Raw genomic sequence first — 72089 nt, 5'->3', positions numbered from 1 at the left:
AAAAAGTTTTACAAAACATGAAAATATTAGACTTGAATAGATCGCAGATCATGAGAGTATCAAAACTAAATTAAGAATGAAGAGTTAAGGTGTTGGGTGAACAGCAGAACTTAAAAAGTGTAATTTGTGATTTTTGGTGCGGAAAGTCAATGCCCACTGGACACTACTGTACTAAGTTTTCGTGTGCATCGGCACCTGTACATAATAATCGCTAAATTAGGAATTAATTATCGTTAATTTTGGGTTATTTGTTCTTACAAATGATGTTTTAACAGCCTTCACCAATATACTGTAGTTCGAAACCAGTAGTCAATGAAAGATTATGACTGGTGTTGTTGAGACAACGGAAACCTTTGCAAGGTTTGAAGTGAAAGAACGTTACGCAGAAGAGTTAAACAAATTCGATGCACTACGACAAAATAATGACATTATACGGCCTAAAAAGCGCAGCGCTACCGAAAAGTAAGTGTGTGAAAGTTTAAAAAACGTGATTGTTTTCTTCTGTGAACCAAAGAAGCCATTACTCATTTATATGTGAACTTAGATGACATGTAAATGGTGCAGTATTGCGCAAGCTTATAAAAATATAAAAAGCATGACAAAAAAATTATGTCATTAATGAATCATCAAGAAACGCCCATTTTCGTTTCCATTTTCAACCGATGTCGAATAAGTTAAAATGAACACACATTCATTACTGGGATCAGAACTAGCGTATGAAGATCGCGTTGCCTGGCTTGAGGGTCGTGTCGATTAGGCGTTTTTATGCTTCCGAATTTCTTTCGGATGTGCCACACAATTTATACGCATTTTACCCCAATTCAGAGAGAAAAGCGGACACCCAAATGTCATAACACGCAACGGACCGACGAGACACACAACTGGTGACCGTTCATTTACGTTGGAGGCTGAGTGTACCGAAACACTACATGACATCATAATAAGAAAAGAGCAACTTTTATGGCTCAAAAAGTTTGAGATCGCCCTACAGCTTGCAGATGCACTACGCCATTTACAATCCGGTTCCAAGCTTCACGGAAATATTAAACCAATAACCATTTTTCTGACAGAGTCAAGAGAGGTAAAAAAAACAAATTAACTTTTCAAGCAAAAATGTTCACATTTTTTACAAAGAATATTCCTTTTGATTGCATGGTCGGTTAGACACCAATTAACAACATTTTCGATTAGTTACGCAATTTGAGCAGTTACAAAATTATTTTTCAGGTTAAGATTTTTCAATCGGCTGGGCTTTCCCATCTGAATTTCTACCAACACGCTTTTCTTGATGTGATCAGGTAAAGTTTTTGCAAAAATTTTACTAAATATTTAGCCAGGAAGAGAACAACAAACTTCTCTCTTTGGGCGGGCCTGTTACGTGTTGTAACGGCTTTATGATTCGGTGCTTGGAATTGGTTGTTTGCTTTTCAGTTTGTAGAATAGCTTTGTGAACTACCATAATCGCAATGGTTGCTAAGCATTGTTTGAACGTCTAACGTGTGAACATGAAACACACATTTTTTTCAAAAAGTTATTGTTAACTTGCAGTTACGGCATAGTACTTTGCGAACTGATCACAAACAAGGAAATCGACAGAGCACCCCCTAGCAATCCCTTACTACTTTTGTCCCAGATATCTGTGGAAGAAAAATCTTTCTTAGAATCAGTAGAAAATGTTGCAAAGTCACTTGAAGCAAAATCACTGGATTTTAGTATTTTCCAGCTTTTTCGGGATTTAATGAAGCAATGCTGGAAACAAAATCAAGATTTTACCTCGCGCATGAAACAAGGTATGTTTATGATTTTAGTTTGCAATCTTCTACTTACATTTGTAAGTTAGGTCGGCTTTGGCCGGAAGCGAAAGTTTGTTAGTTGAATTTGTAATGCAGTTGTTGCAGGGGCGCAAATTATTTAAGCTTACCACAAAAACATTTGGTGCTAACAGTAAAAATACGTATGATTTCAGTTTTCGAGAACCTAAATAACTTTCAAAATGCATTGATAACGGCAAAGGAACAAACCAAAAGTTTGGAATCCGGCAAACAAGGTCAGTAAACAAAAGTGATGTTAGCATTTGTTTGCATCAGTTCAGCCTCCTGCGGTCCAAACTTTCACCAGAAATTATAACACTTTACACAAAGATATCCTAATGAGCCAGGTTGTTGTTGTCCATGCTTTGCAGGAACTGAATATAGCACCAAGACACTTTCAAACCCAAGAAAATGGTTTCAATTTGCACCGACATTAAAACATGTATGTTGAATATTTGTAAAAAAAGATACTATGTATTTGTGATTACATTCTTTGCCATAACAGGGTACCATCACCTCAAGGAAATTAAACTTTTTGAAAACGGGTACGACTTTTATTAAGGCCTTGGTAATATCATAGTTATGTTTGTATCGAGTGCTTTTCCGTTTCCTGTATAACTCTGTCCACAGCCATGTCAACCAAAAACAACATCAACAATATATATTTTCTTAAAGTTGGTCGAAAAAAGGACGAAACAACTGGTGAAACTAAAGCTCAGAAAAAGCCACCAAAAGCAAGTGGGTCAAAAAGCGAAGATTCACTACAAGCAACGGCAGAGGTGAACCTAGTATATCGACAAAAAGAGCATAACTAAAAGAATCCTGACAGGTTTTAGTGTGCAATCGCAATGGTATTTTACATTTTCTGAGAGTCCAGCGATTTACTATGGCACGATTAAGTTGATGTGTGACCAAGGTCCACTGCAAGTAAGCATTTCAGATGTTTTTCGAGCTTACATCAAATGAAATACGACCAGATAACAACCGATTCAACACAGTTTGCGTTGTTTGACGTTCATTTTTATCACTCTTTGACGTTCCTGTGGAGCAGTGGTTTTTAACCTTTTTATGTCGCGAAACATTTTAGCCATCAAACGTACCTTCTGATCTTATTTTTTTCATAATTACCCGAATAAACTCTCACTTCAGTTCGGTTTTTATGCACGAAGAATCTTGTTACAACACACTACTGCAAGTGTTTTGGCGCTTTGTCATTCTTTTGGCCATGCGATGCTGTGGCTCTTGCGTCGAGTTATCTGCCGTATAGTGACTTGATAAAGCATTTGTTGGGTATTTTATGGTGGTAATGGCCAATGGGACACAAAATCAGTTCAAATCAAATAGATTCACTGTTTTGTTGTTTTAATTGTGTTATTGCTGATAAAAAGTTACGTTTTTAATGTTTAAGGGCTCGCGACCCTCAGTAAAATGACAAACGACACCCACGGGAGTCGCGACCCACAGGTTGAAAACCACTGCAGTAGAGTGTAGAACAGGGGTCTTCAACCTTTTTGGCTTAATCGCCTCCTTATTAACGGACGGTCTCCAAATCGCCCCGTATGAGATTGTTATTTGTATAAAAGTTCTGCTTTTTGAGCAGACGTGGGCGGTTAGATCCACCCAGCAACACGAAAGCTTCAGTTCACAGCAAAAACCTAAGTTAATTGTTATTACAACACGCAAGGTCCATTTCACGCAATTCTTTTAACTAACGCACCTAAGATTTGTTAAAATTTATTACATCATAGACAAAACAATATTACGATATGCGCCATAATCGCCTTCTTTTGTTGAAAACAATGGGGCATTACTCTGTAGAGCAGAAGTTCAAATGATAGCCTACAAATACTTCGTTTTTTGGGAAGCGCTTGTAGGAAGTGTGAAAGCGAAACAAGTTTAAGGTAAAGCTCATTGCCGTTGCATTAAAATGTATGGCCCGTCACCATATATAGCCGTAAAGTGTCCCCTGTGGCTAATTAAATGCCCAACCTTGGTTTCGAGATCACAAAAAGTACAAAAAATCACCAGTAAACACAATGTATTCAAATAGCAACATGTTCAAGCTGGTGCATCCCTTATCACTGGTGTTTGTTAGCAACACGAATTATATCTGCTTGTAAGTTAAAGTTAGCTGAGTCTCACAGTTCTTGTACATATTAAAACAATCAGTAATGTTGAAATCGCCCCCCTTTGAAGTAAAATCGCCCCCCAACTTCCAAAATTGTCACCATCGCCCCATCGGTGGACGAAATCGCCCCCTGGGGGGCGATATCGCCCCCGTTGAATAACCCTGGTGTAGAACATGCGCAAGTCCAACTACCATTTGTTTGGAAGAAAAGCAGCCCATGCCATTTTAAAGCGTTTTAAGATCTGGCTTTATGGTGACTGTGTCGCGTCGAGGCCACAGTAGTTAAGGTGGTAGTAACTTTTATTGTACATTGTTTGTGAATTATTTTATTGCTTTCATTTTGTTGAACGACCAAACAGGCGCAGACTACACACAATTTGTGTAATGCGTCATTTAATGAGGCAAATTTGCATGGCTATCTGTGGCCTGGAGATTTCGAAAATAGTATTGTCATCATGTTAAAACAAATTTAAGTCAAGTTTATGAAAGACATGATTACCTAGATACTATTTAACAAATGTTCAAATAAAATAAATGTGATGTACGTCACTACATCACTTGCAAAGTTTACATTTTGCTAAAATAAAGTTGCAGCACTATAAATGCATTTGTTACAAAGTTTCTTATTAACACAGAGACCTTACAAATTCATTGCAAAAAGTGAGCAAACAGTTGGAAAAGATGGAGCAAAACTAACAGTTGGTGGATGTATTGTTGACATTCCACCAGATGCATTAACACATGATGAAAACATCCAACTGACAGCTTCATATGGAAATGAAAAGGACCAGGTTGTCATTCAAAGGAAAGCTTTAGTTTGTTTTTTACCTCCTTTATATTTCTTACAAGGTTGAACTCACACCAGAACTTGATTGCAAACCAGATGGGCTACAATTCAACAAACCAATTACCATTCACCTTCAAACTTGTTATTTGGCTAACCAATCAATTCCAGTTGATGTAAGCTTATTAGTTATCTATTTTACGTTACGAGAAAACAATCATATTTGATGAAAATTTTACTAGATCAAATACAGCACAGCCACCAAACCATGGGAAACAATGGGAAATGTTAATCATGCTGATCAGAGGTTTATTATTTTTCAAACCAACCACTTTTCATTGTAAGTGTACCATAACATTAACAGACCAACAAACTGGTGTTTAACCAATTATGTTAGTTTTAAGGCATTCCAGAAGAATGGTACAAAAGCAATAGAAACTGATTTTTGTGTTAGCCAAATGATGGAAGAGAAACTACCGCAAACTGTTTCATCATTGGGGTAATATTAACAAAACTAGTTTGCTAAATATAAAAAAATGTTCTTTGCTACCACTTACACTCATCTACTTGATAAATATTTCCACAGAATAGAACAAAGCAAACCTGAAAGTGAAGCAAATGAAAGTAGGTGCTTACTGACACATCCTACACTAGTTTTAATTGATGTATAGCTTATTAAGGATATATGTGTATATTAAGTCCTTACTGTTCAAATCTCAAAAAGAAACCTCTTTTCAAACAGTGCCCTATCTATAATATTTACTTTACAATTTCAGGTAAGGGACAGAAAGAATTATCAAATTCAGTAAGTCTATCATGTTTTGTATCTTACAATTGAAGTACAAACTTAAATTTTACAAACAGAATGCTACAAACACAGTTTCAAAAGTTGTTGGTCCAAAAGGAGGAAAATTGGAATTCAATGGTTGCACATTGGGGATACCCCCCAAAGCTTTAGTAGAAGATGTTTTAATAACTATTGGACCATACATCTGTAATGAGGTGAGTTTGTAAAACTATGTGACAACATTTCAATATCCAATTAAGCACATCATTTAAGCAAAATCAAAATGAAACACACCCTACAACCACTTTAAAACTGGTTTTTCACACACATGAACAATTTATTGCCCAGCACCTTAAAAGTCATTAACAATATAAATAGCCCTAAAACTGAACTCGCCAAACACACCATAGATTTGTGTATTGTTAATTTAGTTGGATGTTGCGCCACATATACGATGTGGACCAACTGGATTGAAGTTTCACAAAGATGTCACAATCACACTCCCTCTTTTAAAAAAAGGACACAGACTGGTGGTAAGCATTTAAACATATATTGTAGTTTAAAAGCCTTTGATTTATTTGGTTAATCTCAACTGAATAGAGTGGGTAAAATAAGTTTTCTTCTATAGATAAAGTACTGCAATGACGGTTGTACGTGGGCAATGTTGACAAAGTCACCAGAAGTCTCAGATGCAAAAATATCTTTTCAAACCAATCATTTTACTAAGTAAGTTAGATATAAATTCATGGTTATCAAACTCAGTATATGTTTGAAATGATAAAAAGGGGGAACACACCAATTTAAGATTCTGATCTCGTTTTAACCATAAAACTCTCAACCAAATTTTTGTTGTGTGTTAGATTTTTTGACCTTAATGACACAAACATTTAAACAATTTAAGAAATGTACCTTTTGAGCTTTGAAAAATCATTTCATTAATTTTTTAGGCAACAAAATAATGTGCCATTTAGTCCCAAAGGGATTGGCAACCACTGCTGTTACAGAACTTCACATGTTTTAATGCAAATACTGCGTAGGTCTAAATGGCTTTATTTTGTCATCTCTTAGATTTAAGGCTGTTGCTCACAATCAAAATGATACTCAACAACTAAGTAACATAAAAATGATGAAGTTTGCCTTCAAAAGGCTAGAAAATCCCGAACTTGATCAAATCCTTTTGAATTGTTTTATTGCTGGTGATTTGGATATTATAAGAGACAATGAGGAATTTCGGAATTGCACTTCGGCACAACAAGATGAGTTTCAAATGAGGTGAGGTTAACAAATCTAAAAACAATGATGTTTATGACTAGTTAATTACATTACAGCATAATTTGTATGGTTTTAAAAAAAAAAAAAAAAAAACTGAACTTTTCTTCAGAAGAGAAGAAGACCCGATAAACCTGTCCATTACATATAATGATAACCAACCACAAACACGCCAAGACCATATTTTTGAAAAATCACTTGCAGAATTCCATTACCGAATAACAGGCACTAACCATGAAATCAATTACATTCTCCAATGTTGTAATATGGTTGCACAAAAAGCCAAGGGACAGTTCTATGTACCAGGTTGGTATAATAATTTTTACATCACTTTAAAATTGACTATTATAATTAATTTTTCGCAGCATTGGGAACGAACAGTGCAAGAAATAAGGGTAAGGGCAAAAATTATTTGGTAATAAATAATAAGTACATTACATAAAGACCTTAAATAAATAATGTTTAATACCAATAAAGTAACAAAAAATGGGTTTTATTCCACATATGCAACTTTGCAGCACCGTTTGATGAAAATCTTCTTGCAATTGCAAACAATGTTCCAAATGAAGTTTGGAACAAATTTACAAGACTGAATTTAAAGGTGGATGAAACAATACTGTGCAACTCTATAACAAACAACCGAGATGATGCAGAAGCACACAAACAATGTATTCTTTGGTCATGGTCTCAAAATGGTAAGCAGCAAATTTACTTCATTGTAGATCAAGTCTATTTTTTTTGTCTTTTAGTTGGAAATAATGCCACAAAACTGCACCAACTTGTTGAACAATTTAACAAGAAAGAGAGGGAATTTACAATTTTATGATTATCTTCATAAAAACATTTAAGTGTGTTATGTAAACCTGTAATATAGTTAAAACTTGGCAACTTAATGTTTTGTGGGGGTGTGTTTTTCCCCTTGCTATTAATAAGAATGATAAATTCTATATCCCTTTAGAATATTTAAAACTTGATATTTAAGCTCTGTGACTCCTGGTTACAGCTTTTTTTCTGGTGTTTGCAACTATCCAAATATGTGATTTGTTGTAATTTTCTTTGGATTGGAAATAATGACACACAGCAACTTGCAACAAGCAAAAAATTGGAGAGCCTATTCTCTGTGGTGTATTTTTTATGCCATCAAAATTGTTCAATGCTTTTCTGTAGTGCATTCAGTTTTGAAACCTGTATGCAAACCTGTTTTATTTAACTAAGTTATCATATCACTTCTACTGTTATATACAGTTTGTCTATCAAATTGTTCCCATATTATAAAAGTTTCTATTGAAGGTTAAGTGATTTAGCTTTTTGTAATATTGTTAAGAAAGCTTAAATGCTTTTCTGTCTGGTATTAAAGAATTGCTGGAATAAAAAGAGCAAGCGAATAACAAACCAAAAATAATGTTTGTCACATAAAATAACATGAATCCAATTTCATAAAAAGTTTTCGGTTGTTGTTACATAAACACTGCTTTCCCTTTGGCCACATTTCAGACCAATTACACCAAATGTGTTTGTTTTATGAATAGTTGTTTGTGTGGTTCCTCCAAATGACAAGTACATATCCAATAAATCAAATAAACATAGAGAAACTAGTTTTTAAGCACTAAAATGACATTTAAAGGTGGTAGTACTAAAGCAAACAATGAGTCGACCTTCCATTCTGGAAACCACAGTAATTTGATAAGTTGACAACATGACAAATGTAATGCTATATCAGTCTTTTCAAATCTCTGACAAAAGCAAACAAAACACTGTGGTTGTGTGTGTGTGTTTAAAATAGGTTTGAAACAAAAAGTTTTGGACCAATACTGCCATGGCAGTAGTAGGCTTTGCACACTTGGTAAAACATTAGGGTTTTACAATTGCAAATATCCAATTGATTGCCTTGAGTCAACTGTACTGTAGATTTTGAAGTTGTTCAAGAATGGAAACTCCTGTAAGTTTTAAGTTAAAATGTTTTGTAAAAATTTTTGGTAACATTGCTGTTAAAACTTTTTTATCTGATTTGAACTTGTCATATAGTAAAGTGTGTTAAAAACATTTTTTGGTACTTCAATTACTCAATTTTTGTTTTTTGACAATGGAAGGTTATGTTTTTTATTTGAGGAATTAAATATTATTATTAAAAAAAAAAAAAAAAACTGTTTTGTTGTCTTGACTACGGTAATTTATTTACAAGCTCTGTAATTTTTATATATTTACAAACATTTTATAAATTAGAGTTTGTAAAATATACAAGCCAATCTAAAAACCAAATCATTATGTTTGCTTTCAAGCCACTGTGTGGTACAGCTAAATTAACAGCAAGGAAATGTTTGGTGACAAACAATACATCATAAGTACAGAGGGTTCAATATGAGTCATTAAAAAGACATTCTTTAAACACATGGCTACTGATCAAACAATGGTGGAACTGTTGTATGGAGGGATGAGAGTAATGTGATACACCTACAGTGGAATCCCAAGAAATGCAATACTATGTGAATGTTTTCACATCTGTGGCAATAGCAAACAAAACATTGTTCTTGTATGAGCGTGTTTAAAATAAGTTTAAAATGAAAATTGTTTGGCCAATATACTCAATTACTCAAGGGCAATAAATGTTTAAAACAAAACTGTACAAAAAGTGTGACCAAAAAATAAATAAAAAGGTATTCACAAAAAATTTGGTACAATCGACATAATCAATTTGTTTCGGTTACCTTCAGTTTAAAACCAGCAACTATGTACCCATGTTTTGCTATCAGCAGTACTCATGCTGGCGTAAAACAGTGTTTCTCAACCATTCTTTTCTACCGCCCTTTTTTGTCTTAGTAATATTTAAACAGCCCCATTAACACATACAAAAATCAAAACAATTTTATCTTACAGACAATGAAATAATTGAGAGTCTAATCTTTGACAACCCATTTTTTAGCACGTAAAATGTAAATATGCTAGTGGTTAATTCAACATGATACCAACAAGCTGCTGACAGGGCTCATTGCTTTTAACCTGATACCCTATGTTTGGGCTGACCACTGAAAGAATAATACACCACCACACAACATACCAAGCACAGCTCCACTACTATCTGCAAAGTTTGCTCTTTATGTGCAGACAAGGCAAGGCCCGACATATGGTGCATTGTGATTTACACAAAATGCATTGTGACATCATCAAAAAAACATGGTTTATTAGCAAAGTGGCAAAAACGAAATTCCCAATACAGCGAAGAAAATTTTTTTTACTGGTGGCTGGAAAAGATATGACAAAAGTTACTTAACTTTTTCATTTTGCTTCAACTGCTATATCTGCTCTCAGCCACCCCCATTCGCCCATTTATTCTCCAGCGCCCCTTCAATGATAGCAAACGCCTGCAGTGGTGACCGCTGCCCTAAAACCTGACTATATTATTTTAAATCAGTAGACATATTGTACAAAATCGCATATTCGGCGCAGGATGGTAAATTCCCTAACACGGGTGGTTAGCTTTCAGGTCCCAACCTGACTGGTTCCACCGACGTTGCCCCCCAGTCTTGGTGTGAGTCCCTGCCACATAACGCTTTTAGTAACCGTGTAGCTGCAGCGCGTTTATTATCTTTCCGCCAATTGTGCCCTTACCTTTGTAGCGTATATAACGTCCCAACGTTGCGCAGCTATTTCCGACTTGGTGAATGTATTAGCGCAATTGAGCTGCTACGATTTGTATCACCGGCGAAATAAACTAAACTCAACTCAAATCGGACGTCACCAAAACGAAGGAACGGGTGTTCAGAACATCTTGATTTGAGCCGATTTAATTGGCCAATCCCGGGTGGATTCGCTGGCGACCAGACAAACGGTTTAATTCTTTCTTGAGAAACTAGATTGACAATGACCGCAAGTCAGGATACAAAAAATTATGTATCTTCTTTCTTCCATAGAAACTGGGGTCCATTTAAACCGCAGGAATTTATTTACACTGAGTCCACGAAATGCCTCGTCAGCTGGGCTTATGTTCGTGTTAGTGTGCTTCCATTGACTGGACCTGAAGACACTTTTGACTTTATCCAAATGAGTTTAAATCTTGGAAAGCGCATTTTGCAAATGCGTATGCTTTCGAGAACCGCAACTGGCATTCGACACGTCCAACCTCCTTATTGGCAGCAACTATGGCCACTGTCAGTCCCGTGTGGAGATCAAAAATGGCCCTAAAAGGACAACAAGTACAAGTGTATTGCCTATTACAAGCGACCAGTAAATGCGCACTCGCTCGACTACCAAGCGCAGATAGGTCGCTGCACCGTAAGCTGTAGAATAGTGCATTTTCGCTTTTTGCAACTTGCCAAAGTTAACACATCCAGACAGAACGACGTCTCCCAATCGCAGTAGCTGCTTCAACCACGTTTCGGAGTCCTCGTCGGAGATCACGTTGTTGCTGCGAACAAACTGCAAACAAACCTCAAATACTTCATTAGATTGCCGACAGAAACGATGGCTTTAATCTGTTTATTTCACAAACGGTTCAATTCCTTTATACTTGTCAGTTGGCTTGAAGAATAATACAGTATGTACACGTAGTATTTACAATAGGGTTTGCTGTGGTTAGATAACCTCTCTTCCGTCAAAGGAAGATTTGGTTTCAGGCTCAAATTGTGACGGGGACTTGTAACAACATAGTCAACCACATACCACTGGTTCAAAAGGCTTCGCTGCTTGGGCCGCGACAATAAAAGTTTCCCGACCACTGCCTTAATCAAACCTACTGAGCTTCTCTGGAACTCTCTTTTACGCAACTTTTTATCACTATCTTGCACAGCATGAACAAAAAAGACGTTTTCAGTAATTGCATTCACATATTTCTTTACCACCTCATTTCCATAAAACTGATTGGAGTATAAAATGAACAAAAGGATCTCAAAATCCAGGATTAACAAAATAGTTAACAACCATATGTACAACACTTAAATAAATTTTTAGTTCAGTTACGTAGGATTTGTTGTTTTTAAACCAACTTAAGCACACCATTCTGTCCCCATGAGGAAAGTGATTGCATTGTAAATTCATACAGTTGCTGGAGTTTGATGCGGGTGACATCACATGTGATCCTCATTCTAGTACAATAGGAGTGGGGAGTTTTGCACATGTTCTGGTGGGATACCATAAGGTTTTGGGGAAAAATGTTGCTATAAAAACATTCCACATTACTGGTGCTCCCGAACGAAGGAAGTTGCTTAAAAATAGGTAATCTGTATTAGCTTTATTTATAAACCTTTGGTTAATTTAGGGTTATTTTGCAGAATAAAGTATGAAATGCAACATTTGCTAACAGCGGCAAACCACAAAAACACATGTAAACTTCTTGGGTACGTGGAATGGCCTTCTTCTATGGGAATCGTGATGAAATACTACAAAGGGGGGAATTTAGAAAACCTTCTAGCCTCGTCAGTAGAGTTACACATTTCCCTTCGTGTTCGCATGTTGACTGAAATTTCAACTGCCATGGCATTCCTGCACAAATTGCTTTTTATTTATGGAGATCAAAAGCCAGGAAACATTCTTCTAACAGGAAATTATTGCAGACTTTGGTAGTTCCATGCTATCCAATGTAGATTCCACAGATAAACAACTGCAAATCACCATTGCATATGCTGCACCGGAAACCCTAACAACCAATGGCTCAATGCTTGAAAAAGAACACGATGTTTATGGTTTTGGGATAACCATTTTCCGAATGTTATCTCGTGAAGCCCCATATCCACCTACCAATATCGAGCAGCTAATAACAGCGATCATAGGTGGTGCAAGACCGGACTGTCAACCAATCGAGAGGCTGAAGGCAACACTCGATGGCGGCAACTTATCTACAGTGAAACGACTCGAAAATCTAATGAAAAAATGTTGGAAGCACGACCCTGCAACACGTCCAAGTATGTCCGAGGTAGCAGAAGAAATGCAGCAGATACTCGACATGCAAAACACATCACTCATCCAACTACAGGCAGAAAGTACTCTGAGGCAGATGAAGTTGACTGACCACACCACCAATCCCGGGCATATTCCACTCTACCGATTTTCAACACACAACCAAAACTTTTCACGTAATATTTGATGACAAATACAATGCTAATTGGGATGTTTCTTATACTTCGTATTTGTACACACAGAGCTTGGAAATGTTGAACTCCAGAGCAATACACTTGAGATGAAGGAGGAAGAAGGGGGTAAACATTACACAAGCATTATATTTCCGATAATAGTAATTAAATAGAAACCATGTTTTTGTAGACATAAAAAGAAAAGTTGTCATTACCAAACAAGAAAAACAAGACACAAATGGTGATATGGAGGGCAGGACTGAGGAAACTACAAATAAAAACAGAGAGGTGCATAACACTAACACCAATAAGCTGGTACATCACTGTTACTTTGTATTTAGAAATGCATGGATGACATAGGTCAGACACCCAAGTGTTACAAGTCAACACAGCACTACAAAAATGAACTGTACCCACTGAACACTGACGACGATCAATTTACACTTTATAGAAAGTTAAGGTTAACTTTCAACTCACAAGGTATAAATTGTTCAAATGTTCCATTAAGCCAACAAACTGCCAAACATACTTTTCCACTTAGATCAACTTAAAAGCACCGATGTTGATTCCCGCAATGTATTAGATGACATATTAGATGAACTGGACAAATTCGATCATTTTGATGCCAGCCAAGGTTAACTTTATTGTTTATATGAAGCTGACAATCCCAATTTTCGATCATACAATACAGCATCAATGTTAATTTACAGGTGAAACACCACTGGTTACTTGGGATCATTTCAGCCCTACCAAGACAACCTTCTTACAAAAGGAAAATGTAACAAAAACATTGACTAAATTGAATATGGCCTCATAAGCAGCAACCTAAAGCTCTATTTTTACTTTTAGTATGCAAATTCTGATACAAGCAAGATCATTCAATTGCAGACAGACCAACACATGAATATGGAAAACAGAGCATGCAAAAATGTATTTGTAAACTCATGAATAACAGCAATTTTATTAATGAGAATGTACTAATCATAATGGTGAAGACTGCAGAGTTTTAACCTAAGCACAAGTATTACAAAATCCAAGTGTACAAGCCAAAATTGATATATGTCAGAGGAATTCCTCTTACATCTCATTAGAAATATGGGTTGCATCACACTTAGTTGTTTTTACCTAGAAAAACAAGCCCAATGAAATATTGGTAATAAATGTCGGAACACTAACAGTTCATGATGACCTTCTTTCAATGAAACAAGATGAAAGCAGCCGACTGTCAACTTCTTATGAAAATAATAAGTTTCAGGTAAAAAAATGTTGGCTTTAAAATTTATTGTATCACATAATTTTATATCATTACACAGAAAAACTACAAATTTATTGAGAAAATTGAACAAACGGTTGGAAAAGATGGAGCAAAACTAACAGTTGGTGGATGCGTTGTTGACATTCCAAAGGGTGCATTGACACATGATGAGAACATTCAACTGACAGCTTCATATGGAAATGAGAAGGATGAGGTTGTCATTTCAAAATAAAACTTTAGTGTGTCTTTTACCTCCTTGATATTTTCTGCAAGGTTGAACTAACACCAGAACTTGATTGTAAACCAGACGGGCTACAATTTCACAAACCAATTACCATTCACCTTCAAACCTGTTATTTGGCTGACCAATCAATTCCAGTTGATGTAAGGTTGTTAGTTAAAATGGTCTGGTTTGTTTTAACCACATTTTTTTATCCTACATATCAGATCAAATACAGCACAAACACTAAACCTTGGGAAACAATGGCTAATGTTGATCACTCTGATAAAAGGTTTATTACATTCCAAACTGACCACTTCTCATTGTAAGTAAACTGTACTACACCATTTAGTGCACAACAGAATGGTGGTTAACCAATCCCATTAGTTTCAAGGCATCCCAGGAAAACAGCATGAAAGCAGTAGAAACTGACTTTTGTGTCAGCCAAATGATCAACAAGGAATTACTCCAATCAGTTCCACTCATAGGGTAATTTTTGTGAAGTAACAGAAAAAACTTCAGTTTGCCCAAAAGTTATAAAAACAATTTTTGCTAACACGCTCTGGATATGCTCAAAATCTATCAGATAATAATAGCAGTTTATTCACAGCATGAAAGAAAGGGACTGTTTGTCTGCCATTGATTGGAACAAAGCTCCTCAAATGATGACAAATGAGAGTAGGTGTTAATTACAAATTGTTTACAAAAAATGTTTTTTCATTAACACTTGCTTAAAAGCCACACAATGCTTAGATTTCAAAACTCATTGTTGAAATGTAAGTTTTTGAATTGAAGTTATAGCCAAAAAAGCAATCAACTTACACATTTTGTAGAATTTAACACAAACCTTACTTTCAGTCCCTGTTTTATTAGTGGCATTTCATATTTCAGACCAAGGACAGAATACATTATTAACTACGGTAAGTGGAACATTTTTTTAAATTTTATTTAAAAAAGGTGGGTTGAGTTATTTTCTTTGAACAGAATACTTCAAACACAGTGTCAAAAATTGTTGGTACAGAGGGAGGAAAATTAGAATCTGATGGATGCTCAATAGTTATTCCCCCAAGTGCTTTGTCACAAGATGTTTTAATAACAATTACTCCACACAAGTCCAATGCGGTGGTTTTTTTTTTTTTCTATTTTGTTAAAAATAAATCATTTTAAATACAACTGCCACAGATTGTGCACATAAAAAACAGTGTAGTGAATCATCATTTTGACTGTAAGGCATGTTCATCATACGCTTTTAACAGATTTACTTTAAACACATTAGACTATTGCACAAATGACTTTAAAAACCAATACAACAACATGCTAGACCAAGGGTGTCCAACTCGAAATCACCGCCGTGCCAATCTAGGTTTTAAAATATACTTGCGTGCCAACGTTTGGTACTTTTTCCAAATCATGTCTTTAAACGTCTTAATGGTAGAAAAAATATGTTGTCAAACACGAGTAAACTTGTTTATGATACTCCAGAAACCTTTTATAGCATACCATGTCACTTAAAGTGCACATTCCATAACATGGAATATAATACGACAGCATAAAGGCCCGGAATTATCCAGAATTCGACAGTTTCAAGCACCTAAAGGTAGACGGATCGAGTCTAAAAACGACCAATTTAATTAGTGGATTTGTGTAACCTTGATACTGATCATCTTTACTGAAGTTAGAATAAAGGCCAAAACGAATCAATAGAAAAATATTAATTGCCAGACAAATCCTAATGTTTACCATCTGAATGTGCAAAAACTTGCGTGCCACTTTTGGCATGCGTGCCATGTGTTGGACACCCCTGTGCTAGACCAAAGTTTGTAGAACAAACAATTACCACTTTTCAACTTACGACAATCCACTGAAAAAAAGTATTCAAACAGTACAAAATTAAACTGTTGCTGTAATATGCTAAACAGATGAATAAAATTACTTCCATCAGTAGGTCTGTACATAAAAAAGCCCATTTTTAGGAGAAACTGAACTGTTTGTTATTTTGTTTAGTTGGATATTGCGCCATGTATAAGATGTAGACCAGCTGGATTAAAGTTTCACAAATATGTCACAATTACTCTCCCAATTTTGAGGAAAGAAAACAAAATTGTGGTAAGTATTTAAATACATATAGTTTTCACATTGTTTAACTGACTGTGCTAGATCAGAAATTTGGTTTACATTGTGTGGGTAAAAACATGTTTTTCAATAAAGGTTAAATACTGCAATAAAGATTCTCCGTGGGCAGTGTTGACAAAATCACCAGAAATTTCAGATGCTTACATATCGTTTCAAACCAAGCACTTTACCAAGTAAGTAATCTATGAAAGGTACTCCACTTGTTTTGTTTGGTGCATTTATAACAGCAGATTTTATACAAGTAACCATCTTTTTTTGTTTTTCAGATTTAAGGTTGTTGCTCACAACCAAAATGATTGTCACCAACTGACAAACCTAAAAATTGTACTTCAGCACAACAAGATGAGTTTCGAATGAGGTGAGGGTAACAAAGTTACAAACAAAAATCTTTACTACCATTTTAATGTATTAAAGTTTAACTTAACTTACTTCTTATCTTCAGAAGAGAAGAAGACCCAGTAAACCTGTCCATTACATACAATGATAACCAACCAGAAACACGAATAGACCATATTTTTGAAAAATCACTTGCAGAATTCCAATACCAAATAACAGGAACTAACCATGAAATCGATTACATTCTCCAATGTTGTAACATGGTTGCACAAAAAGCAAGGGGACAGTTCTATGTACCAGGTTTGTTCAATTTACTTCAGCGTAACAAATTGACCATCACAAATCTACATTCTTTTGCAGAATTGGGAACAAACAATGAAAGACATTTGGGTAAGAGCAAAAGAGAAAACATGCATTCTACGCAAACTAAATCATTAAAATGTTTTTCCAAAACCTGTTAAAAAGAAGTTTGCGTAAAACCGCCCATACAAAAATACTGTAATAAAAAAATATTCTTTTTCCAACCACTACATGTTCAATTCTATAGTGCCCTTTGATGAGAGTCTTCTTGTGATTGCAAACAATGTTGCAAATGAAGATTGGAACAAATTTACACGACAGTATTTAGATGTTGATAAAGCAATACTGGGCAACTCTATAACAAACAACCGAAATGACATAGAAGCACACAAACGATGCATTCTTATGGCATGGTCTCAAAATGGTAAACACCAAGTTGAAACCCTTTATTGATAAACAAAAAGTGTTATTTTTTTTTTTTTTTAGTTGAAAACGATGCAACAAGACTGCAACAACGTATTGAACTGTTTCACACAAATGAGTTGGAACAATTGTAGTGATTTAGATTTCACATAGTTCAACATGCTTTGTAGAAACTGTGGTCATGATTTTGCAAAACATATATTGTTTATATTTGGTTTAATCAAGTTGTACATGTTTTTTTGTGAAAAATTACTTTTTTTAGTTTAAAAATCATGTTTGTATGTGTGATTGAAGTTTCCAATGTTTTAAAGTTGTCAGAAAAAATTTAGCAACATAAGCATGACCCAATCTGGGTGTATATTAGTTTTCTTGCATTGTAAAGCTCAAAGGCTATCCATAACATGCACAATGGTACTACCCGAGTTTTTTAACAGTTGGTTCCAGCAAGTTCTTTTAGTGCTTGCTATTAACAAACTAGTCCAGGAACACACACCTAAAATAGTATTAGCATAAACATAACAAAACATTGGGTATATACTAGATTATATCTATTCAAATTACTGAACTGGGCTAGTAGACCACCACATGAACCAGTGGCATATGACCAACCTTTATCATTCATGCATGACTTTGTCCTGGTTGTACTCTTTATTGTTTACAAAAAAGATAGGGGCAGATCTGAAAGGGAAAAAAAAAACAGTAACACAACACTGACCGCGAAAAATATTGATTTGTGATATGACTAGTGCCAACTCTAACAAAGTTGCTTTTTGAAACCAACCGAATTTCTTGGCCATTAATACAATTTAAACCAAATGTTAATTAGGCTAGCTTAGGCATTATAGAACCGATTTCCACTTACCGTGATTGTTTTATTTCTATTGGCTTAATATTTTGTCAATGAGCAAATCGCAGGCCTCACAAGCCCATGTGCTGAAGTTTGTTTGGAAGTTTAAGTATTAATTTGGAACAGCATTACTTGGGGGGGGTCGCGACCCCCAAAGATGTTGCCAAGTACTTTTGAGGGGGTCGCGAAGATGCAACTGAACACGGAATGATTTTATCTGTATCATAAAAACTTTCCATATGACTTCTGACTTCTGTTTAGCGTATATTCTGGGAGTTAAACTTCTTGTGTGCGTTTATAAAGGGGTCGTGTGGTGTTAGAAAATCCCTAAAGGGGGTCGCATAGTAAAAAAGGTTGAAAACCACTGGTTTAGTTTGTTACAGAAATTAATTGCAGCTGGTTATAGGGGGTTGAGTCGGCAAGGACAGTGTGTTCTTAAGCAATAAGTAGTAGAAGGCAGAACTGGTAGACAAATGCTCAACACTAAACACCAAGTTTTGCACGTGAACAGTACTTAAAAGCAGTGGTAATTTAATGTCTTGGTTTCTTGTTTTTATTGCAAACAATAGCCTATACTATAAAATCTATTGTGATAATTAGTTTTCACACAATTTCAGTTCCAACAAAACAGTAAATGCATGGTGGCTATAGTTCGTTGCCAAAAACCAATGTTTATTTTGTAAATTACAGTTTTTGCCCGAGGCAAACCACAGTATGCATTCTTTCTGACATAAATTCATTTTCATATCTGGGGTTCTCTGCAAGAGCTGCGAAATACAAAACTTGGAAGCGAAATTTTTTGTGTTACAGCAGGGGTGTCCAACCTTTTTGGTCAAAGGGCCACATGCGGTTTACGAATGATTGCATGGGCCACTTGAGTGTCACTGGTAATTTGGAATCTTAGAAATAGCTGTCTTATAATTTCTAATTAAAATCCTCACACTGAAATTCTAATCTTAGAAAAGTGTATTATCCTCGTTTACAGTTATAAGAACAATAAACACACCACGATATAGTTAAGTTAACAAAGTTTTTCCCACACGTCGACATTTCAATGTGAAGTTTGGCACTGTTTTTCTCTAAGAAGTTTCGCAATATTCGGTGAGATGGACGATGTAGGATGTAGCAATGCGAAGCGAGTTTTCCATATGGCTGTCAGAAATTACTGATCTTACAGGGGATTTAAAGTCACATATCAACCTTTCTTGGAAAGTTCTATTGGCGTTACTTGCTTTTTGTTTCCTGTTTGGCATAATCTATATCACTGCAGAGTGCGGAAGATGTTTTTACTGCTAAATGCGTTTTGAGCGAGTCTCCTATACCAGATGTATCTCAATAAAGCAAGAAATATTACTGACCGACTCTTGAAGCACGAGTCAGATTGTGACGAAACAATGTAGAAATTGTGATGCGTAACAATGCGCATTGTGACGCAATAAAAGTTGTGCATTACTACTCTATTAACAAAGAAATGAAGCAAACAATAAATGCCAATTTTCGGAATGAAAGTTCGCCATAAATTACGTCGGCGCTTAAGTTGTCAATATGAGTTATTTCAAAAAAATACCACGTGGGCCACTCAGAACCTATGTGGCCCGCGGGACACAGGTTGGACACCCCTGTGTTACAGTTATAACATTATAACATTGAGGCTTTTGTGGTTATCTGGACGGAATCTAGATTTTATAGCCATCATCTACATCCAAAATTTTACATCTAGGCTTAACCAAAACTATCTAGATCTAGCTATAAAATATCTAGAGTGACAGCCCTGCCAACTGGGTTTCATGTGTCTGTGAGCTGTGAACATGGCTTAAGTTTTGTCAAGGTCAACTAAACACAAAACCCTAACCCAAAAGCTGGTGACTCAACATTCGTGTTTACCCAGCGGAACGTGTGGCTTGGTGAGGTTTTAAAACCGATTGTGAATAATAGTTGGTATATTTCGTGGCCTGTTTGCATTAGGTTGAGCGTTTCTCCATATCGTGCAACGATAATAATTCACTTTTGTGTCGTCTGTAAAATTCGAAATACTTTAACCCAGTGGTTCCGCAGCTAGGTTTAGAGAAGCGAAGTGCGTTGGATAGTTTTAAAATACTTATAAAATACTTAGTAAAACCGTATGTGATGTAATAAATCGCGTTTGGTTTATCCTACGGGCCGCAATATTGCGCAACTGGGTGTATTTTATCTAGTCTATAAATCTTTAAATCTAATCAAAATATTATGTTGTAGAAATGGGGTTAAAAATAAATAATCAGTAATGAACATATAGAAGACGTATGAGAATTAGTATCATCCTTTTGGTAGTCAGTCTATATCTGGAGCCTTCGTGGATGTGAGCAGCGTCTCAGCTATGTTACGGTCAACAAAACTCGCTGACTCGATCGAATAGCGGCAGAAAACCACAGAATCAGGCTCGTAGCGAAACGACGGATCGGGTATAGTGTGTTCGTGTGACGGACAAGGATGGCAGTACGGTACGCAGTAAATTTCATCAAAACGTAAGGTGCGCAAAGAAAGCTAAGGTACGGTCCTTCACTAGAGCGTACCACCGTACCAAAAGCGTACTGTACCACCGTACTGTACCACTGTACTGCTACGCAAAATAAATGTTGATTAAACGGTCATTTTTGAATAGTAACAATTTGCAGATAATATCGAATTTGTCTGAAACTTGAATTTATATTGTTTATGACATGATTTCATCACAATGTTCTTGCACCGAAATAGTGCTCAAAAAAGTTTATGATGTGACTGCTTAATATTTTGTTCTTACTATGCAAAAGGAGGGTTACACGTACTGTAGGCGTACCGTACCGTCTGCCATCCTTACGGCTGATCGCTGCAAAAAGAGGGTTACACGTAGCCTACTGTAGGCGTATTATTTAATGATTTTAAAGAGCCCCGGCACCGGAAAATTATTTTTTAATGTGTTGTTTGTCGTATTTTTATAAACACGATTCCAGGTTCGAAACCACAAAAATCGAAGTTACTAGTCTAATATTTACGTTTTAAATCTAAAAACACTGACACCTTGCGGATAATTTGTCACTTAGCTTAAATGTCATGTGAAGTCACCTCGTACCAACTTGGTTTGGAGCTTGTTTGTAGTCGGTGGTTGTATAACATTTTGCGACGCCAATGACGTCAGTCAGTTTAGGTATTTTGGTGTTTAATTGTTTTCATTTTTATACCCAAGTGTGCAAAAATGCCTGCAGTGTGTTCTGTGTATGGTTGCTATTCGAGAGGAAATCAAAAGGCCATCAATATGACACTTTTTCGCTTTCCAAGTATAAAGCGATTGTGGTCAGCTTGGATTAAATTTGTCAACGTGAAGAGAAAGTGGAAGGGACCAACAAAATGCAGTGTTCTTTGTAGCCTACATTTCACAGATGAATGTTTCACAAATAAATTGCAGTATGACAGGGGTATGGCAAAGTTGTGGTGTTAAAGCCAAATGCCATTACATGTATTTATGAGAACATTCTTCTTCAGCAAGAAATGCCATTGAGAGCAGCTGCAAGAAAAGTAGCCACACAGCGCATGGTATGCTTTAGTTAATTTTTTTCTGACATAATCTCATTTAACATTAGTCTTTAATATTCCCATTATGTTATACTAATTTAGTTTATTGTCGTGCCATTTACTTGGTAATAACAAAAAAGTGTGGTTGTGAAAAAAAGGTGTCATAATATCAATACAATTTCATGTAGGGAACCACCCAATCTAAGCTATGAAGCAAAATACATTGTGTGTAAAAGAAAACTTCTTCAGCACTTTAAAATTTACCCGAAATGTCAAGGTGTCAGTACCCACCATAAAAATTTTTGTTTCACTTGTGACTGTGGCTCAAGATTGTACTGCTCTCTGTTGCAAATAAGTGAAAAAGTCAGTGTACCAGAAGTAAATTAACTGCAGATTTCCCTGGACACTCAGCTAAATTTGGTACATACACAATGATGGATCTTTGCAACAATAAAATTGTTGCTATTAACTTTGTTCAGGTATTCAGTTGATAATTTCATAATATTTTCTAGGGCAATGAAGTGGCAAACAGCAATGCTATGGAAACAGAAGGATTCTTGGGAAGCATTACAAGCAAAGGATTGTTTATTAAAGCCTTGACTGACAGGCATCCACAAATCATTAAATACATTAGTGAAGAATCGTCAGAAACAAAACATTATGTTTGGCATGTAGCTACAACTTTACAAGTATGATAGAAATAAAAAGATGAGCATACACCAGTATATGTGTGTTTATGGTTTTGAATTTGGAAATCCAAAAGAAACTGACAGCACTTTCTAACAAAGCCTATTGCAAAGAGTTGGGTGAAAAGCTTATGCAACCCCACGTATTGTTGTGCAGCAACGTCACAAGGAAATTCACAACTTATAGTTGACAAGTGGCTGTCAGTCAACGTAACTCTGAAGTCTTCTCCAGCACCATTCAACAAATTTTCTGTAGGCAGTATATCTGTAAAGCATGAATACATAGAGGTTGCTGGTGGCATATTGCATGTTAGTAGTTGGTACAGTAAAACTTACTCGTGACGGGTGTTACCCTCATCATGATTTCCGAATTGACGTTTAAATCGATAATATGCTGCTTCTAATCCATACACGTTGATACATATATTCACAAAACACTTACCTTTTTAAGCAAACAGTTGTTATATATTCCTTAACTGTCAACTAAGTGTCTACGTTAATTTTATCAGTTATGAACATTAAAAAAATGTACGCATCAAAGGTAAAACAAGCAACAAAAACAACAGCTGACCAACGCCATTGTTAGAAGTTGGTACGAGGTGACGTAACAATCGCTGCTGCCAATGCAATACGTACCGTACCGTACAGCCATCCCTGGTAACGGAACATGCATTTCAACTCAGAATGAGACCAGCAGTTATTTATTACTGTACCGTTTTTTGATTGATTTGACTAAATTGTCTCTACATCGGATTTGTGACGTTTAGTGTTTGTTACAGGGTCTTTCCGCAAACCGTAGGCATCATATGTTGACAATCACTGATCGTGTAATTCGACATCGTAATTGAGAATTTACAAAGACGTTTATTAAAAAAATGAAACATTTGCTTGGAATAATAGAAATAACTTACTTACAACGTACATCGTTTTCACAACTAAGCAGTAAAAGCGGATAACGAAACATATTTTGTTGTTAGCTATTACATTTATACCAAGGCGTTAATGTAAAATTTTTGTAAAAAAATATGGTAATGTTCGTTGTGTTCATACAAGGTCGATCGTATAAATCACCTAAATTTTTTGAAATTGTGGTAAGCACATTTTTGGTCCATAAAACTCCGGTTTAAAAAAATGTTACGGATTTGAAGGGCGGCGCAATCGTAAAATCAACCAGGCCTTTGTTGGTAGTTTCGCTTTCGGCTCAGTGTTCGACACACGGAGAACCAACGTTTTATACCTTATGGAACTCAAGTCAGCGTAAAGTTTTATTTTACCCTACATTCTCCATTACAAGTCAGGAAACAATGACACAGGCGCAGACAAGAACTCAGTGTCGTGAAAGCCTTTGAATAAGACGATATTGCGAAACGTAGGCCTAACATGTTATTTGTGTGAGTTGGCAACGCCTGTGTCTGCGTTAGGGTCGCAATGACTACAGCGCACGTGACCGTGAACATCGCTTAAGTTTTGTTACTGCCAACAAAACCCCTCAAAAGCTTGTGACTCAACATTTGTGTTTATCCAGCGGAACGTGCGACTGGGTGAGGCTTTAGAACAGAATGTGAAAAGCAGTTGGTATACCAATATATACATACAATATATATCGGTGGCGTTTACTGTTTAAATTTGGTGGGATTCTAGAAACTGCGCAATGATAATTTACTTGGTATTGATAATATAAACCACTTGGTATATTGGCAGTGTATGTGACCATTTTTTGGCCACTTTGGTTGCCTTAGTAGGCAAACCGCAGAACAAGGCTCGCAGCTAAACGAAAAACGTTCTACTGGCCCGTTAGGTCAGTGTGTTGTCTGAAACACATCAGAGTGACCTTGGTCATGGTCAGATAAAAACAAGCTGTTGGTATGTTTCGGTATTATTTTATTGTAATGCTGACGTGGTGACTCGAAATTAATTCAAGATAAGTGTTTGCACTGGAATTTGATATAACGTTGAGTTGTTTTTTTACCCGAAATCGCAGTTCGGCAACGAGACTAAAAAGTAGCTTGCAGTTGGTGATAGACGATCGGTTTTGTTGTTAGTTGGTATAATATAATTGATGCAGAAATATCTCGCTTAAAAACGATAGGGATGGACTGTGGTTTTATGATTTAAATGTTACTGTGCCGTTATAGTTTGTCTCATAGAAGTCTATTCCATACACTTGATTGATGTAGAATGCATAACGGCACACAGACTTTTAAATCGTAGTGGATTAGTGTCGATAGCTGTAAAGGCGGGACCAGAGGACCGTTGGTGGCAAAACTACCTTATTAATGTGTAAACTTTTAAACCTTAAGACATAGTTAGGAACGGAGCTCCATCACATCATGATTAACTTTCTTTTAGTTAAGATATACATTTAGCATTGTCAATGTATAGGCTACTGAGCTTCTATCGTGCGAACCTGAAAAACTTACCACTGCGCAAAAAAAGTTTTTGTTTTTATTGTCTGGGAACACAACAACGTGATGTATGTTTCATGCAGTCCAAACTATTTTTTCTGATTTTTTTGAACACATTCTTAACTTTGCCGTTTTCTTTTTCTTTTATTTGATCATCAACATTCAAAGTTAGCAAATCGCCTACGAGCTTCCCACTAAGTATTGAACATCCCTTTCATAAACAACAAATCGATTAAATATAGCCGGTTTATCTGTTTTTTTAACATCATTTTTATCCAGATTAGTATGTAGTCGCGAAAGGTTCTACCGCAAGGATGTAGGTTCTATTTGACATATGGTCAGCTAGTTCGCTTCCTTACTTTTCGTTGAGAAACATCTGCTTTGTTACGGTCAACAAAACTCACCGACTCGGATGGCGACACAAAACCACAGAACAAGCCTCAATCGAATTTCCTTGCGCTGATTACTCATTAACTTTGCTGTTTATAAACTGTGGCAGATTGATGTTACAAAATCGCAAGAAACATGATTTAATCAGCCAAGATTGGTTTTTAACAAGTTAATATTTAAAAGCGTCGATTGGTCCATTTTAGCCTTTTTATGTGACATGTGTCATTTTTAAGTTTGGAAATGAAATGAACTTTTGGTTCCATATCTTAGTGTTTTAAAGGTGAAGTATGTAGAGAGTTGCATGGGTCAGATATAATGATAAAACAAATAAACAATGAGATTAACGAGAGCATTGAGTAAAATTGATAGTAGGATGTTTTATAAAGTCTTCAACTGCTTCCTAAATGCACAAAAACACAAAATGTAAAACAATACCGTAGGCACAAAAAGAGTTTAAACGAAGGGAAACGTTTTTTGGTTTTATTTCATGCTTATATTTAAGTTTGCCGTTGTTACAGTTCTCTGTTAATAATATCAAAGCATTTAAATTTTTTTTGGCATGGTGCATAAAAAGTTGAAAACCACTGGCGTAGCGTATCAAAACAAAAACTCTAGGCTCCCCACAACCGTACCTAGTTTAGTTCTGTTCAATTAGGCCTAAACGATCTCGCAATTTTAATAATAGGCGGAAAAGTATTTGCACTTAAGTCATTAATGTTGAACAAGTTGCAACGCGAAAAAGTTACTTTATTAAAAATAAAAGCTTGGTGCTGCAGTTTTAGTGTTTACCACGAAGGGGTAACGAGATTTTTTTTTTGTGTCTACGTATTTCAAATCGAAACTTATGAAATGTGGATCGTGCAGTTTTTAATAAAGAACAAACAGCCTTTTTTCAAAACGGCGATCCATCCACCGAATCATGCAAGGTCCCAAATGCACCGTGGTTGGTCATAGTAAGAATTTTAATGAAAACAAAATTAGCGTCCAGTTTTGGCCAAAGCAACATTCTCAATATTGGTTCCATTATTTCTTTTCAGCAAAACCATTCATCCTTGCCAGTTACAACGTTTTCAAAAGCAAATCAATTCGAATAATTCCAAATTTGGAAATTGCCTTAAGTAGAGAAACGTAAACTGGCGCTTTTACAACGCCGAAATATGTCATAATTATTATGAGTCAGCGATTGAATTGTCTGTTTGTCTGTCCATTTTTCGGAAAAGTCGATGCACTGTAATTTTTGACACAAAAATGTTATTTTATACCAACCAAAAATATTTATCAGTTTCAATTTTTATCTGATTATCACAAAACAGTTTAATAAAACGATTAGTTTAATACCATACAACCCCCCATAAAAACGTCAGGACAATATATGATAAATTTTATGTTAAACATCGACAGAATCATGATATCTATTAAACATTAAACCCTAGTAAAGAACTGTCATTCACATTCCTGGCCCTACGAACACGATTAGGCAACAAAGTCAAACAAAGATCCCACGGGCAAATAGTTGTACAGTTGCACAAACTGATTTGTGTATGTCTTATTTCTGCATAAGAATACTGGATTTACGATTTAATTATGGGGCCTACGCCATTCATTTATTTGAATATGAAATGCTAAACTGTTTTTTTTTTATAGAAAACCAAAATGCATCACTTAAAACCAACAATGCCAAGACAGCACAAAACGTCGATTTTAATTGGGTATTACCCCAAAAAAGTTCCAATGTGGTACCAAAGTGGTAAGCGGGCCGAAAAATGCAACATAGACTAGTCATAACGGTAAACCAGTGGTTCCCAAACTTTTTTCTTTTAAGGCGCATTTAAGAAAAAACAAAAATTATTTGGCGCACTTCGAACATTTGAATTATTTTTTAGCTGACAAAGGCATTAACTATGAGGTCATAAAGCCGCTATACAGGTCACTTCCATAGTTAAATAGCCTAGTTGAACATCTCAGAGACGTGGAGCATGTTGGCCTAGTGGTCTAAGCACCTGGTACTACTACTTTACTTGAAATTTCAATCTTTTGGGGCACACCTAATCACATCTGGCGGCGCACCAGTGTGCCGCGGCGCATAGTTTGGGAACCACTGCCGTAACCAAAGCCCACAACAAAAGGTGAATTTACAGTTCACAAATGAGGTCGGGTGTGAAATCAGGTCTCTAATAAAACCTTGTGCATGCCGTTGTCGTTATTAGTAGCCTACTGCCCGAGACGGTTATCATCCTTTTAAGCAAAAAAGCAATAAAGCGCAGGTTTTTAAGGCCCTTGTTAACTGTTTTGCCGTCAAGAGTTCCAAACGATGAAGTAAAGTCACTTCATTTTAACTCGTGAAGAGCTGTAGTTTCGTGCACATGACAATAGACATTTTATACTTATTTCAATGTAATATTGAACTAATACGCGTATAAGTTCGTCGTCTTACATATTGACGAACAATGGCATTACAAAAGTTAATAAATAACTCGGGATTGCGAAAGGTAATGGCGTGTACTCAGTTAGACATTCTGTCTGGTAAAGCTATTGGCAGAGCGTAAATAAAGGTTAAGTAAATTTTACCATCTGTTTAAGGAACAGCTACACAGTCGCTCTGAAATCTTAAAAACTAATACACTACTGTCGAAATTGAAGCGTAGTGTAATAGGTAAATTTTAAAATGTCGGGTAACTGGATGTTGCTAGAAAAAAGAAAAACGGTTTTCAGTTTCATGCTTTATGAAAGTCTAGTTCTTTGTGTAAAAGGACCTCGTAAATGTTTTAAAGTTTAACTTATGTGTTTGGTAGGCGACTAACGAGTGTTCCGAGAAGGATCGTCAGGTACTCCGCTAGAAACTTCGCGGTTAGTCTAGTGCAGTGTTTCTCAACCTGGGGGTCGCGACCCCCAAAGGGGTCGCAAAGCACTTTTGAGGAGGTCGCGAAGAGGCAACCCAACTCGGAATGATTTTATCCGTATCAAAGAAACTTTCCCTGTGACTTCTGTTTAGCATAGTAACTCAAACGACCGTTTGATTTAGAACGGGCGCAACAAATTTTTTTGCGATTGTTTTCTTGTATAATTGCCGTTTTTGGCTTTGCTTAACATTAAAAACACGAAATAGTGAAATGGTTATTGAAAATGAGCCACAAACACAATTTTAAGGGTTTTCTGAAGTACAGCAAAACGCCGAACTATTGCAGTTACGTTAGATTGCAAATGTGTGATGAACACAAACAACACATTCTGGTAGTTAAACTTCTTGTGTGCGCGTGTAAAGGGGTCGCGAGGTGTTAGAAAATCTCTAAAGGGGGTCGCATAGTAAAAAAGGTTGAGAACCACTGGTCTAGTGTATCATCGAATATTGGTAGAAAATAACTGGTTAAACATAATAGGCGTAAATGTTTCAGGAAAAGTTATTTTCCACTATTCTCAGTTTGAATGTTCTGGCGATATTTGCCTTATTTATTGTTGTGAAATTATAATAATGTATTTTGGTGTCGTTACATAGATACAATGAAGTAAGTTAGTTGTGTGTGAACCTGTGTATTGTATCAATATAAATATTTGTTTAGTGTTCCGCAAGATTACTCTAATGCATAAAGTGACGTATTTTAAGATGTAGGAGTATTTTTTCGTGGCAGTATAGTGTACGCTTTTATACTTAGAAGCAGAATATTAAAAGTTACGAAAAGAAGTGCTGTAAACCTTTTTCATGCTTAATTTGACAGTCAAGTACCAATTTTCTAACGTTTTTTATAGACTTTTAAGCAAATCCATGAAACTGTCATATTGGTTTGAGACATAAAATTGGGCTAAGACTTGCAGTTTTTGAGAAGCATGACAAACGCTGGAGTGCTTTTTACACAAACTATCTTATATCCATCCAAGGAAAATACTGATTGGGGTGACCAATTTCATACAAGAAATTACTTCAGGGAATACGAAGTTGAAAAACGTCCTGCAATAGAGCGCAGTTTTTCAGTGACAAATTTTAGCATTTTGGGTGCTGAAAGGTATTAGTCTATAGCTTTATCATTTAAACAAGGGTTAGTTTTTCAACATAAAAAAATTGTGTAGTAGATTGTTATCGGTTTTGACAAAACTTCGGGAATGAACGACATCGCTAGAAATTTATTTTGATTCAACTTCTCGTAACAATTCTTGTTCAGCTCAATACCGCAAAATTAAAAATGATTTTCTTCTATACTTTTCTGTGCCGCAACTCAAAAGGGGTTGAAAAACAGTGGCTATAAAATGGCTGTGTCAAAAGTTTTGAACGCTAATATCTTATTTGACAAAGAATTGCGTTTTTATTTAGTTGGTTGACAGACGACCATGAAAGAAAAACAGACGTTGAAAACCATCCAAATCTCATTAAGTACTGCAGAGCTTTGGCACGATCAAAAGGCGACTATTTATTTATGCTTGACACCAGGATAACCAACAGTCTGCAAAGTATTATACAAAGCAACGAGAAACTTCCTTGGACAGAACGGTTTTTTATCGCCAAACAGCTGGCAGACGCACTATCCTTTTTACATTCGAGGTCTATAACCCACGGTGACATCAAACCGAAGAATGTTTTTCTGACCAAATCAAAAGAGGTAAAACATAATAGGGGCAATTACACAAAACACAACCCTGTAATCCCGTTGTTGCCCTTAACCGCTATGTATACGTTTCGTCGCATTGTAATTAAAAAAAAATTTCAACAAGATAATATCGCAACACTTTCTAAAGCAGGGCTACTCAAACTTTCTTGCTCTGCGACCCCATTTTCAAACAGAAATTTCTACGCGACCCCTTGATAGGTATAGCCCAGTGGTGCACAACTATTTTGCTATGACGGCCGTATCGCAGCTATTTATTTTCCCAAAGGCCGCCAATTGCCTGCTTGCTTGTGTTTTAAAATTACTGATGTAAAGAAATACTTATATTATATATATATACCATCTAATGGCGCCTAAAACGCCTAAATTAGTTTCTAACTTGATACACAGATTGTCAGTCTTAGCTTTTATGATGTCATAATATACATTGTGACGCTTGTGGTATCTGCTTTTCGCATTGTTTGCACACAATAGACACAAAAAAGTGGGCGCAAATGGCTATTAGGCTGATAATACTTTTTAAGTTCCACAAAATGTGTTTAGAGCAGTTTAAAAATCAAACTATTTGGCAAAATCCCAGTACGCCAGGGCCCATTAAAGGCGTCACACCGAATCAACCGGTCACCAGTCATCTTAACTTATTTGGCAAAAGAGTTTTTATTTGTGTCACGGTCGCCAGTACATACATTTTAATAAACATGTTCACACCCGAACAAACTCGTCTCTATCGCCGCACTTGTGCACCCCTGGCAAGTGTCTTTAGAAAACAACCAAAATCTTTGATTAAAATACTAAAAACTGATATTTGATTTTTAGATCAAGATTTTTAAACATAGCATTGCGCAGCCGTGGGAGCAGTTCTACAGATTAATTGATTTGTACTGGGCACCTGAACGGTTCAGCATCGAATATCAATTTGAGAACAAATGGAATTTAAAAGCTTACACCGACGTTTACAGGTGAACTTTTTTTAGAAGTGCCTGTGTTGCTTTAAAGTCGGGGGTTTTAAGGTTTACCATAACAGAAAGAAATCTAGGGGGGGTAAAGACTTTTTACAAATAATCCCCAAAATCTTGATCGTTTCAGTTATGCCATGATTATCTACGAACTGATCACAAGAAAAAAAATCTACCAAGACGCAGATAGGCCTCCAGTAATTGTTGTAACTCGGATACAAATGGGAATACGACCAAATCTCGAACTAGTCCTTGATGTTGGGGATTCGCTAAAACCGGGATCAATAGATTTTAAAATATATGAACTTCTACGCCAAACAATGGAAGAGTGCTGGGATAAAAATCCTTTGGACCGTCCGAGCATGCAAGAAGGTGATGAAAAAAAATATGTCAAATTTCGATGTTTGTTGTGATATGGTAATAAATCCTCGAAGTTCATACCCATTCGGTGTCACTAAAGTAAACCTAGATTTTCAAGAGACAAAATGAAGGTTTGCAAGCTTTTTAGTAGCACTGAGTGTCAACTTCGTTTTTTTTTGTACTTATGGAGCCCGAATCGGACTTGTTAATAGTTGACGATTTAGTTTAAAATAGCCTTTGGGGTCATTCACAAGCCCGCCGTAAAAAAGGGTAAATATTTTAGTATTTTTTCTAGCGGACTCTGCGGTGATGACAATCATACTTTGTATTTTTCAGTTTACTTAAGATTCGCCAACTTTCAGAAACAAGAATTACCGAAACAAATCGTGGAAAAAAACACGACTGAAAGCATACCAGGTTTGTTTTCATAAAATTACGGTGATGGTACATTAGGCAAAAAATTACAAATAGAGGTCGCAAGGACATCAACACTATATTGGCCTGTTGTTAACGTTCGTTCAAAATTGCAACTGGTTAACCACAGAACGACAACTTTTATAGGTTCTCAGCATCCACTGACACGAACCCCAAGACACTGTTTCCAAGCAGTGGTATACATCCCACTCAGAGAAATAGAGGTATGTAATGCGACTATGCTTTCGAAAGACCCTTTCTTAAAAACATTAACACACACAATAATCAATCAAACATGCTGTGGGAAATGTGCAAAAAGCCAAACACCTTGTTCGATTCTTTCCCACAGAAAATCTTGGGCCGAAGAGTTCCACTAAACGAATTTCAAATGGTCAAAGGCATGGACAGCATTTACACAAAAGGTACAAACAAATTGAAATGTTGACTGCCAACAAATTAGAGTTCAATGCACTATCAAACCATAATTGGAAAATGCTTTACAATGTAAAACTATGTTTTGGGGGCATATCTGTAGACAGGAAAAAATGGTTCACCTTAACACTTGTTATTTTTACAAAGGTGACAGTGACAGACAAACTTCTACACAAACTGTTACAAAAAATATTTCCAAAACAAACCAGTCAGTCATGCAAATTAATGAGCAAAGAACCTAAACAACAGGTAAAACAGCAACATAAAATTGCACATATATATTTGTTTCCTACATTTTGTGCTTGGCTGTTAGTATCTTATTTTTTAGTTAATGTCTAAAAAATTCCAAGCTTTGATCACAACTTACAAATACAATACCACAAACAACAGTTGATATTTTGGCAAATATTTCCAGCTAAAAACTTCTCACAAGTTTGTCAGCAAAACAGAGGCATGGGTAGGAAGCAATGGAGCAAAACTAACAGTTGGTGGATGTATTGTTGACATTCCACCAGGAGCATTGTCAGAAGATGTTAAAATCGAACTGACTGCATCATACGGGAATAAGGACAAGAAGGTAAAAAAGAAAGCAAGAAAAGTTTTTTAACATATTAAAATTACAAACTTCCAGATTGAACTGACGCCAGAACTTGATTGCAAACCAGATGGGCTACAATTCAACAAACCAGTCACAATCAGTCTTCCAACTTGCTACAAAGCCAAAACCAACATTCCAGTTAATGTATGTTATTTTAAGTGATCCATTCTTGTTTCGATACACAAAATATTACAATGTATTTTGTCTTTGAATAAACTTTTTCCACTTAAGATAAAAACCAGTGAAGACACAAATACATGGAACACACTGGAAAGTGCTAACCACAGCAGGGACAAGATGATCGCATTTGAAACCAATCACTTCTCATTGTAAGTAAATCAGTTAACTGTTAAGTACAAATATAATCATATTGAAGTGGTCCTCATGTGGCTGACACTGATGCAATTTTGTGCAGTTGGAATAAATACAGACAAATTTGCACATATACCTCTGATGTGAAATGTAACAAACATAACTTTTAACATACAAACTCATGTAGTCCAAAAATTTTACATTTTACTTTTTGGTATTTTTGAGTCACTTATCTGTAACAGGCCAGGGCAAAAAAGTCTGATTACATGATCAATCAGGAGTAACTTCATAACAAAAATACTTTTAGCTTTAAGGCTTTTCCAACTGACAAGCACACTCTGGAACAAAATGGAATGATGTTTGCTGTCAGCAAATCTTTGCATAAAACTAATGTCAATGAAGTGAATGAATACTTGCAGTAAGTCTTACAAATCTTGTATTAAAGTAACACAAAATGTCATAAAGTTGCAACCAACCATAAATGTTTTTTATTATCAATTATAAACCAAGTGAAAACTGGGTTTTAGTTGGTTTATTTCGTTTAGTGAACGAAAACATATCAACTGGTGGTTGCAGATAATGCTTAGATTTTGACATTTTGTAAAGTACATTAGTTTTCCCTGCACTTATTTTAGGCAAAGAGCAAACCAGCAAGTTTGTAATGAAAAATACGTCAGTGACAACCAAGGTATGCATGTTCTATTTTCATCTATCATATTGCAATCATAATTTTGTGTAAAATATGACAAATTCACTTCAAAGAATATTTTTAAACACACTACTGTTTCTACTTTTTCAGGAAAGTCTGCAGTGAAAAAAGTAAGTACATTTATTTAAAACATGTATGGTACTATTTAAAGCTGCCTCTTTCAAATGACTTACATTTTGAAGGTGCCTTCCAACACTGTTTCAAAAGTGATTGGTCCCAAAGGAGGAAAGTTAGAATCCAATGGTTGCTCATTGCTAATTCCCCCAAATGCTTTGTCAGAAGAAGTAACAATAACAATTACTCCATATTTAAACAGCAAAGTAAGTTCATCTGTTAAAGCAATGAACATGGGTTATGTACAAGTTAGTAAGTGTTGTAAGAGTAAAAAACTTATTTACACATTTCAGTTGGACATTGCACCGTACATCAAATGTTGTCCATCTGGATTAAAGTTTCAAAAGAATGTGACAATCACTCTGCCCATTTGCAAAGATAAAAACAACATGGAACAAATAACTGTATGTATTTAGTGTTTGTGACAAATAGATCGCCTTTTTTAACTTAAGATTTTTCCAGGTCAAATACTGCAATGTAGGATCAACATGGAGGACATTGACCAAGTCACCATCATGTACAGATGCTAATATCTGTTTTCAAACCAATCATTTTACAAGGTATTGGCAAAACACTGCAGATATTTATAAAATGGTAAACAATAATATATCTTAAGAATCAAAGCTTAGTTTACAATATTTTATCATTGAGCAAAAAAACCTTTAAAATCTTACTTTAGATTTGGGGTTGACCTTCAGGACCCACATGACAGCCAAAGCCTGGATAAAGAAAAGATTGCCAAATTTGCTGTGCGGAGATCAGCAAGTCATCATTTAAATCGAATTCTGCTAACTTGCTTCTTTGCTGACAACCTGGAGATTATAAGAGAGAGTGATGAGTTTAGGCATTTACTTTCTGTTCACCACAGGGAGTTTGAAATGAGGTTGGTAAGCATATTTGCCTACAGTGGTTCACATGCCATATAGGATTTTAGGTTCACTACTCTCTTTTAGGGTCACATTTTGACTAAGCTTATAAATTAGGTATTTGTTTTTGCTTACTCTGTTACGCATGCATGTTTTAGGTGCAGAGACGAAAATTCAGGACAACTTATAAACCAAAAGCAAAAATATTGTTTTCAGAAATGAAGATGACCCTGTTAAAATGACTATAACTTGTGACAATAATCAAGCCCAGTCAAAGGAAGACAGTATATGTACCAGACGCCTGGCACTGCTTCATTACATGATAACAGGTTCTGATGAAAGAAGAACTGACTTCAATCTACAGAGCAATACATTGCATACAATGTTCGAAGGGGAATTCTACATTCCAGGTTTTGTAGATGAGTCTTAAAGCTTAGAAATAGTTGACATTAAATTAGGAAAACATAACTGATTATTTAATAACAATGTGTTGTAAAATCAAATGTATCTAGATACCCTCTTTTAATGGACAATGCACTGTAAAAAGTCTTTTATGCAAAAAACTACTGTTTGTTTGCAGAATTGGGACCAACCAATGCAAGAAACACAGGTAGGAAATGCACTTAATATATATGATAACATATTAGTTTCCTCAATAAAAAAAATAGTGAAGATTATCTGTACATTTTTAACAACATTGAAGTTTGAAGCAGTGAAACTGTCCGCTGTAGCAGTTGAAGTTAAATTTAAAAGTCCTATGACTTACACATGTAACATTGCTTTAAAGATCGTGTTGACCCAGAGCTGCTTCAAATTTCAAGACGAATTCCAAATAAAATGTGGGATGAGTTTGCAAGAAGAAAATTAGATATTGATGATACAGCAATAGGCAACTCAATGACAGATAACCATACTGCAGAGGAACATCGAAGATTTATTCTTATTTGCTGGAATGAGCATGGTAATAAACATTAAACATAATCTTTCACTATATAGCGTACATATGCAAAACATAGAATACATATAGTGCAGATAAAATTCAAAATAAATACAAACAGTAAAGACTTCCTATAACATCCAAATCAATACACATCACAAATACTATATTAATAAAACTAGGAAGTATTAGCTTATAGTACAAATTGTAGTAAGGATGAAACAATTAAAAAGTGTCAAGAAGCACTGCACAACAGCATACCAACCATATATAAATATATATTGTGATATTGTATCTTTACAATTATATCTGTTCATTTTTGTTTGCAGATGGACATGATGCTATAGAATTGCAACAACTAATCAATCAGTTTTGGGAAGAAGCATGAAATCGCCAGCTATGATTTTTAAAGGTCCAGGTTTGATACATAAATTTGATACAATCCACCAGCATTCGAACTTCAGTATTCATAGAAAAAATGCCATGAAAGCATATTTTATTCTGATACACAAAAAGCAATAATATACAAGGCATATGGAAATATTTGGTGAATTACTTACTAGCACACAAAATAACAAGCGTCCTAACTTACTAAAAGCAATTCTGACAAAAATGCATTTTAAGTCTGAGCATTTGTTACTTCCCACCTTAACTCAAATTTTATTTTTATGTTAAATTGGTGACATTTTCCCAATGTTCCATGTTTGATTGATATGTATTACTGATACCTTTTTTTACTGTTTTTTACTTTTGTTTGATCCTGGAAAATTTATGTCAAAGTGTATAGTAGTTAGCAGGAAGAATAATGTGATTATTCTGTGTGATTCCTGTTTTCTTTTTCATAAAGTCCAAGGTGCTAAATATTTGCCAAACAAGCGTTTGTTACGATGATACACTACTATCCCTAGTTGTCAATTTATGCTTACGCACTGAAAATGTGGTCTACTGATTCACATGCACTGTATATGTGGTAAATGTTTTATGCAATCGCAATTTCATATATTATGCAATCGCAATTTCATATAGTTCTTTAAACATGCTGTTTTTTTGTGCTTTTTACTGTAAGTTAGCAAACAAAAGTTTGTTATAAATACAAAAAAGTCATTTTTCAAATGGCTGTAGAATGTTTTCTAGTACTTAACTGCAGTCTGATTCAGACGAAGGTCATTGTTTTAAACAGGCAGGTAAATGAGGATTATCAACTACCAGTTCACAACATATAACTGTTGTATGCATCCAACTAAACCTTGGAATCTTACCTTTGCAGCCAAAACACGAGTATTTTGTCAGTTTTGAATATTTCTTTAAAATTTAGGATACTCTAGTCTAGCCTAGAGCAACAGGATATTGTTTGTTAAAAACTCGTTAAAATTTCAAAACAAATAATTTACCTGCGTTCTTTTGTTAATTTTCTGAATCTTCAGGCAAACGCAAAACACCTTGTACAAACAGCTCTCTTTCTTTTTTAACGACAATTAAAATTCTTTACAAAACCTCAAAGAGGACAAAAACTGTTTCGGGATTCCCGCGCTTATCGTGCGTTGCCCCTCTAGTGGTGGGTTAAATATAAAAAAACAAATCAAAAACAACGCATTTTATTAAGTTGTTATGCCCTCATAAAGACGGTTTTCAACTTGCTTTAGTTTAGAAAATTACAAGAATATTGTAGATTATTCCGTATTTTTTTACATAACTGGATATTCGTTTTAGTTTTATTGCATCAAATGAGATCAATACAATGAAACGCCAAATATGTATAAATTCATTAAACAGTTTAGCTGCAAATATAGTGAACCTCATGTTGCCAACTAAAAAGTTATTATGGACCAAGAGTGGAGAATCTTTTGCCAAAAAACACGGTCGCACGGACATAATATTCAATCAATTTTACTACTAGAGTTGATTCACCATTTAAATTCAATTTAGGTTGGACACAATATCAAATGATATTGGATACAAATATTTCTTAAAAACTGAAATTAAGGAAGACTTGAAACGCTATGTAACTGTGTGTTTGTGCAAGTTTTACATTCTTTCACTTAACGCTGTGTCATCGCGTCAATAATTATAGGCAGTTACTTTCAATACGGGATTGGAATGAAAACAACAAAACAAAGAGAGTTCCTGTTCGCCATAACTTGCTTAAGCTTCAAGAAAATCAAAAAAGACAAAAAAAGTTTGTGAGGGGACAAGCAAGAACTACAGTTGTGTCAACATCTCTAGTGCAGTCTGTTACGGTAAAAAGTCGATTTTTCGAATTGTTGGTTTGACTATAGCATTCCGTACAACATTTGTCCTAAATCACTGGTTTAACGCAATAGACGTAACTAGCTTTTCTTGTATAAAAGTGATTATCTTTTTTCATCGGTTTAAATGTTCCATCGGGATTTGCTTTATTTATTGTTGTAATAAAGCTCGTTGTACATCAATAAGAATGTGAGCCTGCTACTGCTTAACTACCATACAGTAGCTGAGTTTGAGCTTACACTTTGTTGCATCTTTATGAAATTTTCCAAGACGGAAACTTTACACAAGATACACCGAGTCAATAATTCAAATACAAAAGTTTTACGTTCGTGGATCATGATTTTAGACTGAATTTAAATATTAAATCACGAGGTATCACATACATTCCATGCAGATCACATTTTCGTTCGTCCTGTCTATGCCCATTTTTGGCTTATACCAATATTATAATGTTATACCCATACATAAATCATTTCGCCCAATCTGCAAGGCAACACCGCAGTCTTGTTTCAAGCTGTTTGTATTCGACAACCACACGCGCCAGCCACGCAATAAATAAAAAGCTAAAAACACTGGCGTGACGTAATCAATTCATGACGTAATGCCGACGTCACGAGCGGTACCTGTTCAGGGTTGAGGAGAAGAGGGGGGCGAGGAAAAATTATAAACAAACCTCGAAGCAAGGCGCGACGAAGTTTGTTTAGAAATTGACGCAACAACACGAACATTAGGACACACACAACGCGGAAAACAGCAGAGGCATTTCGTAAAGCGGCAGTTTTTGCCGTCTTTAAAGCGAGAAATTAAGTCAGTTTTCTACGCGGACATACACGCTATAAATAAAAATAACACAATGTCGTCTCGTTTCAAGTCGCATTTGACGGTCAGAGTGGTTGCGGGTGCGTTTGCACCCCTATTACACGAAATGACCAGCCATGACGTAACTAACAACTAAATTCGGGGTTTGGTGGGGTGTTTGGCCCTCCCCTACAAACCTTTGTCAAGAAACAATAGCGTGCGTTTATGACGTCACAAACAAAAGAACAACTAAGATTTCTGACAAAACAATTAGCGATAAAAACAAGGTTCTAAAAATGCATTGGCGTAAAAACAAGGAACATAAAAACAAACTCAATAAAAAACAGGGCTTGTTTTGATTTAGCACAAAATATTCTGATGTGGTTTCAATACGCGGGTGGCGGGAGAAAGCGGTGGGTCGAGAGAGTTGAGACGAAGGAACCCAGCAAAAACACACGGACAAAGCCGGGCAAAACTTGACAAACACTTAAAAAAACGTTAACTCATTAGGAAACAAAACTAAAATTGGTTGTTGGAAATAACTCGAGCAAGGTTTTTTTACGAATTCTTTGAGCACAAATACGCTTTTTTACAAACAAAACGTGGCGAAACAAACAATGGCTAAACAAATAGAACAAACATGACAAATAATTGAGTCGTGTTTAAACTTCACCAGTACCAATCAAACCAGTCATTGCTGAGCGCCGACAATTAGACTACAACAAAAAAAGAACAAACAAACATCTGCCACGTCATAAACAGACGCCGCGTGCAAGTGGCATTGTGACGTATGTAAAGAGCCAGGCTAATGTAGCGTAGCGTGCAAAGAGCAACAGTGACGTCATAGACACACAAAGTAGACATTGACTAAGCGTTACGTCATCAAAGCGAAAAATTGCACACTCGGTTTGCGTGGATTATTACGTCATAATAAGTTAAGAAATGCGAGCACGCGAAATAAAAGGGGGATTCCGGCGCACCCACCCTAAATCTACATTGACTACGAGCACCATGTGACATTTGGTGAGCGCGCTGGGGTTTTTACGGAGGTTTAGGGGCTAGAAGGGGCACTCGAGCTGCTTGCGGGGTACGTGGGTCCGACCCGCTTCCGGGGAGGAGCACTTAGCAGGGGGCTTGGGGCTTTTGTCCAACCCTCGTTCCCCGGAAAAGTTGCGGATGCGCTGCAGGATACTCGGATTGCTCCCAGATGTGGAGGACTTTTTGAGCAAACCGTCCAAGATGTTGGAACAAAAACTTCCCTCCTTCTTCGCCGATCCAACATCAGACCACGTGCGAGTACGACCCGTTGTTACGTCACTGGGTGATGGTGATGACGTAGTAGCGGGTAAGTCGACGTTTTGCTCGTCGACCGCCTCACTGAAGCCACTGTCAGCCGTCAGCGACTTAAGACGGCCTTTGTTGGATTTCTTGGCAAACCTGCAAGGCTTGCTTTCTTTCTTACAACGTTCCGTGGGGTCCAAATCATTGTGGGTGTAACGCTGGTTGGAATCGCTGTCGCTACTCGAACTCTTGTATCCCTTCTTGCTCTTGACTTTGTCTGCATTCTCGGCGCCAGCGGACGCTGTCTGACCCTCTTCGGCCACCTCTGGAACCGTATCAGTGACCACACAGCGCCTCTGGTGGCAGCGAGATCCTCCGCTGCTGGAATTCTGGTCAGCTTCTCCGCTACTGGTCCGGACTGCGCCGTTTGCCGCTTGCGACTGTGAGCTGCTGTGGCGGTTACTGTGCCTGTGTGACGTCACAATTTGGTTAGCACACTGTGCGTGACGTCATCACTACACTTGTTAGTGACGTCAAACTCACCGATGGTGCTTGTGGTGGTGATGATGATGGTGATGATGGTAGAGCGACGAGTGGTGGCTGAAACTCTGGTGATGACGTGGCAGATCGTCTTTGTGGCGTCGTCGGTTGGAGTCCACGTGATCACCTGGTCTCGCATCACTGACGGTGGTCGGAGAATGTCGATCCGAGCTGTGATCTGAAAGAGTTTAAAACCCGTTTAAAAATTGTTCACAATTTTCGCAACCATCAATATATAAATGCCAATTTAAACAGTATATGACGTAACATAAACATTATGACGTCATACCGTCGGATTCGGCGATCCCGGGCGAGAGAAGATCGGGAGTTGATGCTCGGTGTCCGGTGCCTGTTCTCTCGTGGTCAATGGAAACATCAGGAGAGGACAGACTCCATAGAGAGTGTGGGTGGCATCCTTTACCATTGCCATGACTCAAGTTCGATGAACAGTAACTTGAATGGTAACCGTGATCTGAACCTGGATCCTGCGAGCTGGAAAATAATGGGGAAGTTGATTAGACTGATGTTTGTCAAACTGAAGACTGCTGTTTAATTCTTAGTTGGAGTAGAATAACGTTGTTTCGTTTTGTTGATACAACAGGGTCTGGTTAATTGAATATCGGCTCGCCCTATATTCTGTTTAATTGCATGTAGCCAAATATTGGTAATAAAAACTATATTTTTTGGCTAACTGTACCAAATGTGTGGGAAATTGCATTTATTTGTGTGCGGCTCATTTCTTTGGAGTCGAATTTTGACATAAAATCTGTGTAACTGTTCACATACAAAACGATTAAATTTAATTTTAAAGTACTATTCTGAATTGAAGGAAATCTATATAGTTTGCAACAGCGGCACAACTGGTAACCGAATGTCAAAAGATTAAATTCTGGCAAGTAAAGTAATTACCCGTCGATGACTTTAGTGAATGGCATCTTAGGAGCACTCGACGATGTTTCTGTTCTTCGAGCCGAATCCCACTTGTAAGGGTCGAAACAAGTGTTTGAGCTGATTGGTTGAAAATCGCGGCACATTCGGTCACGGTTGATCGAACCGTCGTTGATCTGTGACGTCATAAAGGTTACAATAATGATGGAGGACAAAATTAACTTTGGATTAACAGTGAAAGCTAAGCAAGAATTTAACACCTTTAGAAAACGTTGATTAATAAGTTTAGTAAAGTTTTAGTTAACTTATACGAAATACTCCCTTCAGGTTTAAGAACTTCTATTTTTGCTATACATTGATAAATAAAAGACATTTTCAAATGCATTTTTACCTGGACGCCGTAGTCAAAATCGCAGGCCATTGTTCTTGCTTCTGATTCTGCCATCGTAATTGCGCCACTATGCGAACTTGCGTTGCTGTGGTTTTCCGACTGAACCAGAGCAAGTAGGTTCTTGCAGCTGTCGTTGGGGCAAAGCGAATTTTTGGTCGAGGATCTCTGAAAAACGAAAAACAAAATCAGTCTATGTGGAACAAGTAAAATGGCACAAGCAGAATAGAGTTCAAATAGTTCTGTTGAAATTCGCATCGCAAAAACTCGTTGACCTTATGCATTTTCTTATTTGGATATTTGTTGCTATTTGCATGATTAAAAACATGTTGTTACTGATTTTACAGAAAAACAACACGGTTTGCAGCTTAGTAATACGATCCAATTTTGAAAAGCCCGGCCTCGTATTGTGATTCACTGCACTAAATTGCAATATGGTTTTGAGGGTTTGTATCAGAAACACAACACACATGATGAAAATTATGATTACCAGTCGAGAATATGACTAACAGTGATGGTAAATAAACTTAATAGGCGAATCTTGCGACCAGCAGAAATTGGCGTGCCAAAAATCATCAAATTCTCAATTCATTTTCCTGTTGCTTCGTAAAACACAAGTGACAGGACCAATAAACAGATCCAGCGAATCCGCATTTAAAATTGTTACGAAACAAACAGAATTGTGAAGGGCGTTCCAACAGAGCCGTCGCTATGACGAATAATCGCTGCAGCTATGCCAAAACACATTTAATGCAGCTTGCAACCGTCAACATTACGTGTTTGTTGGCGCAACAGACCCACTCCCTGCGTCACAATACACCGCATTATTGACCGAGCGATAGCTAAGGAGTTGAGTTGAATAGAATTTAACGAGCCCTGATAGGTGGAATTCGACCCAGCAGCTGCAGCCAATCGCCAGAATTAAGGCGGTAGCGACGGATAATTACATGAAAGTGAATATGTATTGCACCGTCACTATGTTTCGTAAGGTATTTTTTAACCCGAGGTACATTTAATTTGACAGGGTTATGTAAAGCGGGATTTTTTAAAATAGTGTGTTATGCAATCTTTTTTTTTTATTTTATTTTGCCAACAAAAGAAGTGCCTAGACAACCTGCTTTGAGGTATGAGACTAACTACCTGACGTCACTGTTTTGATGACGTAACAGGCAAATTTTTTTCGAGATTAGTATGATATAAAATCTTTGGGGTATTTTTATCTTTAAAATCTGCCAATGGGAGAAAAAGGGGACAAGAGTTTTCTGTTTCAAGGCGTCACACTTGTTCATTGACGTCACTGTTTTGATGACGTCACTCACCGAGGGGCAGTTTCCGTCCTCTACGCTGGTATCTCCAGGTTGTTCGGAGTGGTCGCTGCTCGGAGGGCTGTTCGTGACTGATGTAGCGTCGTGTAAAATTTCCTGCGCGGCACAGTAAACGAGAGAAGGTTAAAATTTGTTGTGGATGTTATTCATGTTGTCATGCAAAGTAAAGTGCTGGTTGCTATGCCAACAAAGACCGATGACGACGCGATATAAAGAGGTATTTTCTGCATGTGGCGCAAAACAACAGGTGCTGAAATATTCAGAAAATGTCATGACTACGTGATAAAGTTCACGACTTGTGAAAAACAAGGTTGCTTTTTGCCAGTTCCGCTCACGAAAAACTTCGCGAAAACGGAAAACAAACCACCAGAGGGTTGCATTGCACGACGCAAACAAAATTGTCAATTCGCGCACATCAGTTTGATTGACATCTGCTAAACCTGCCCTCATCTTATGCTGCTTTAAGTTTTCGACGATTATCAAAGGTGATAATTCAGATTCAATCTTCATTGGCAATTGCGATTCGACGAAGATTGTCCCTTGTGACGCAACAAACGCCCCAATGACGTCAAAAAGGGTGTGGAATGTTATATTTGTTGCGTTGCGAGATAAGCCCAGTGCAATAGATGCGCGATATTGCCTGATATATACAACTGATATTAAAATGGATTTCGCTCATTTCAAACCCTGCTGTTTAATTTCGCGACCTGTGCAGGAGCTTGAATTGTCGTATTACGTGTTCCTATTTTTGCGGAAGTAATACCAATATTGCGTAATATTAACAACAAAGCACATCTGCTAATTAAATTTCACAACAAACAAGGTATAAACTAATGAGATGCAATTTCTTACCCGATATTCACTTAATGTGCAATCATCCATTTCATCTTCAAGTTTAAAAGGACACAAGCAAACAGGTTCGTCATTCGGATGACCGTAAGGTACAAGATACGGATGGATGAGCGCATCGGTGGCGGTCACGCGGTCAGCAGGGTCGAAGGTTAACAGTTGACGCAGCAAGTTTACTCCTGCACAAGAACAAAGAGAATGTTATAAAATTGCAACTGTGCTGATTTTACATGTGCCAACTATAAAGTCATACCAAAAACCTAAAAAAAACAAATGCTACATTATGTTGTTATGGCACATCAGCATTAACTTGACCTTTAAAGTCAAACTAAAACCAGCAAAAATATACAAAAGTGCACCAGTTACGAAGCCGCGCATATGCTGGATCAACAGGTGCAGCTGTGAAAACTCAGAGGTATGTCACTTCTAAAAACCGCACAATAAACATATTCGAATAGCACAGTCGGCTCTGTGACGTAACAAAACGATTGACGCGCCATGTTCGCGGAAAAGTGGCTTGTTCCGAGGTAAAGTTAATGTAAGTTGTTATATAGTCGAGTGCTCGGTAAACCAACTGCGCCCTAGGTTGATGTTTGCTCATAAAACATCGCATACGTGGAGATTCTAGGAAAACCAGCTAGTCCGGGTTACTAAGTACGTTGATTAAAACACAGTTCCCTGGAAAATACACTCAAGTGCGGCCAAAGAAGTTGAAATACGAGCAGGTCTTAATAACACTTGCGACTAGCGTCAAAAGTCAGTAATTACCAAACACCATGTCGCGCGTTATGTAACCAAACTCGTGTGAAAAACAAAGGTATATGCAAAGTTAATGACTTTGTCTGCTGGTAAACTAACCAATGTCTGCTGGTAAACTAACCAATTTTCAAGTGCTGTAGCAAGAAATACACTGATGTTGACGCTAAGACATAAGGGCCATTATGCAATAAGGTGCGTACAACAAAGACAATGTGGCATGAAAATAACATGTTGTCCCACTAACTTTGGTGCATTTCTAGTCAACAACATTAAGTAAGCCACACCTTGTAATCAACTTTAATAGCTTGGCTTCTGTGCCATGGCAGTATGGTTCAACGGCAATTAAAAAAGCCAATTACTTAAATCGGCTTGCACTCGATAATCCCCAAGTAGAACAATTCACAACTAGCAATCCAAAGGCGTTTTGATTAAGACAAGCCCATTACAACTTTACAAAGCCGATCAATTGTCTCAGATTCGATACGCACAATAGCGATTGTGACGTAATACAGACAGATAATGCCGTAATTGGTCGTTTCGTTTGGTCCGGATGAAGGCGTGGTGCAGATTATATGCGATTTGGGTCAAACCACCGGCTTATTAGTTTTTTTTCTCACTTGTTTTTATGCCACGTAAATTATTATCAGTTGACTGGTTACAGGGACGGTTGCCTGTCTTGTTTGCTTTTACGATTTTGTTTACAGCTTTTCTTGTAAGCTTTATGCTTTCGGAAGAATCAAGTTTATTAGGACAACTTAAAGCTTCTTTTTCTCGACATTACCGGCTGCATAAAATCCGTTGGAACACCTGTGTTGCATATCAACAAGTGTTTAAACAGAAAGCTACTTTAAATCTATATACAGTCGTAAATTTCCAGAGCAGGTGTCGACGATTAACCAAGTACAGTCGTTATTTATTACCAACGACGCATGTTAAATGTATGCCCACGTGTTGAGCATAACACGTCAGCATGATACGTAAGTTTGGCGCCGGGATCTTGCGCCTCTCGCCACGAATTGACCTAATTTCCAAACTCACTGCGCACCGCCTGCCACGGAAGGTCGTCTGCGATCAGATTATGACGTCATAAGCGCGTTGAGACAGCCAAGTTCGGGCGAGGCGTTGGTGCTGCGCGCACATAATTAAGAGGTGTCAACTGGAAAAAGTTGCATAAACTATTCTCAGAAACGAAGCACACCACAGGGTGGCACTGCAATAAACAGATACGCCTACAGTTGATTTATCAGCTTTATGAACTTGGTCGGCATTTGCAGTGTTTACACCACAAAAAATGATGTTTTTGTGCTTACGCATTTCCTTCGGTGAACAATGTACTGTTTAAGAGTTTAAGCCACAAGATATACAGTATCAGTTTTTCAGCGCAAACAACCTGACGATTTACCTCTTAAAACTTACAACTACAGTGTTTATACCTCAAAAATCGCTAATTCAGCTAAATACTGATGAATTGCCAACTCCTTGATTATTTAGTAAAAAAGAACAATTGCGGCGTGAAACAAAAAGTGTTTACATCTAAATATACATGTTTTGTGTACCTTACAACGCCGTTTTGGTGGAAGGTAGAGATTTATTGCTAATCACGAATGTTTATTATTAATTCCGGTGTCAGTGGGCAATTTGTTTGTAATGAATTCTATTTTTCAAATTTAACGCTTGTATTCTCCTTTCATGTTCACGCAATATAATTGTGCAAACAATTTTTTTATAAACTCATAAAAAAGCAATTTCCCGAAGTTTAAACCTTTGACTTTTTACTCATTTCCGCCAAGCCTAATGGCAGGTTATGCAACAAATAGATAGATGGATGTACTATGTATTTTCATGTTACATAAAATACAGCCTGTTTGATGATTTTGCGCATTTTACACATGCTATGATTGCAAAGGATTAATGTATAAAACTATATATATATGTATATATACATATTTACATACATATTACCTCCATGCAATTAAAACCCAAAACGATTTTGATTTTTATAACGTAACTGTGAAATTATGAATAGGCTAAAAAAGGGGGAGGGTCCAATATAAACCCAATTACAACCAGGTTGTGTAACATGAACACTAATTCAATTGCTTGCTTGCTCAGGCAATACACAGATATATGAGCAGACAATGCAGAATAGCGTTCACAACTTTGCGGGGGTGTCATGCTAGTTAATTTTGCATGAGACGTCGTTAGGTCAGTCAGGTCAGCGGCTTTAAAGACAATTGGGGAAGCTACGTTGCTACGAGCTGTTGTGTTGTGTGGTTACTTGCCCTGGGGTTACGAAATATGCTCCTACCAACTAAGAAACACGCCTTTATGGTGAAAATCTCATGCCATTTGATTCGGACATTCGGCATTACCTTTTGCCTGATTACAAGGGTACGCTCGTAGGTTTAATACATTGTAGCTTTGGTACTGATACTTGACATGTATAATTATGAATTCAAAATCCTTAACTCTATAATCAACAACGACTTGTTCAGGGCTTTCGACTCACCAATATTAGAAGCATTGGGAACAACTTCGTCTAATAGGAACGATGGGCGTCCAGCGTTATCGCGCGCGTCTATTGATTTGTGAAAGCGACAACAGTCCTTGTCGTGACATGCGGTTGCCACCACGCTTTGCCAGGTGGCAGGTGTCACAGCCACACTTGCCACGATCTGGTCCAGTTGCTCCGAAACGTCTTTGCCGGTAAAGATTGGTTTTCCTGACAATAAAAAACAAACAGTTTAAATTTTTTAATTTAAAGTCAACTTAAACGAACCAACGAAATAAACCTTAACAAATTTACCAATACAGCCAAAAGTTCCAAAGATTTGTTCAGCAATACAAAAGCTGAAATGCAAAATGTGGTGTTTTGAGCTGGGTTCTCAGATCGCTAAATGCTAGTTAGGCAGCTAGCGATCAGTTTAAAAACTAGACCCAGCAATCCGACATGCAAAATATTTAAATCGGCTTTCTGATTTGCCATATATGCCAAAAACCTAGTGGCTCACACGTGAACATAACCGAAACTGGGTACAATTACATGATTTCGCACATTCTTACCGGCCATTGACCTTCAAGGCGACCTCAAGGTCAAGTCGTTTTGACAACGTGCAAGCGACCAACGTATTGGTTAAACTATTTGCGAAAGGTAAATTTTCGATGGAAAAGACCAGTGATAATTACATCCAGAAAAAATGGTTTGGAATTTTAACGCAAAACTATTGTCAATTTTTTTCATCACGACCCTAAAAGGGAGAAGCACATAAGAAACATATAAAGATAAAACGTGATGTTAGTTTCTTTTATGCTGCACAAAGTGGCAACAGATGTTTACAGTGTGGGCTGTGTGCGACATTGAATACGAAAATCGATCGGTTCTCAAAATAGTCTTACTCAGAACAAAGCCAATCCAGTTGTGGTTTCCAAATTCGGTTTCATAACGAGATTAACTGCTCAAACGGCGTTTGTGAAAAACCACACAAAACATTTTTTCCAAACATTGTAATAAAGATAGAAACAAGATTATGTTCTTGTTTAATCCGGTTGGCGGTTTGTTCTATATAAAGGGTTTCGAAACACTCTTTTTCAAACAAATAAGACAATGAAACGATCACTTATAACACAAGGTGACAATATAAATTGGCGGTTAAATTTAGATGCATAAACTTCCTTGGTACAGCTACGTCATGCGAACGAATGTTAGCTTTGAGTGATAAGGGTTTCTGTTTCAAAAAACTTGCACTATTCCTGGCACGACACGGCCTTGTGTAACCAGAAAACGTAATTCTGACGACAGCATATCGACAAAGTGCTCGAGGCCGAGGTATTAAAAACTGCAAGCACTGAAATGTGTTTAAAAAATTCCTAAACGTTTGAACTACATCTTCATCGCGTTCTTGATTAAACTTTACACGCTAGTTTGCCCCTAATTATAGTTCAGACTTCTTATCGTAAGTATACCTATATTGTGAAAACTAAAATGGTTTGTTCATCGAATGTATGGGTAATTACCAAAACCACGATCCACCAGTAGTACCAGTTTTCCCACTTGTATTACAATAGGACTACATCAGAACTCTAGTGTTTATAAGCCGATCAGTATTCTACAAATACCGAAGTGGTGGAAATTAATCCAATTTTGGTTTCTGTTTCGCAACAAGCCAATTACAATTTTCTGCGTTTCCAAATAATTGTCTTACTAATTAAATTGCTATTCATAATTTGCATTTATTTCTTGCAAAAACAACACAAAACAATATGATTATTGGTCTCTAAATTTGTTCAGTTTAAATGTGTGTTATATTGTTGTTTGTACAAGAGTTGGTCAACACACTCTACAAAGCTCAATTGAAATTTGTGAACCGACTAACCCTAAAAATTATGACCAAAGTTTGTCAAATCACGTAAATAAACAAACCGGATGTCGAAATGACGTCAAACAAAGCACTTTCAGATTTCCTGTAAATTTATTGGAAAGGCATGGAGTTGAGACGCAAAAACGGGGGCATCATAAGTCATGGGGCCCGGAAAAGGAGTTCTAGGATCCTATCAGAGCACCGTATTTGCACGAAGTGCCAGTGACGTATATTGGGTGAGTAAATTTAGCAGCGTGAAAGGTCGCTCTTAATTGGATCAGTTTAATTGGCAAGAATGAGTTGGTTGTTTCTTAAAATTATTATTCAGCTGAAAATACGTACGTCACGAATATAATAAAAACCACCAAGCTTATTCATGTTCCTAAAAATGTGAATGTACTAAGAACTTCACATGCATTTTTTATTGAGAACAAATAATGTCTTTATAATACCATATGTGACAACATGCTAACATGATGTTACAGGCAATTATTGGGAGTATTTCACGCGTTAGCTTCCAGAAAAACAAGTTAAAACATGCGTTAGCTGATAAGATTTGCAAGAGAAAGCAGAAAAAGTGCTGACGGTGCGTTAAGATTGCCTAGCTAGGTGTGTGAAAATAACCAGGCCATCACCCTGAGTACACACAAAGAACGGGTCGCCAGGGCCAATATTCAAACTTTTGATTTACGAGAGACACACATATACTGGGGGAAAATTTTGAAGGTGACTTCTAAATAAAGAGCACCTCTCAATTGCAAAACCAGAACCTTTGTGCAATGAGATTCACTGGCCGTCATAGTTTTCAACACCAATCATGGCAAAACACTTCTAACGTCTATTGTTTCAAGTTATGTGACAAAATTAAAGCGGTATGGCTGTTCTGGGAAGGGCCAAAATAAAGTATACTAAACTTTTCGGAGCTTGCAGGTGAACCACTTGGTCAACATGGCTCAAAAGTGTATACCTCTAATACGTGTGTAAACTAGACCGATTTTCCATCACAAGAGTCGTATACAACCCCGTTAAGCATTCAAGAAAAAACAAAAACGTACGAGAACAATATGTGTCCCTTGGGATCCATAATTAGTGTGGTTAACGTAAAACGATTACACGTTTTTATAGGGGAAATCTATAGAGCTCCACAAGTTCAATTTAAGGACGAATGGCAATGTACAATTTTGTTGCATTGATTAAATTGATTTTTGTGTGCATTTGATTAGACGGAAATTTTGCGTAGAATTCACTTATTCAAAAAAAAAACGAAACAAAGGTCGGCTAGCGTTCATCCTGACGAACGTTAAAGCCGAGCACATTAGCCTAATCAGCGCATTGATGTGGTTGACGGAAATAAACCTTTGATACGTCCTATTTTGAAAGTCTGAAACAAAGGGCGCCGAGGTCAAATTAGAGGGAGCTATTTAAAACCAAGCATTCGTTGCAAATGACCTGAAGTTACGTTCACTCATCACGTGACAAACTGCGACCAATCATGAAGCGACTGTAGAACTAAGGTGGAGTCTAATCGACAAACGGTGTTTAAACTGTTGACAAGACTGTTTTAGTTTCACACAAGGTCAAGCAGGTGTGTGGGGTTGTGACACTTGTAACATATCAATGCAAGTGACTGTGAATCCTGGAAGGATGTAGAAATGGCGGGAAGGCGTTAATTTGAGCGGATATTCGATATCCTGTTTGGGATTTCGATTGCTTGGTTAGTCTCAATTTGGAACAGTGTTTACAATGTAGTTTCGTTGATCCACTTAGGGCAGGAATCAGTTACTTAACTGACACTTCGTATTTTACAATTTGTTCAAAGACAACAATTGCCCTATGGCTTGTTTGTAGTGAATGCATTTTACTAAAAGAAATGCATCAAATTTTGTGAAATAGATCATTTACAAACTTTTATTGAGACAATATTTTTACACTTACACTTGTATACAATGATCAGCAACAAAAATATTGTTTACATGGGTCTTACGCATTGCTGATTTTTTATTTTTTTTAACTTGTTGCTTGATAAAGTCATTTGAAATGCAGACGAAGACGTCAATGTGAGAAGATGCGTGTTATTGATGTTGAAAGGGACAAACCCACATTAAAAAAGTCACCTGATAACATCTCGGCGAAGATGCAGCCGACGGCCCAAACATCAATTGCCTTATCATAGTGGTGTGGATGAAGTAGAATCTCCGGTGCCTGATATGACGTGGTCGATTCAGCCATGGATAAGAGTCTCTGTTACGTAACAAACCGTGTCATTGAATGGATCGTAGCTTCAAGAACGCGCCGATTGTTAAGTTATGACAACAAACGAGAGTTCAAAAGTTTGAAGGCAGCATGACTGGTTAGGTTTTAGGAAATATAGGATTATGTGATATTAGTTATTGAATGGAGAAATGGAGGCTAATACTTCGTAATACAGTAAAGCGAATGAGAAAACTAATTAAATCTGGAAATTTGGGACCTGCTACACAACCTTTCGATAAGCAATAGTTTCGCAAGTTGGGAAATTACATTTTATAAAGTTATTCGTGGCATTTCTTGCACAAAATCGTGACATGCTAAACTTGGCATCAAAATCGATATTCGGTAGTGGTAAATCAGTCATTAAAAGCGCCAATAACCGTATAAAGGGTTTCATAAAGGCCTTCAACAGTCGTGAATCTCTCAATTTTGAAACGAACTTTACTCAGAGGGAGCAAGTATTTGGTAAAGTGAGTCGTGAGGCATGAGTCATTGCCAGTTAAATATTTAATGTAAAACGATTTTAGCGGTTATTTCCAACACAATTCACCATGTGCTCATACTGCCACGCAACACAACGTTCAAAAAACCCATGGTTTTTGACTTCATTAGTGACTTTGTACAGGGGAAGTAAGCGATAGAAAATAACCAAATAGGAATTAATCATTTGAACTCACTAATTATACGTAAAGGGACAAACACTAACGTTTATCTATGAAGTATGGCTTGAAAAACTTTCGTATCGCAAGCTACACAAAGACTAACACGTAATGTTAAGATTATTTATAACAGTTACACACCATATACTGAAAACTTGTCAACATTTTGCTGAATGAAATATGTCTACGGTATATATCTGTGACAAACCAATCATCGTTGAATCAAAGTTTTCTGCCTACTTGTTATTTGCTGATGCCACCATCCTTCATCAAGTCTTAAGTGACTTGTGATTACATAATACACACAAGATCAGTTGTGCAATACAGGCACTAGCTAAGTCAACTTACAGTGTGTTTGTAGTTGGAATCAAATATCCTTGACACCCCAAAGTCTCCTATCTTTAACATCAGCGTATCGATGTTCACGAAAACATTTGAAGGACTAAGATCTCTATGGATCACGTTCGCGCTGTGGATGTACTGCAATAGAAATCATAATCATGTTAAAAATTTGTTTGCCACAAATTGTTAAGATTGAGAAATTAGGCTTAAGCTTTACTGGTTTCCGAAAAACGTCTAAACATTTAGTGTGCCCTTTGGACTTGGCACAATGGATTATTGTTTACAGCATACAAACATATATATTGCACAAAATTCTTCCCATGAAAAGCTATGATTATAAACTCTCATTGCCAGGGGGTGCTGGCGGATGAACGGTTCGGTTGGAATCGCATAATTTGATCAGTCATGACCGCTAGTGTCAACCTGGTTTGGAACGAGTCATTTGCATGATTCATAAACCTTACGATTTAATTTCCAGCAATTTTAAGTTCCACCTGTCAAATACCGGAATTTTATTCTACTTTTAGACCAAATCGCGCGAACCTGAGAATTAGTACCCAGGCCACAGAAAACCGAAACACGCTACATGTAAATAACTATTTGAATAAGGATTTTTCCCAATGTGGCTCATACTGTACAAACAGACATGACGATGTAGTTAAGGTACCAGTTTAAATTGTCGTGGTTAAGTAATAATTCAAACTGCGGCAAAGGCATTCATACAAGTGGTGTTAATTCGTTTATCAGACACGTTTAAAGGACTTGCATACAGATTATCCCAGCGCTTTTTCAAACCACATTGGTTCAAATACATGTTGCATTAAGTATCACTGACAAATCAACGAATAAATGAGGAAATGAAACAAATGTACATTGGAAGATTAATTTTTGGAAGAAAAATTTTTTTCGCAGTTTTAATTCCGACAAATCTGATTATTGATGTATTTATTTGGGCTTAGTTGAACACAAAGGCGCCATGATTATAAGCGGCAAAATGCGCGGAATGTTTGTATGCAGGTGAATGTTTACAAAGCAAAGGCCAGCGCTCGTCCGAACGCCTCACTGAGTCAACGGAACCGCTGTAACGAGTTGCACAAGACTTGAAACCTTGATTACACAACTTTAGGTCGTTCATAGCAAGTAAATTGCACGCCTTTCTACACCATTGAGAGTAAAGTGCAGCAGGAAAGACACCAACAATATTTGGAAATTACACTTTTGTCATTGGTTTTTGAAACAACCTGTTTGCTATACTTTGAAGGCAGTTTAAACCGGATGCTAACGACACGGATTGATAGGTAGATGGAAATCTTAACAGGATGCGATCATGCTGGTTGAATGGCGATTAGAGCCTAACCGATTTTGGGTGGTGCAGTTCAATCCGCGACGGATCAAGCTAAAAATCGAGTCATCAAGCTAAAAAATCGAGAGAGCAGTCGAGTGAACCAAAACAAAACAAGGAAACGAAACTCTTTAGAGGCCGAAAGAATGTTAGAAACTTTGCCCAAAGAAAAGAAAGTTTTGCTTCTCCATAAATTGCAAAATGCACAAAGCAAAAAACGATGATTACAATTACTATTTTCGCATTGTTGTTTGCAAATTTTTAGTAGATAAAACTTAGCAAGTAATACAGCAGACCGTCACAAGTCATACATGTCATAAACTTCACCTAACACGTGTTGAACGATTCATCTCTTGTGTTGAAAGACATATTGCACACCACATTGGCGTGTGTACACAACCGGTTATGCAATCCATGGACTCGCTGACTTTGCAGTAGATGAGGGGCAGACGGTGGTGCCACATTCCAATGCGACCCACTTTATCTCCAACCGACCTACGTCACGCTAGCCTCGGAGCAGTCGTCTACAAGGTCGAAAATAAATAGACGAAATTTTCCACTAGCCTCGCCGCCTCACTCGACCGGTCGTCACGCGTCGTTGCACACAGCACTCAGTCTCTTTGTTTGAGCGCAAACGCGCGCGCTCTGACGCAATAAAGAAAATACACTGTGACGTCACTGTGATTGATGTGGGGGGCGATTGGCGGGTCAAATTATAAACAAAGGCTTGGCGCAGTGGGCGTTACAAAAGCTTAATGACGTTGCGCAGATATATCGACTTTTGAGGATGTTACGAAGAACGACTCTTTGACAAGGAGTGGCTGACAGCAAGAATTTGAAACTCTCCACAACTTCCTGTATACGGAACAGAAGGCGATTGTTACATCACTAAGATCATTACAGCAAACAATGGTTTCTAAACAAAAATAAACTGCTGCTTCAGAAAGTGAAATTGTTTTCTGTATTTAATGAAACCGAAACTTGAACATTGTTGATTGTTTGGGGCGGAAAACAACAAAACACAAACCCACTTTACTAATATTTCCTTTCTAGACAATGCGAGCAGTTGGGCGGGGGAAAGGTCCGACAATTTTTGCTCAAACATCAACAGACCTTGCGGGAAAGATACAGGAAATTTCAATATGCGTGGTTGCTGCCTGGTATGGTCTGGCTGGAAACACCGAGATGCCGGTACCAGAGCATGACTCATATATTTCGACGTCGGAAACCGATAGGTACTTAACGAGGCGGGCAACTGCGAGAGTACCTTGTGAGCCGTTTCCTGAAAATCCTAGAGCCTTCACGAAAGCCCAAACGTTTGATTTTCAAGAAGAGACTTGAACACTTCGTGGTAGAATGTTAGTAATTTCAGTGGGTCTGTGTTTTAAATCCGCGACACTGGTACTTAGATAAAATCAAAGTTTAACAACACTACAGTGGGGGTATGGAGTATGTACTCTATGTTCTGTCATTCAACGCTTTCTAAAGATGATTTATCCTTCGACGACAAAGTCTATAAAAAACAGTAGAGATATTTTAGAAGCCTTTGCAAGATCTGCAAGATACTGCGCTTGACACAATTTTTAACATCAGACAACACACATGCTTTCATACTCCGTAAAACAATTTGTGTTTACGAAACATTTAGTTGTCCACGTTTTCGCATGAGGGTCATGCGGTGCTTTTTGTAAACGGGAAGTTATTGTTGTCAATAAAGCAGCTAAATCGGAAGCGTTTCGGTGACATTTTAGACTGGAGGAAATTACTAGCGGCAGACTAAAGCGCGACGAGGTCATCGTGCCAAACATAGGTTATTGCAGGTCAAGCTGAATTCCTGGGGTCAAGCTAGATTCCCGAGGTCAAGCTGAATTCCCGAGGTCAAGCTGAATGACCTATTTAAATGCAAATCCGCAAAAGCCAAGATTCTGTTGCTTTATTTTAGATTTCATCAACAAAACGGATTAGAGTTGCAAGTACATCAACAGTTAAAATGAACTCGCATCAAAAGCTTTGCACACAAAAAGTTGTTTTTTTAAAATCATTCCAACAGACTCAGTAACGAAGTCCAAGAATAAAGCATCATTTTTCTGCGTACTACAACCATACCAAATTTATTCAGGTCATCTATAAAAAAGAATTGACGATAGTGATAAGACATGACCGGACAATTTCACACTTGGTGTTAACTTAGTCATTTGCCAATCTATTCCAAACATCATATGTAGAGAAGTGTTCTACGAATTCGCGGAATCAACATCGAAATAGAACGACCAATATAGGGAAAGCGACATGGTCGGAAGAGATATCAGCGATAAGAACTCATGCTTCTACATATAGATCCGTATTGCGACATGAAGGCCTTGGTCCCGTCAAGAACTGCCCCTTTGAGAAGGAACTGCCAGGCAATAGCCTTGCACAACAATATGTGGCGTAAACAGGACTTCGGACCTGTGAAATGGTCCAATTACGTACTTTGGATAATCATCCGTAACAAGACTGTAAATTGTGACAAGAGTAAACTTATCGTAAAACTAATATTTTTATACAGGAATGTATCCATAGGTCCACGTTTTTGTTTCTTAAACTGTAAATAAAACACTATTAAGTAAGTAATGTCAAACCAGTTACTGGGAAAGTATTTGTGCTTCAATATTTGTTTGGTTTTAACTTTTGTTGACAACTAGGCATTTTACAATGCATTAAAATCCTATGAAATGTAGCACATCAGGCCTTTTTTGAACTGATATCACAAAGCACATAAATTATAACCAACCAAAACAAACAACAGGTTGGTAACTACTACCGCAATATCTGCAGGACCGCTTAGCGTACTTGCATCGATCAAAGAAAATGTACACAACAGCACAATATGTTGAAAGATATGTTTACCAGAGATGCTGGGTATATGAAGTTCCAACCACAATATAACACCAACTCAGTGAACTTTAGTGTGGCGTAAGGGATATGAGAATTAAAAGGGCGCGGTTGCAATGTGCGTCACCAATACAAAAGTGTTGACCGAAGGCGAAGGGAATCGATTTTATGAATGGCTGTGACGCGTCAAAGGCAACTACAGCACTTTTTTATCAGGGATCGGCTTCGTTTGGGAATAGGACGAATCAGTTTAATCAAAAGCATGTATTATGGTGCAAATTGTTAACTGGTTACTTACAACAATATCCTTGTTCTATTAGTATTACCTTCTAAGCTCAACAAAAGAACTGTAATTTGCAGCGTACTATATATTGAAATATTAAAAGGATTAAAGCAGCAGCAAACAACAGTTCTCGCCGGTTCAGCCATTACGCTTGAAGCTAATTAGCGATCTGGCGTTTCGTTATAATTAGCCACGTAAAGCGATGACGTCACGTTACGTACGCGACGCAGTAACAACCAGTAAACAGGGTTCAACGCGAGACGTAGAATAGCTTTGCCAAGAACTGGATTACTTTCCGCGTTTTCCACGCAATCTCGCGCGCTAACCCTGTATGACGTCACAGTCAGATCGGATAAACGATTAGATCGCGGAAAAACCACTAACTTCCGATATGCGTCTGGGCGCATCAATTAAAATGTTTTGCATAGAAAATTAGGAAAATACGTTTAAACGCCTGTCTTTTCCTGAAGTTGAAAACTTCAGATGCTTTGCTTAAAACACTGACTGACTCCGAAGAAAACTTACAGATGAAAAACGTTATAAATTGACAAACAGCAGTAAATCACACGGTTACCCTGTTTTGTTAAAGTATCCCCTCACCAACCACGAGAATACAACTAACGGTGTGTGTAATAACAGAAAAGCCCATAAACCGATGTACAAAAATGCAAATCTAAGTTTTCAACCATGTTTCTGGTGATTCACACGCACAGCAATGCAACAACAACTAACCTAAGAGGAAAACAACTTATATGACGACGTGCAAACCTCGGAACGCAGAATGTGGTTTGCTAAAGATTAAAGTAAGCGGCATAAGCGGTGTTTATTTGATGTCACGCGACTAGTTTGTTGCTGTAAACATATCACTAAGACCAGAAGTGTCACAACAATTTTATGAAGTCGTTGCCACCTCACGCCCAAAACATTCCTGGGAACGAGATTACAGCATTTCTCTTTAAGGTTTAAGGCGGAACACGCCATGGTGCTTCACGTAATGTTTTAGATACTTTGTAGATTGCGAAATAAAGACAACAAACTTACACCACCGAAGCTAAAAACGTGCAAAGTGGTGGATCTTGTAGTTAAAAGAAGCAGCTATTGTAATTTAACTAAAATTGTCTGAAATTTTGTCTAAATTTAATTTATTGTGTAAATAGGCATTTTAAACCAAACTCAATGCCACCACAACTTTAAATTTTAGCAAACACGTTAGACAGGGGGTTATAAAGTTTCGGAATTGCTTGGTGGGTTTTAAGTAACAACCAAAGATCGTAGACTAAACTCAATCGACCGAACGCCACACGAGTACCGGAACCACACGCCGCCTCTTGCAATAAAGAATCTACAGATTGCACAAGAAAATTTGAACACCGTTTGCACTCAGCCACTGTAAATCACGAAGTAAGATTGCACAGACCACGGCCTAATCCAGTGGCTAGGCATGCGCTGACGCTTGAGCAAAAGTCCATGTGACCCAATCATGCCGTTAATTCTTTTCGTTGTGAGTACATAACACAGGTGATGCCACAAAATATAGATTTTAATCCACCGAAGTTGTTACAAATAGCAAAAGAGTTCATTTGACCAAAAGCAAACGGGTTCATTGTGTTGTTGTTCTATGTTCGGAGAAAATTAAACCTCAACCGATACTTTGTGTTCGCAAGAATTGAGCATACTTCGGAAAAAAGCTACAAGTCAAACCTAACAGCGCAACTCTGTGGTTTATTTTAAATAGTTTGGGGTGCATAAACATCCGAAAGGCACAACATTAAGTTCAGCTGACCCATCCAAAAGCCTTACATAGATGCTTAAGTGTTGAAAAACGATAACCAATTCTATGAAGACAAGAAACGATAGCAGAAGAGCACACAGATTCTGCAACACGGCCTCGCTGAGTTCATCTCACCCCGACCGAGCTGTTTTCCCGATTCAAAGTTTCCGCGAAAGGGCGGCGCAACATGGCCATGGACGACTGTGATTGGTTAAGAGCGAGACGCATTGATTCGGTGTGCGTCACAGTTATACGGGGTTCGTTGCCCTTGGAGAAAGCCTCTTGTATTGATCAAGATCAAGACGACCCGTGTATTGCAACTAACGAACCATTTCCTTTGCTGAACTGAGATGATAGGACTTCCAGTTATTTGCAGCGGGAAGGGTTTAGTCCCAGGGGTAAAAAAGTGTTTCCACAAACATTTTTTCAGTGCTTCCCGTTTAAAAATAAATTTACTTGGATTTTATAATGGAAGAGTCAGTTTTTTAAAGCACGTTTTTTTATAAACGAAAATCTACTTTTGAAAAAGAGCCATTCTATATCCAAATTTTGTTTTCGGTATTGTAACGTCACTTTTAAACCAAAATTTACGCAGCTTTTAAATATTAAATGCCGTCACACAAAAAGCCACATGAACGAATCTCCGGCCAATTTCATTGAAACCGAAAAGTCATGGCATTACACCATCGAGCTTGCGACGTATAGAGCCGAACGCGTGACAGCACTTGCTTGTGCACCAGCAACGCTCTTTGTTACGTAATGCAACGTCACAGACACGATCCTACGTACCACACGTATGGAGAATTAAACGTGTCGAGTGTAACCGGATAATTTTAATACTTGATATACCTTAAACAAGCCTGTTCGTCTAACATGGTGGCAGATGCAAATGACTTGTTAAGATTTTCTGCCCAATAATAGTGCTTGTCGCTTCTGTCTCGCCTATTGAAATGCATTAGCGCGACAAACACAATGTAAAAGTTGGAAACGGCTTTCAGATAATAATACGTGTATATTCAGTGTTAGTTTGCGTACAAAAATTGCAAAATTGTTCAGCCTCAAACGAAGTAGCAAAACCATGTTCTTCCATTTACACAATCATTATCGTTTTACTGTAAACCCTTGGAGACTTATAAAGCAAGTGTAAATGTTTGTCGAGCACGCACCCAACAAGTAAAACTGGTATCAGGCTAAACAATTAAAAAATGAGCGCAAAAAAACGTTTAACCAGGATAAGAATACAAAAATAAAAGATTCTGTACCATCAAAGCATAAACATTATTTACGTAAGCGGGCCGCAAGCAGAACGGAAGTAGCTTCGACAGGCAGCTCAATAGCATTTTGTGCTGAATCATTGGCTGGCAACCCTTAGCAGCCCTGCTAACGTTTCAACTTTATCACATATTTTGCACACGCAAGAAGTACGCCCTTCTGGACTGGGTAAACAAACGTAGCACTTAGCATTTGGCAGCGATCTTTGTTTGACAAAGGGCACTCTTTGTCCTTTGTTTGGTGACACTGGTCATTATTCATGTCAATGCTGTAAATGCTTAACTTATGAATAAAGAACACACTGCTCCATACATAACTTGTAATTTTGATATGCAACTGCCCTTTGTGTATGGAAATCTTTATTGATAAGGGTTTCAATGCAAATTAGGCTTTAACGCAGGTTCATCAAAATATAACAAAGAGATTTTTGCTGGAGTTTTTTAGTAATAAAATGACTGAGTTTTATGCTAATTTCATTGTGGTTTTGTTCTTAGTAAAGCTACAGTACATGTCTTGTATACCTAATGTTAAAAATTTACAAAATCATAGGCGCTTGTATTTGAATATGCTTCAGAACAATTCAATGTTTGCAGTGTTTTGGGCAACAGGTTGCTGGTCATTTAATGTGTTCTGTTTTGACTGTGACACAATAATGCCCATTCTCCACCCACAAACATGTGATTCTCAAAAACAAGGCTCATTGTCTTCAACAATGATTCAGTGGTTAAATGTCAATAATTTTATTTTACCAATGTGGTGTAATAAAGACACAGTGTGCAAAAGAACCTATTGCCATTTAATGCCAGAATCAACATAATAGAAATCTTTGACATAGACCACTATGTTTTGTTATGTGACAAATCGTGTTCGTGATGAGTTAACAAGAGTGTGGAAAGGTAGCTAACATCTTATGTTGCAATTTCGGTGGTACAAATTAATAAAGTGGCACTCAATGATCTTGACAAGCCTGGGATAATGTAAATTAGGTTGGACAAACTTTACCTAGAAATGTGTGACATTTTTATTGCCAGCACTATTGTATTTCTTGCTGATTCCACAATATGACATGTCAGTATTGATCTTATGGTCAGAATAATGCTCTGGTAATCACCACCAATTCCCAATGGAATAGGTTCTTTTGATTTGTTCCAGAACAACAACAACAAGAATGGTTTGAGGAAGCATTTCAAAATCTTCGGTATTATTTTATGTCTCAAATCAAATGATCAAATTGCTGATTTTATACTTCAAACAAATTGCAATCACAGTATATCAGCAACTTTTTTACAGTTTTTTGCCTTTTCACTGAAGTGGAAAACGACGACATACTCAACATGCTACCATTGTTGTTACAGCAGTTGAGTGGTAATAATATTTATTTTTGTTCAAATAGCAACCTTACACAGAAATGAACAAACCTTTTACAAACTCTGTTACATACATTAGCACAATTTATCTGCTTAATGCTTATATAAATGATAAATGTTATTTACATGAAAAACTGTTTTAATTTTTTATCAAGACAAACAATATTTTATTTTGTACAATGTTTAAAGAAGGTTTAAAATACCAAGGAATGAATAATAATTTTACACAAAATATTCAAAATTAAAACTATGTTTAATGTATCATCTGCAATCAAATTTAGGCAATTATTGCAGACAACACAACTCAAAAAGTTATTTGATGTGGCCAGACCAGAGGCACTGCTTACAGGCAATAAAACCTTTGCAGCAAATAGGTTGTTTAACAGGTTTGGCATGATGATGAAATACTAACACTCTTCTTATACATTATTAACAACACAAAAACAAATTCTTTGTAATCTGAATGTGTATTCTGAACTATTTCTTGGTGAAGAAAATGCAAACATAGAAGATTTCACAGAAAACTAAATCAATCAGTTGAAGAAGAAAATCTAGAATTTCTGTGAGTCAATAAGTAAAAAAATATTGCTCAAAGAGGGACAAAATAGTTTTGGAATGAGTCACACAATCCAACGAAACCAGATACGCTATGCCAATTACAGTTGAAGTCATCTTTCTGTCGCTAACTTACAGTGAAACACACAGACTTTCGGCACCAAGTACAGCCGGCCAATTAAAAACTCATTGAAAACTGGACCCACAAAAATTTGCCTCCTTTTGGAGAGAGAAGCATTCAGACAAACATGTTGTTTTGTTGGGAATAAAGCACAATTTACAATGCCCAGGAATTGAAACAGGGTTCACCATGATTCCTACAAGTCAATTGTAGGGCATATGACATGACCAATGCTAATATCATGTCTCATATTTGGTATGTATTCATAGATGACTGTGTGTTTTAAAAATGAAGAAAAAAGAGTGCTAACAGATGTATATGTTAAAATTCAGTTTTGTCGAGTTTAATGTTGCAAACATTTATTTTTGTATTACAGCAATGGTAGACAATACAGCTGATGGGCACCATACTGTCTATAACATACAAACCATTACGCATAAATGGTCATGGACCTCAAGCAAATGAATAATTCATCTTAGTAAACAAGTAGCGTCTACCACTGTTACATCACAAGCTCACATAAGCAAAAAGAATTCATTTCCGAGCTAAAATACATGAAGCGGATGCGACCAAACCGTTAAGCGTTAAAGTACCTGACGACAATAGAGGCAAAAATAGTTTTCAAGGGTTTTCAACTACAGCCCGGAGACAATTGTTTCTGTAACAACGACACTTATATTAAAGAGTAGGTTTTCTGTGAATCAAGTGGTTTCCTATTCTCAACACTGATTGTGTGCATTGGTGTTAATTGATTGCTTTTACACAGTGTGCTAAAATGATTTCACAACACTTTGTATCATAGAAAGCATATGTAATTGTCAACATTTTTACAATTTTACTTAGCTGTATTTTTAATTTGTGAAAATCATTGGAAACAAAGGATGTTTTATTTTCAAATTTTCATTTCTCCATGATTTGCAATTATTGGTGCCTATAATATTTTAAACACAGTGACTTTGCACTTTACTTACAGCAAATTTATGATAAAAATTGTCCTTGTGGTGAATAAGTACAACGTTTCACATAGAATAGAACAAAACAAAGCATGTAGCCACAAACAACCTGTGAAAATTGAAACGAAAACAAAAGCTTGCCACGCGTATACGCGGGTAGACTAACAGGTCAGACAAAGAGGGCAGCGAAGAAATCGTTGACAAGTTATTTTTAGAAATTTCCATGAGAGCAACCTGTGGTATGGCACGCACCAAGGTAAGGAGTGTAACAACTGACAACCATGATATAATCTGATTAGAAGGATGGAGGTATTACTACCTATTAAGCAACATATGCATATTTCACAGGTAATATATTTGAACAGGTAAAGGGCAAATGTTATGTGTATGGAAACACCCTAAGACAATAAACATGGGAGCAGTTCCCAACCCTGTTTCAATAGAAGGTCAGGAACAAGTCACAGACAACAAAGCTGCCCTAACTTAACATGACAAGAAGCACACAGAGATGTATGTAAATTTACTCAAGGCACCCTTTAAATTAAAACCACCACCCTCACCAGTATTTAAAACACATAACTTTTTTGCATTGGACAAACAGACATAAACCAAATTTACTGCCACACTAGTCTGATTTTTACCATTGGCAATTTTGACATATATATATATAAACATACCATTTAAAAGAAAACCACACACAATGTGTTTTAATTCAATGCATGAAAAAAAAGTCCAAAAAACACTACCTCAAATTTTGCCTACCTTAAGGCCACGTAAAAGTTGGTATGTGAAAAGCTTGACATAACATGGAGATAGAGTCTTGCGCTTTAATATGCTCTTTAGGTCCGTGTCCATAAGTTCCATTCCGATGTAAACAGAGTCAACAGGAACACCAGAATGTTGGTCCCGGGTTTGGTTTGGAGACTAAGCAAAATGAACAAGTTACTAGTAGCGGTTTATACAAGATTTGCCATGTGTAGTCAAACAAAAAAATCAAAACATTTTGCTAAAAAATAAGTTATAGTCCACACATGCTGTTATTTATGTCTGCTATACAACTGTTTAAAGATTTATAGTTGAGAATCAAAAGTAGACATAACAATGTTCTAATTGCTGTCTCTCTCCTTAAACACTTACCAGGCCATTTTCTCCTTTCTGCGAGACTAAGGTATGGCTAACTCGCACAACGTTATCATGATCAAGACGGCGTAGGATTCGAATTTCTCTAATCAGCCGTTTTAGCTCAGTTGGAGAAGTTGTAGATTTAATTGAAATCTAAACATTAGAAAACACAGAATAATCATATGGCAATCTTAATTGTTACATTACCACAAAGTGAAAACTCGTTATAACACTGCATTTAGGTTTCTTCGAAAAAAATTGTACAACATATAAAGCATGTCAAAACACAAAACAACTTTTTAGTCCTAATTTAAATTAAAGGCAATGCTAAAAAACAATGACATGCAATACGCTACCTTTCAACATTTATTAATGAATTTTAAAATATAGTTTCATATCACTAGCCTTTTTGACAGCTAGTCTTCTTCTACATTGTTTGTCAACTGCTGAAAAGACAAGTCCTCTCGATCCACAGCCAAGTGGACAAATGTCCCTATAACGGGATGAAATATTATGGAGATCAATTGTCACAATCTTGTCTTCATTTGTTGTTGCAGTTTTGGCAGGTGATGCGCTTTGGTTGTCGTTATCCCCAATAGCTGTCCCTTGTTGACAGGCATCATCCTGCATTTTGCTTAGCTAAAACTTTTTTAAACAAAAACATAAACATCAGGTTTAGAGATCTTAAAATTACATTTTTCTGTTCTGGCATTGGTTTAGAGGCTTAAAATTACATTTTTCTGTTCTGGCTTATAACTCAACAGCTAGTAAACAACAAATAGAATCAAAACCGCTACAGCAGCTACACTGACCTTCAATATAAGACTTTCAACGATCTATTTTGCATAGTAGTGAACATTTCAAACGTGACATCATAAACTGTACTATCATAGGCCTAAATATCATACCATACCTCCGAAAGTGCATTATTTCAACGTGGATATCAACAATTTACTCCATTACGGTTGTATCCAAGGCTCCAGTTTTTATTCTGTGAAATAAATCCATCTGAAGGGCGTATGTAAACGAAAAACGGTACAACGCAACATCTAAAACCTGACAAACTAAACACAACTCGCACTCGAACATTAACTTTTCACATAAGTACTGAGGCGCTTTCTACATCCACTAAATACCTTGAAGAGCACAGCCAAGGACAAGGCTTGTCACCTTTCTGCCAAATCACTACTCAACAAACCTTCCAACAGTGCTGCCTAGCTTTCTTTCTCGCCCAGCAAATTCTTTCTTTACAGCTGTTTCCGATTTCAGCCAATCACAGGCCAGAACGCTTTCTGCGTAGATACTGATCCTCGTGCGAGTCACCGGACCGTGCAATGACGCACTTTTGTAAAATCGGATTTATGTCCAGACAACCACGAAAGCGGAAATAACGATAATCAAAAACTTTAGCTTATTTTATAACTGTATTATCTTAATTAACTCTTTTTTAATAGCTTACTGCTTTTTATATATTTTTTTGCTCTTTGAAGTTTCTCAATTCTCTGAAGAGTTTAGCCTAGCCTACAACGCAGCAAATTTTGCGAAACAAAAGATAGGCCTACGGTTATTTTTTTATTTGAAGCTACATTCATGTTAAATATGCGTTATTCATGTTACTTAGTTAGATCACATTGTTAGTGAGCTGGAAACAAATAAAGGCAAAATAAGCAGTAGGCTTATAGCCTATTCTTTTTTTGCATTGCTGAATGCCTTGTTTGGCTGCAACCCCGTTGTTTGTGAGTTGTGAGTTAGTTGATTGTATAACATTTGATAAAAATTTAATAAACACTGTCTTTGTAATGTAAATGAGATCAATGTAAAATAATCCGTAAATTTGAGACGATAACTGATTAATTAGAGCACAGGTCAGTTACAAATTACAAGACAATTGCACCGTCAATTTAGAGTAAAAGACTTGAGTAATAGGCCTACTACATTTGAAAGCTAAAATCCGTATGCAAGAGAAACAAGCAAACACAATGCCAGCAGCGGTAAAAACATAAGCTCTTTGGCGCCACCACACTTCGCCAAATAATCGCTGAATTTTTGTTCAATATCAGGCGTGAATTCAAATGTAGCCTCCTGCAAGTTGACTTCGTGGGGACCTAGGATGTAGTTATCCATAATAGAAGGAGGAACAGTTTGTCCGGGAAGGGGAAAAATAGGAAAATGACGTTGCAGAAACAAGATGTAATCCTTCCCCTCCGTGACATGATGTTCTTGACAGATTCCCGAAAATGCACCAAGAGAAGTTACATTGAATTGTTTATTGAAGTTCAGAAGATTGTAAGGCTCGTTCATCAAACATTTGAGCGTACAAGCTGCCACGTACTGGTTTTCCTATTAACGCAAAGAAGTCAGTTGTTATTAAATCAAAGCTTTCAAAAATGGTTTCGGAAATATAAGTAAATATTTAGTCAACAAAGTACCAACGTATAGTGGTACTATAATCATCGCTTGGTGGCACTACTACTCTTTTACACTGCATCTTTTTGTTTGAAGCAGTTAAAAGCGGGCGTGCACTTAGACGATTGGCCAGGGGAGCCAAACTCAAAACCATGTATCGTATCACTAAATAGAGTGCCGATGGTTAAACCTATAGCTAAATAAGTGAAAACACAAATCATGTCTGTTTCTCTAATGGGCAGTTCTGAGGAAAAAATCCGATAAATAGTCCCTTAGATACATAAGCCCCAACAGGACATTTCAAATAGCGTTTCAAGTCTATAAAAAGGGTGATCAACTTAAAACTGCTAGATAGGTTGCATATATTAAATTCATTGTTGTGCAAGACTTTTCCAAACCTCTGTTGTCATCATCACAGCAGCAGAGTGTCAAAACATGTTTTTTCAAATATTATTTTCTACAATGTCGAAAACAATCAACTATGCACTAATATATGGAGGCTCTTATTTACCCCACGGGGACACTACTTCTCTTCTATCGGCTTTGTTTTTTCATTAAATAGCTTTAACTAAAGTGCGTGGCTCATAAACAAACAAAAGGCGTCGGAGTTCGTATGTGTAAGCGCCCTGCTTTAAACAGCGTAAAAAAACATTTAAATTTTGTAGCTTCGTACGTAATATTAAATAGCGTATAAACGACAACAAATCAATATTTAGGTAGCTAGTATAGCTGTCTAATGAATTTGCAATAGCAGGCTGTGGGTTGTAGTTTCGCCTTGCCTTTCTTAAAAACACTCTTTGCTTTAGCAGCTTTGCTTAAACCTAATTGATACCCATAATAATGAAAAAGAAGATATTTCCGACTAAAATGTGTAGAGCATACGATTCGACAGTGGATTTTATCAAACAAATGTGACTTAGTTACTTCACTACAACACAAACAATACTTACATTTGCCCCGTAGTAGTGAATAGAGTTAACGAAAGCCTTGACAACAATGTCAGCATCTTTTGCCCTCTCCTGTTCCTCTTGCGCTTGCCATCCTGGTGGTCTTTGTTCACAATCACTTGTGCTTGTACAATCTTTAGTCATGTTGCCTAGCGCCTGTGTAAAAAATGTAGATTAGTGAACGTTGTTCATCGGCTAGTGGGTTCAAATCCCTGCTCAGAATGTAATGCTTAACCGGTGTTTAACTGATTAATACAACAAGTGCGACAGTAATGTTTATAACTTGCAGCTTTTGTCTTCTTGATGTTTTTAACTTTATAAACATAGCAAAAGCAAAACTAATTGCCAAAAAGTAAACAGAAATGCAGCGTTGAGACTAACAAACTGATAATAAAGTTGACAATATAACGTGTCTTTACAGTAGAGGAAAAGATCTCGTAAAAAACATTTGCATAAGCTTAAACCAGTAAGATGCAAAGTTAACCCGTTTGAAACGATTGAACGACGTTTGCGCTTACGAATAATACTTCTTCGGACTCATCGAGAACTGCACTTTGTTGGTTAACTTCCGTCAACGAGAACGCATTATTACTGTCAGGTCTGCAAACAAATGAACGCTAGTGTGATATATCTTGGGCAAAGTACGTAAATAAACTAAGTTCAGATAATTTTTTACACAACTTGTTTAAAAAGTTATACCTTACATTAATTAAGTGAGATAAAAAAAAACTGTACTTAACATAACGGTTGGGAGCAATACGTTGATTGGATAAGTTACAAAATTTACACCTAAGGCGCCAACTGCTGCTGACAGTAAGTTACAAAAATTAACGCGTAAGTTTTAAATGTTGGGAAACTTACGAGGAAAGGAGCAAGATGTAATCCTGATCCTGAACAACATCGCGATACGGGCAACCAGAAGGTCGAGGACCGAAACCATCGACTACAAATGATGCCGGTGGCGGGGAACCGGTTGACTTTATCCCGCAAATTAGATCAACTCTTACTGGGAACAAAGTTGACCCGGACGGAGGTGGCATAATTTCAACGACCTGAAATACATTTGTTCTTATTGAGTATGGCTTATGTAATTAAATAGTTCCACAAACGTTTTTGATGTCAATTAGTTGTATTTTATGGTTGCTCCCTACTACAAAAGTACACATGGAACGCAAAAAGTTTGAAACAGCAAATACCAATTTTTTTGCCGTAGGGTTTACAACTTTACATTTTTGACGCTAAATTTCGTTTGTAACACAACAAACTTCATGACATCATTCACTATATACTGCAGGCCTGCCATTTTCAATTTTCATGTCATAAAATCCAATCGTACTTTTTATGTTACACATGTACTTAAACCAACTAAAAAAAAATAATTATAATTCTTACCTTCACATCGACGACATAATCAGCCTGTCCAGCCCTTTCATATATAGATTGTGGTTTCCAGTTGTTCGATAAAGCGCACTGAGCTCTGCAGGAGGCAAACAAGGCTAGAAGGCAAAGGAGTATCTTCATGATGTCAAAATGATAATTTAGGCAAGTAAAATAAACTGGATGAATTTACCTTTAAAATATGAAAATGTATAAATATCAGGACTTATATTTCCATCTCCACTTTCGCAATTTGAAAAAGATCTTTGCCAAAAGCGGTACGTCAGACAAAAAAATGATGTGAAAATATAACACTTAGTTTATTAACGATGATTTAACCTCGAGTATATTTCGAGCTTTAAAACATTTTTGTTTTGAGCCAAGTTTAAGCTTAAATTTAAGGCCCCATGCTTCGCATATGAGAATGCTGGTTAAATCGGTAAAATTAATTACTCAAATCTTTCATGCTTCACTTAAAAATCTACGGATATTACAGGCGTGGTTGATATCTTGTTCATAAAGTGTTTATACGCATCATATGTCTCCATACCTCACACTCAGTTTCTAGTGACACGAAACCATATCATACATTACATTAAAATATAGACAATCTGCTTTAAGGTGACACAAATTTTACCTGATTATTAGACAAGACATTTCAAATTGCTTTTATCTAACCGAATCAAATTCTCTGCTAACATGGCAGGCACTACAGTGCATTACTGAATTAGGGTTTGGCAAATATTGCGCGGTTATTGGTGCTCCGATCGATTTACACTGTTAGTACGGGTGGAGCCGTAAAATTTTGGTACCAAGGGTTCCTATGGTTCGTGATGTTTGATGTGGAGTCGTAATTGTTTTAATTCAATTGTACGGAATTATAATACCAACCACAATGCCTGGTACAGTAACGGTTTCCACACGAGATTGGAGATCAATCATATATGGAATTTGTTTCCACTAAATGATGTAACGGATATTTGGTTTGTCAAATTTATTTTGTTAAATTTGCATTGTATGAAGCTTCACTTTTGGTTGAACAATTTGTTTCGCTTAGGCCAAACCGAATATATAACGAAATACGCAACACCAATTCATTTAAGAGGGCAACATCTAAAACCGCGTCAACTAGTATCACTTTTCATTATTGTTTAGTCTACTCCAGACAAGAGATCGGTATTCATTTCATTTTCAGGCTTGCAACGATGTCCGAGGCAACCTTAAAACCCAAACAACTAAGTTCGTGCAACCATACGTCATACGCATCCGGTCTGTCATATTCTATTTGCATTATTAATCATCGAATCTTTTACAGTTAATTGATAGAACAATAAGGACCACGAAAATATCATCAAGTATCCTATGAGGATCTGGATGATAAATGGATGAGTATGGATATGTTCTGCCGTGAAATATAATCGGGGGACATCAGCGGTAAGATTATAGAAGTGGTTGCCAGTTCTGCTTACACAATAGATAGCATTAATGTCTGTATATCGTAAACCAACGGCGTCTACGAAATATAATGTCGGTGATTTCTAGCTACGTTTTCGTTGTAAGACACCGCAATTATTTTTGTGCCAAATCGTTGCATGCAGCACCACCTTTGTACAGTATTTAAACAAAAGTTGATTTGCAGACTGATATTCATTGTAGGGAATTACCACTAACTTATTCAAATGACATCAAAATTTAATTGTGCACACTCATCGTACAGTAACGTCACCTTCATGCATGCCCAGAGCTGTAACTCAAGTTTTTTAAGAAACGGGCTTGATTCGGACCTGACTTTACATGTACATTGTGTGTCCATAATTTTTGAAATAAAGTGATTACCTAGCTCAGATATAACCTAAAGCCCAACAACCTCCAAACGTACTTGCACATTGTGTGTGTTTTCTTTATTCTATTCTTTAGAGGTCTATCATTTTGTGGGCTTAAATGTATGGACCTATCAATTAAACTCTCGGGCTTAAACGGGTTTCTTAACTACGATTCGGGTTCGGGCAGAGTTCGGCTCCAATTTCCGGCCTGTTTCCACTCAAATAAACACATAAGGCAGAATGCATCAATACAAAGAAAAATTTGGCTGTTCGAAACCACAAAACAACATGCTGGGTTGAATTCGGTCCACACAAAATGCTATGCGTATTTTGTAAAACCGAAAAGAGAGGAATCACAAATCGGGGAAATAATCAGGATTTACGTTATTTCAAAATAGTGTCTACGAGTCGTCAGAGTTTGCGGATTGTGTTCTGCAAAGCCGAAAACAATAATTGGAAACAAAATCGTGGAAATATTCGGGATCTACGTGTTTGCAAAATATTATCTACGAGTCATCTGGGTTCGAAAAAAGACAAAATGAGTTTCGCAAAGAAACAAAAATCGTGGAAAACGACGGGACTTGTATTTGGTTATTGTTGTTATGCAGTGTGTTATCATCACAGGTGAAACGAGGATGTTTTGCGTTGCTTTGCAGGTATTCTGAACTGGGCGGTATATTAGGCAGTTATGTACATTTTGGTATGGTCAGATCGCTGTTGTGTTTCTACGAGACAGGGACGAAGTTAAGATAGATCCCTGGTCAAACGATATGGCAGTGTTCTTGTCAATGGGCAACTGTATAGCTTAAAACGACATTGAAACCCCATATGAAAGACCGTGCTTTCAGTAAAGCATTTGACACAATGAATTAAAAATCTTGTACTGGAACTGGTAAAGCTAATTGTTGTCATTTTAAACAGAAATAACTGTTTTGCATTTATCAATATTTGTTCTACTATACACTTACAAATTACCTTGCAGTTTGATGGGTAATTAAGGTGTTACAACAGTTAATGCCCAAAACCAAGGGCTTTAAATGGTAGGATAGTTAGTAAGTTATTTCAGGTGTTATAACTTAATTAATTATGTGGTTAAATTTAATTATTAGATATCCTTGTGGCTTCCTTTTATCAGATTTTTAAATTAACTTCAGCAGAATTTAACTGCTTTTATAAGTTTAATTGATTTAAAATGTTGGTAGCGAACTTTATTCTACTGTCGGTTGTGAAATCGGTTTGGTCGCAATTTGCCGCAGGTGAATAAGGTTTGGTGTTTGACTCTAGTAATGGTTTTGTCTTTACTAATTAATCCTATATCCTGCTCAATTATCTGCCCGCCTAAAAACGAAACGTTGTAGCTGTTGCGCGTTTTGCCATTTTGTGCCCCAAGACGTTTTAACGTTGCGCAGGTACTTCCTGAATATTCAATCCAAATGTGTCGCCATACTTTCCTCCAACTGGTGATATGAACTGTCTTTGCCTCTAAACCGCTTTTGTTCTCCCTACAATTGAGTAACCGACGTTGTATCTTTTTT

The 72089-nt window shown here is 36.9% G+C and overlaps 4 protein-coding genes and 1 long non-coding RNA gene across 6 annotated transcripts; 2 read left to right on the top strand and 3 right to left on the bottom strand.

Moving 5' to 3' along the window:
* The first annotated feature begins 14039 nt into the window (after positions 1-14039).
* On the top strand, positions 14040-14809 carry LOC145220010 (uncharacterized). Its single transcript, XM_080087323.1, has 5 exons — positions 14040-14096; positions 14155-14310; positions 14370-14480; positions 14544-14641; positions 14704-14809. The coding sequence occupies exons 1-5, from the start codon at positions 14040-14042 to the stop codon at positions 14807-14809; spliced, it is 528 nt and encodes a 175-aa protein (XP_079943449.1).
* Positions 14810-32325: 17516 nt separating this feature from the next.
* Positions 32326-36634, top strand: LOC145207673 (uncharacterized). Its single transcript, XM_080078742.1, has 15 exons — positions 32326-32370; positions 32537-32698; positions 32753-32863; positions 32951-33048; positions 33339-33449; positions 33667-33719; positions 33831-33850; positions 33923-34060; positions 34148-34258; positions 34317-34414; positions 34534-34737; positions 34937-35130; positions 35301-35330; positions 35508-35681; positions 35987-36634. Exons 1-15 carry the CDS (start codon positions 32347-32349, stop codon positions 36043-36045), a joined length of 1587 nt encoding a protein of 528 aa, XP_079934868.1. The 5' UTR covers positions 32326-32346; the 3' UTR covers positions 36046-36634.
* On the bottom strand, positions 34006-37215 carry LOC145207688 (uncharacterized). Of its 2 annotated transcripts, none has more exons than XR_013854156.1 (4): positions 37049-37215; positions 35487-35667; positions 34529-34666; positions 34006-34070 (listed from the first exon to the last, which is right to left on the bottom strand). It is a non-coding gene; the product is annotated as an uncharacterized LOC145207688 (long non-coding RNA). The 2 variants fall into 2 exon arrangements; XR_013854157.1 differs by having other exon boundaries at positions 35487-35633; positions 37049-37214.
* Positions 37216-38408: 1193 nt separating this feature from the next.
* LOC145204659 (uncharacterized) lies at positions 38409-64667 on the bottom strand. The gene is made up of 13 exons (XM_080077255.1): positions 64407-64667; positions 64017-64154; positions 63642-63803; positions 52348-52479; positions 51205-51331; positions 47242-47454; positions 43977-44152; positions 43119-43220; positions 41803-41967; positions 41433-41587; positions 40813-41015; positions 40527-40701; positions 38409-40451 (listed from the first exon to the last, which is right to left on the bottom strand). Exons 1-13 carry the CDS (start codon positions 64629-64631, stop codon positions 39761-39763), a joined length of 2664 nt encoding a protein of 887 aa, XP_079933381.1. The 5' UTR covers positions 64632-64667; the 3' UTR covers positions 38409-39760.
* Positions 64668-65057: 390 nt separating this feature from the next.
* Positions 65058-68961, bottom strand: LOC145204668 (uncharacterized). Its single transcript, XM_080077265.1, has 5 exons — positions 68747-68961; positions 68216-68406; positions 67873-67954; positions 67358-67510; positions 65058-66341 (listed from the first exon to the last, which is right to left on the bottom strand). The coding sequence occupies exons 1-5, from the start codon at positions 68873-68875 to the stop codon at positions 65946-65948; spliced, it is 951 nt and encodes a 316-aa protein (XP_079933391.1). The 5' UTR covers positions 68876-68961; the 3' UTR covers positions 65058-65945.
* Positions 68962-72089: the final 3128 nt, after the last annotated feature.

The sequence above is a fragment of the Phallusia mammillata genome, chromosome 1 (assembly GCF_965637545.1).
Source record: "Phallusia mammillata chromosome 1, kaPhaMamm4.hap1.1, whole genome shotgun sequence".
Classification (NCBI taxonomy): domain Eukaryota; kingdom Metazoa; phylum Chordata; class Ascidiacea; order Phlebobranchia; family Ascidiidae; genus Phallusia; species Phallusia mammillata.
Note: the sequence above shows the minus strand (reverse complement) of the source record. Positions and strands in the feature narration are given on the sequence as shown.

Coding starts and splice junctions, on each gene's coding strand:
- LOC145220010 (XM_080087323.1), top strand. CDS start 14,040: ATGAAACAAGATGAAAGCAGCCGACTGTCAACTTCTTATGAAAATAAT. Junction 14,097..14,154: donor ATGAAAATAATAAGTTTCAG/GTAAAAAAATGT, acceptor ATCATTACACAG/AAAAACTACAAATTTATTGA. Junction 14,642..14,703: donor CAAACTGACCACTTCTCATT/GTAAGTAAACTG, acceptor CAATCCCATTAG/TTTCAAGGCATCCCAGGAAA.
- LOC145207673 (XM_080078742.1), top strand. CDS start 32,347: ATGAGCAAAGAACCTAAACAACAG. Junction 33,851..33,922: donor GAAAGTCTGCAGTGAAAAAA/GTAAGTACATTT, acceptor TACATTTTGAAG/GTGCCTTCCAACACTGTTTC. Junction 35,331..35,507: donor AACCAATGCAAGAAACACAG/GTAGGAAATGCA, acceptor ATTGCTTTAAAG/ATCGTGTTGACCCAGAGCTG.
- LOC145204659 (XM_080077255.1), bottom strand. CDS start 64,631: ATGCAGGATGATGCCTGTCAACAAGGGACAGCTATTGGGGATAACGAC. Junction 64,155..64,406: donor GAAGACTAGCTGTCAAAAAG/GCTAGTGATATG, acceptor TCTAATGTTTAG/ATTTCAATTAAATCTACAAC. Junction 47,455..51,204: donor CTTCGCCGAGATGTTATCAG/GTGACTTTTTTA, acceptor TTTTATTGTCAG/GAAAACCAATCTTTACCGGC.
- LOC145204668 (XM_080077265.1), bottom strand. CDS start 68,875: ATGAAGATACTCCTTTGCCTTCTAGCCTTGTTTGCCTCCTGCAGAGCT. Junction 67,955..68,215: donor TACATCTTGCTCCTTTCCTC/GTAAGTTTCCCA, acceptor ATTTGTTTGCAG/ACCTGACAGTAATAATGCGT. Junction 66,342..67,357: donor TTCACTACTACGGGGCAAAT/GTAAGTATTGTT, acceptor TTGCGTTAATAG/GAAAACCAGTACGTGGCAGC.